Raw genomic sequence first — 72,089 nt, forward strand, 5'->3', positions numbered from 1 at the left:
TTGTGTTTAAATTGTTTGCCATGTATATTTTTATTGTTTTTGCAAGTTTTTTAAAAAATTAGATGTTTTGAAAGTGTTTTTACATGACGGTAGAGTAAAAATTTTAAATAAAGCATATGAACAAAGGCAAAAAAAAAAAATTAAGAAACGATTCTACTTACAATACCATTAAAAAGTATAAAATACATAGGAATAAATTTAACCAAAAAGATGCAAAGCTTGTAAATGAAAACTAAAAACATCACTGAAAGAAATTTTAAAAGACCTAAATAAATGAAAAGACACGCCGTATTCATACGTTGAAAGACAACATTATATTATTAAGATATCATTACTTCTCAAGGCAATCTATAGATTTAATGCAATCCATATCAAAATCACAACAGCCTTTTTTTTTTTTTCAGAAATAGAAAACTCAGTCCTAAAATTTACATGGAATCTCAAGAACCTGGAATAGCCAAAACAATTTTGAGAAAAGAATAAAGTTGAATGACTCATAATTCACAGGTTCAAAACTGACTGCAAAGCTACAGTAATCAAAAAAGTGTGGTTCTGGCATCAGGATACACATATACACCAATGGAACAGAATTGAGAGTTCATAAATAAATTCATATATCAATGGTCAATTGATTTTTGAACAGTGCCAAAACCATTCAATGGGAAAAGGAACACTCTCTTCAACAAATGGTTCTGGAACAAATGGATATCCGCATGTAAAAGAAAGATTCAACATCCTTATCTCATACCTAATGCAAAAATTAACTCAAAATCTATCAAAGACTGAAAGTTAAGAGGTAAAAATATAAAACTCTTAGGAGACAACATAGAGGAAAATCTTCAGAGCAGTAGCTTGTGCACTGGTTTCTCAACTATGACACCGAAGGCACAAGCAACAAAAGAAAACAATGGATAAATTGGGCTTGTCAAAATTTGACACTTGTGCATCAAAGGACAAGTTGACAAGTTGTGCACTACTAAGAAAGTAAAAAGACAACCCACAGAATGGGAGAAAATATTTGCAAATTATATATTTGATAAGAGTCTAGTATCCAACATATGTGAAGAACTTTTTCAACTCAGCAATTTAAATTTCCAAATTTTTAAAAGGGCAAAGGACCTGAATAGATATTTCTCTAAAGAAGATTTAGAAATGGCCAACAAACACCTAAAAAGATGTTAGGTGATATTAGTCGTTAGGAAAATGCAAATCAAAACCACAATGAGGTATCATTTTGTACCCACCAGGATGGCTATAAGAAAAATGAAAAATATTAATAACAAGTGTTAGCAAGGATGCAAAAATTTGCAGCCCTCATAAAAAGTAATATATAATGGTGCAGCTGCTGTGAAAAACTGTTTGGCAGTTTCTCAATAAGGTAATCATAGAATTACCATATGACCCAGCAATTCCACTCCTAGCTATATTCTCAAAATAACTGAAAAACTTATACATGAATGTTCATAACAGCTATGTTCATAGTAACCAAAATGTGGAAGCAACCCAAATGCCCATCAACAGATGAATGGATAAACTAAATGTGGCATATCCATACAATGGAATATTATTCAGCTATATAAAGGAAAGAATTACTGATACATGCTACATCATGAGTGAACCTTGAAGGCATTATGGTAAGTGAAAGGAGCCAGGCACCAAAGACTATATACAGTATGATTCCATTTATATGAAATGTTCCAAATAGGAAAATTTATAAAGACAGAAATTAGATCAGTGGTTATTAGTAGCTAGACACAGGGGAAAATGGGGAGTGACTACAAATGGGTAGAGTAGTCCCCCTTATCATTGAAAGATGCATTCCAAGGCCCTCAGTAGATGGCTGAAACCATGGAGAGTACTGAACCCTATGTAGATGATGTTTTTCCTATATGTACATACATATGATCAAGTTTATTTTATAAATTAGGCACAGTAAGAGTCTCAGCAATAGTAAAATAGGACAACAATAACAATATACTATGATAAAAGTTATATGAATGTGGTCTCTCTCAAAATATTTGATCGTACTGTACTCACCTATTTTCAGACCATAGTTGACTGTGGGTAACTGACACCATGAAAACCGAAACATCTGGTAAGCGGGACTACCATATAGATTTTCTTTTTGAGGTAGTGACAAGGTTGAAAAATTGTAGTGATGGTTGCCCAACTCTGTAAATATCTGTAAAACCATTAAATTATACAGTTTAAATGGGTAAATTATATAGTATGTGAATTATATCCCCCAAAAAAGCTGCCCATAAAAAATTATAAAAAAGAAAACATAATCCCAGCACTTTGGGAGGCCAAAGCAGGAGGATTGCTTCAAGCCAGGAGTTCAAAACCAGCCTGGGGAACAAAACAAGACTCCGTGTCTACAAAAAATAAAAAGAAATTAGCTGGACTTGGTGGTGCGTGCCTGTGGTCCCCAGCTACTTGGGAGGCTAAGGTGGGAGGATTGCCCAAAAACTCACTCCAGCCTGGGCAACAGAGTGAGACTCTGTATCAATAAATAAATAGAGAAAAAAGTAAAACAAGAAAACATTCATAGGGGCTAGACTCCTTCAGCACCTTCAGATCACCTGGCAGGCGCCTGATTTGCGCTCACTGCAGAGAGAGAAGGACCTCCCGGTTTCCACTGAGATTCTCATATTGGCCTCTGTTGGTTATTTTGGGTTCTCCTTTTCCAGGCCATGACTCCCCTCGACTTCCTCCAGACACTGTGGATGACAAGCAGGGCCTGTGGCAGTTTGGTGCTTTGTCCCACTCACTTGTATTTTGGGATTTAAGGTGACACTTTGACACCTACTTTTGTTGTCCATGGCTTTTCAGTTTGGTTGCTCTGTTTTCACATGGGCACTCTTGAAGATCCAAACATTATTCTGGTATCGCTGTCACCATCTTCCTAGGCCTCTGAGAGCTTTATGAAATACCCCTTTCTGATATGCATTTCAAATATGTTTCCCCAGTTTACATTTGTCTTTTGTCATTTGAGCAGCTTGGATGGGGGACTTGGGTATCAGGAGATGGGGGAATTTGGGGACCATGGGCGGCTTCTCACATTGCATCCTGTGTGAGCAGGCAGCAGCACTTCCTAATTGCCCAGAGAGTCCATCTTATCCCCCTCTTAACAGCCCTGAGGCTCCATAAAGTGATTAGACTTTCTCAGGTTGTTATTAGTATTTTTCTCCTGGGCTTCTTCAACAGTACAATTCAGTTCACCTATTGCTCAGAAAATATTGCTATGGTAACCTATTCTGGCAAGTAAAGCAATTACCTAGAGTTGAAGAAAAAAAAGTTGGACTAAAAACCTGAGTACTCAACCATTTATTACCCAAAGGCACTTGAAAGAATTAAGGAAAACAAACAAAGGCAGGTACATTGCTCTGTCCATGACAGATGAGAAAGGGCTTAATCCAACTGGAATGATCAAAGGACAATTCTTTAAAGTAGGGAGTATGGGTGAATTTGATTCCTTGCCACACTGAGGTTTGCAAGATAGACTGTAATGAAAGGCTGCCAAATGTCTAATTTGGGGTCAAAACCTAGCTTGTATTAAAGATTCTTCAAGTCGTGTAAGGTTCCATTGATATTTAACCCCAGGTTTCCATTGCTGTGAAACCCTGTTCCTGGGTTCAATGCAGAAGTCCAGCCTCTTTCTTCCCAGTGGTTGACAGGACTTCTGAGAAATGTGTACATTGTACAAGTGAGTCCTTTAACTAGAAAAAAAGGCAAGATGCTATATTAGTTTCCCACTGCTGCTGTAAGAAATTATCACAAACTTAGTGGTGTGAAGCAACAAAAATGTATTATCTTATAATAATCAGAAGTCCTAACTGTGTCTCCCTGAGCTAAAATCAAGGTGTTAACACAGCTAAATTCCTTTTGGAGGCTCTAGGGGAGAGTCTGTTTCTTTCCTGCCCACTACATTCCTTGGCTTATGGCCCTTTCCTGCATTTTCAAAGCCAGCTGTGTAGTATCTTCAGATCTCTCTGCGACTCTCTGTCCTCTGCTTCTGCTGTCACAGCATCTTCTCTGATCCTCTTGCCTCCCTCTCATGAGGGCCCTTGTGTTTACATTGGGCCCATCTGGATAATCCAGGTGAATCTCTCCATCGCCAAACTATTTACTTAATCACATCTTTAAAATCCCTGTTGTCATATAAAGTAATATATTCAGCATTCCTGAGGATTAGGATGTGAAGAACATTGAGAGGTCATTATTCAGCAGATCACAGACCCCAACAGCTCTCAGGTATGCCTGTCCTGACCAGAACCTGGTCTTCTCACATGGGCTCCTGTGAAGCAGGTGCCAGGGGAGCTAGAATGTGACTCTGCTCCTTATAGCCAAAGATGCTCAGAGTGGCTCTGTTGAAACAAAAACTTATTAAGTATTATTTGGGGTAGGAAAGAGGGTTCAGTAGGAAAGTGTCATACAGGTTGAGTATCCCGTATTCAAAATGCTTGGGACCAGGAGTGTTTCAGACTTTAGATTTTTTCTTTTTCTTTTTCTTTTTTTTTGATTTTGGAATATTTGTATTACACTGGTTGGGCAAACCCAAATCTGAAAATATGAAATCCATAATGCTTCACTGAGCATTTACTTTGAGCATTGTGTTGGTGCTCAAAAAGTTTCACCTTTTGGAGCACTTCCGATTTTGGATTTTCAGATTTGGGATGCTCAGCCTGTACGCTGATTCTACTACTCGCCTGCCAGCTTTCTGTGTGACTTTGCTTCATCAACTACCCTCATTTTCCCATTTTTACCTTCAACCTCTCTCACCTTTGAATCCTTCTTTTGCTTTGACCAAAAATATGCCTAAGTCTGTTCCATCCTAAGAAAAGCAAACAACACTTCCTTCCCAGGCCACTACAGCACCCCTTGACCAAGACAAGTGGGCAGCTCAACAACTAATTTTGAACAGAAAATGTGGCCAGAAAATTAGTACTCATTCCACCGAATACCATTGCTGTGATGCAGACTGTGTGGCTGTGGTCCAGGCATCTTCACTGCCCTTTTTGTAGCAATCACTGCACATCCAAAGTCCTGAAGGGGAGTATCCACATGGCAGAGCCAGGGTCTCAGGCCCATCGCTTGGCATCCAGGGGAACAGGAAGAAAGAGGAGCTTTCCATTTTGGATCCTGAACAGGAGCAAGACACAGCCATCCCACCACAAGTATACCTTGTGGCAAGGTCCCCCCAACCTACCGGCCTATCAGTTAGAATTAGGTCTCACTGCATGTGAGACAGAGATGCACATGTGCACACACATATACCCCAGAAAAAACAAAGCTTAAACTTGATTTCTATGTCACACAAATAAAATGTGGAGGTAGAGAGTCTAGTGCTGATACGGTAGCTCTGTGATCATCGACTACTCAGATTCTTTCTGGGTGGTGTGTCACCACGTTAGCATGTAGTCTCCTAGCCCAAGATGGCTGCTTACACTCCAGACATCATTTCTGTTTTCCAGCCAGAGAGATCAAAATGACACAAAGAAGGAAACAACCCAAGGAGATGTGACCCCATCTTTCTAGGCTACTTAAGAAGTTGCACTGCATGGTACTTCCTCTGACATCTCATTGGCTACAACTTAGATAGCTACAATTAGGTTTAAGGGGGGCCAGCCAGGGTTGTCTTTTTTTGGGCAGCCATGTGCCTAGGTGAAATCAGGGGCTTTGTAGCTGAGGAAGAATAGATAATGGGACTAGCATTTTTGAGAGGTTAAATTCCTGCTATTTTTCACCTTTCTTAAAATATTGAAGAAAGTCCACTATGGCTTCTGTGTTAGCTCATTAGCTCATTGTCTTGATTATCCTTCTTTTTTTTTTTTTTTTTTTTTTTTTTAAGACTAAGTCTTACTCTGTCATCCAGGCTAGAGTACAGTAGTTCAATCTCTGCTGACTGAAACCTCTACCTCCTGGGTTCAAGTGATCCTCCCACCTCAGCCTTCTGAGAAGTTGGGACTACAGGTGTGAGCCACCAAGCCCGGCTAATTTTTTGTATTTTTGGTAGAGATGAGGTTTTGCCATGTTGCCCAGGTTGGTCTTGAACTCCTGAGCTTAAGCAATCCACCTGTCTCAGCCTCCCGAAATGCTGGGATTACAGGAATGAGCCATCACGCTTGGCCTTCTGTTTTTAAGCCATTTGTTGTATTCTATTCCTTCCTCACTGACTTTATCAATTAAATTACTCTGGTTGCAAGTAACAGAAAGTGACTATGCAGCTTCAGGAAAAATGGGGAAAAAAATCCTCACAGAATTGAAGGGAAGGCTGCGAACCTGGCTTAGAGAAGTCAGAAACTCGGCAGCTCTGGGGGCCTGGGAAGCAAGAATTATTTGACAATCTCATTGAAATGTGATACTAAGGTTAGTGAGCTTCAACTATTTTTTTTTTCAATAATTTCATCATGACTCCTGGGATTGTAAGTTATATTTGAGAATATGTCATTGGTTTAGCTTTTTCTCATGCCTGTACCTCCACTAGGAGAGGAGTGAGAGGGAAGAAATAATTCTCTAAAGAAAATAGATGCTATTACCAAAAGGAGAAATAGCCAAAAAACCTAAAAATGTGTCCTACCCTTCTTCAAATAGAACCATGGTTATTTTACTGCTCTGGCCCCACCTGCTATTCCCTGCTACACACCTCACTCCTCTGCCTCATGACCCTCTCACTACAGCCCCACTAGGCATTTGCACTATTCTCACTTTATGTAAGTTGTTCCCACTGCCTGGAATATCCTTCCAGCCCTCACTCTTCTTTACCCAAGAGATCTCTCCTGATGCCTCCTGTTTTGGCCCATGATTCCTCAGACCACGCTGGGTGTCCATCCTCTGGGCTCCCACAGGCTCTGCTCAGAACAGATGAATTTCTATGTTTCTCCCACTATGTGTAGACCAGGAGTGCCTTATTCATAGGGGTTGCCTTGCTTATCTCTGTTGCCAAAGCATCCAGTACAGTGCCTCACACAAAATAGTTAATCAATAAAATTATGATGGCTGGATAAATCGCTCTAAATGTCTTGCTGCAAATTGTCTTCTGACTTCCAGTCTCCATGCCAGAGCCCCTATGGCTGTCCAGCTGAATTCTCAGCTGTAAACTAAATCTTTCTTTTTTCCTGTCAATCAGCACCTCCTCCTGATTTCTGTTCAATTCCTATTTGCTGAACTCATACTCTGCTTGTGAGACATGAGGGAAATAAAGATAAATAAGATTCAGTCTATGCCTTCAAGAATTGTCTTCATTAGGGTTCCATAACCCTGGCACTATTGACGTTTGGGGCTGGATAATCTGTGTTGCGGGCGTCCTGTGCACTGCGGGATGTTCAGCAGTATCCCTGGCCTCTGCCCACTAGATGCCAGTAGCATTCTCCTCTTGGTCAGGACAATTAAAAATGTCTCCAGATGTTGTTAAGTATTCCCTGAGGAGCAAAACTGACTTCAATTGGGAACCACTGGTCTAGATACAGAGACATAAAGAAACAGAAAGAGAAAATTTCAATATGAAGTAGACGTAAGGACAAGTACAGCAATGGTCTGTGAGGAAATTAAAATTGGAGGCTTTAAAAATACTTGTATCTACAAGGATGAACTGGCCAATAAGCTGAAGCTTAACCACAAGAAATAATTAAAGGACATCATAAGACAGCATTTTCACAGGCGGGAAGGGAGGAAAGGAGCTAACACTTGTTTAGTCTTTGTTATGCAAAACCTGCTTTGCATTTGTTGATTTATTTCATTCTCACAATACACCAAAGTGTACAGCATGCTCTGCTAATAGCAGCTAATATTTCTGCACTGCCCACAGTGCTAGTTCATATAACCCTTACGGTATAAGGGCTGGATGGCGGTGCTGTCTTTACATGTGACAGCCACGAGGCACAGTGAAGTTCCTTGCTAGTCAGTGACAGCACTAGAATTCAGACAGGAGCAGACTCCAGGGTCCAGCCCCACGCTGCCCTTTGCCTCGGCTCAGGCTGTTCACGTTGCCTGCATGCCTTGGCTTCTTTCTTCCTTTCTCCCCTTTGCTGTTAGAACATCCTTCAGCACTCAACTCCAACGCGGAGCCCACCCAACGCCGTTCTTGAGCGTTCAGCCCTTTAGATGGCGATTTCCTCTCTGTAGTACATTTTCCCCTGGATTTTCTTCAGATCCCTCTCACATAACTTTGTAGGAGGGGGCTGGAATCACTCTTGCACCCCCAGGCTCTTACTCTTAGTAGCCACACAAATATACTTGTGATCAGAATGGAGTCCAGGGCGCTGCTCCTAGGGAGTCTGACCTTTTTCAATTTCCTCACCCAAAGCCGCCCTGGTAACCGTCTGTTACCAGGGTTGGAGGCCACATCCTCTGTGTCTGCGCCAGCACCTCCAGCCCTTGTTCGGGCCAGGCTCTCAGGCGCTGGTGGGTTCCTCCTGCCAGCATCTGAGGACACCAGCAGTATTCCCTGGGGGCAGCAGGGAGGGAAGGGCAGCTCCGCCTGCGGAGGAACAGGAGGCGGTCAGGGAGCGGGAAAGCGCCCGGCCCTAAGGCTGAGCAAACCGCGCTGGCGTCCAGGTTAGGCCATCACCCTCCTATCTGCGGTTGACTCTGCGCTTCTATTCCCTCACTGTGACGTCCGGGTAAGACTGTCCTTCCCAGGGCTGCCGGGAGACTACAGCGTTGAAAGTACAGGGGGCACTTGGTCCAGAGCTTCAGCAGCCTGGGGTCAGACTCCTCTCTCCACGTCCCCCTTAGAGCCTACTCTCGGGATGACTGAGTCGCGTAAGTGTTTGTCCCACTCTTCCCCTATACTCCGACCTTTCTCTCCTCAAGCTGGATAAAATGAACCCTTTATAGCGCTCCTCCGCCAGCAAAGGCAAGTCAAAAATCACCAGCTGCTCCTCTGACAAGCGTAGCTGGCCCCGTCGCAGCAGCTGTCCTGAGTCGGCACAGCCGAGAGCCCTCTGCTGGAGACATCGGGAGCCGCGGAAAGGCCAGAGACTTCCCAGAAGGAGGCTCCTTTTTGCAGTTTTTTGGCCTAATGCCTCTGAAACCATGATTTTGATGGTGGGGAGAGGGTGTGAGAAACCGGTAAGTCCTAGAAAACTCTTGTTTCTGACCTTCTTCCCCCTTTTCCTGATGTTCCTGATAATAGTGTCGTTAGCTCTTGTTTCTAAGATCTGACTTGGCCTGACTGTGTGCACCTAATCCTTGTGTATTCATGCCTTCCATTCTACAGATGAGGAAACTGAGGCACAGAGCAGGGAAGTCACTTGCTCCAAGCCTCCTGTACATTCTGCCTGACTCCAGAAAGTGCTGCCTTGGGAGGTCTGACAACCCTTGGCTCCCCCTTTCCCAGCTGTGGACACTCCTCTAGAGGCTCCCAGTGATGCCAAGCATCCTGCTTTTGCCTGCCTCCCAAGCCTCCAGAGCAGCTTCCCCATAACCTGTCCCGAGGTGGTGAGTTTGCCACTTGTTCTTTTCGATGCATCCTTGCCCTAGATGTTTCAAAGTCCTGACCTTGCTCAAAATGTCCAATTTTCCCTGTGCCGAGGGGCAGGAGGCTCCAGGCAGGGAGGGCAAGAATGGTGGCAAGCAACCTGGACATTTTGACAAAAAGAGGGAGAGAGAAACCAGACCTTAGCGGTTATTATATCCTTGGGCTAATTATGAGCAACAAAAAGCCACTCAGTAATTTAAACTGAAACAGAATTAATTGAAAAGATATGAAATGGCTGCAGAACTAGGCTTGCAAAATAGGCAGGAACAACGGCAGGTGGCTAAAGGGCAGGACCCTGGACAAAGTCATGGCACACACTCAGTCACTCTCAACCTGGTGTGAGCACGGCTGCTGCCTGGTGCCACAGCTGGAGCTGCCTGTTCCCAACACAGCTGCCTCTGGACCCTGATGAGAACGCTGCTACATCTACTGTTTCTGCTCCTGTTTTATTAGTTAGTATCTGATTCACTCGGGCAAATTCACTCGGGCAAATATATGTGATTAGCCAAACCCAGGTCACAGCCCCACCCTGGCTGCATGGGAGGCGTTTTTGCTTGTCTGATGGGAGGTGATCTCAGTAACCCACCAGTACTTGAAAGGTATTGTCTCCGAATAAAAGGTTGGATGCCGGCTGGGTGAGGTGGCTCATGCCTGTAATCCCAGCACTTTGGGAGGCCGAGGTGGTTGGATCACCTGACATCAGGAGTTTGAGACCAGCCTGGCCAACAGGCTCATGCCTGTAATCCCAGCACTTTGGGAGGCTGAGGCGGGCAGATCACAAGGTCAGGAGATCGAGACCATCCTGGCTAACATGGTGAAACCCCGTCTCTACTAAAAATACAAAAAAAATTAGCCAGGCGTGGAGGCGGCCGCCTGTAGTCCCACCTACTCGGGAGGCTGAGGCAGGAGAATGGCGTGATCCCAGGAGGTGGAGCTTGCAGTGAGCCGAGATCGCGCCACTGCACTCCAGGCTGGGTGACAGAGCGAGACTTCGTCTCAAAACAAAACAAAACAAAAAGAATTAGCCGGGCCTGGTGGCACATGCCTGTAATCCCAGCTATTCAAGAGGCTGAGGCAGGAGAATCGCTTGAACCCGGGAGGCGGAGGTTGCAGTGAGCCGAGATCGTGCCATTGCACTCTAGCCTAGGTGACAGAGCGAAACTCCATCTCAAAAAAAAGGTTTGATGCTGGCTAGCCCCTCAAAACAAAAAATGTTTTTCCCTCCACAGAAAAGTGATCATCCAGTTAGAATTTTCCAAATTCCCCTCTTCTATTACAGGTACAGACGCTCTGAGTCCCAGAAGGGAGAGTGGCTTTTTTTCTCAAAGACATGTGGCCAAGGCAAATTGGTTTCTTCTCTGGTCCACCACCAACGGACAGGGATTGAATGGAGCACTGTGGAGGGATCTGGAGGCTTTATCTGGTGCAGGGAGGTTCCATGAAGCTAGGCTGTCCTACTTCTTCCCACACCAGGCATTCAAATGAAATACAGCTGTTTCTCTCTCGAAAGCCCCAGCCTGTCTCTCTTCTGGGCAGCCCTAGTTTGTGAATGACTACAACGTACTAACACCATTGCCTGTGCTGGGCACTTTCACTTTGCAAGATGAGAGCAGAAAACATTTACTAAGAGTCTGTATGTGAATGGGTTCTAGTCTGGTTGCTCCCAAACCTAGCTGAGCATGAGCATCACCTACATACCTCTGTCCTGGCAAAGGCCTACTTAATCAGATCTCCTAGAGATTGGGCAAGAAAATCATAGTCCACTAGGACCCGAGGATGCAGGATTTCCAGGCTTAATAAAAATACCTGGAATATTTGCCTGTATCTATCACATCATTTAGAAAACAATATTGCAACTGTTTTTGCCTACCTTCTCTAATCCGTATCCATCCTAAGAAGGATCCGGGCATAATCTTCTGTGTCCTCTGCAGTTTATGACATCTAACAGGCTTTTAATTTATGATGAATTAGGTTATTCAAATGCACACTGTTGTTGTTGCCACCCCATACTCAGTACAGTAACCTTGAAAACAGCATTAATATACTTGACAGCTACCTTAGGAAGGTGCTGCAGGACTGGACCGCTTTCCAAAGCCCAAGTCTGCTCTCCAGAATTCTAAGAGATCCAGACTGTTAGAAATCCTGTATGCCAAAGCCCAGACTGGCTCAGGGTTTGGGATGAGCCTCTGTACCTGCTGCTGTATGGCAGCAAGTTTTTCATGTAGGATGCACGGAGGCCGGTACCATAGACAGAGCACTCAGCACCAGGGCACTGTCCTGAGCACCGCCTTCTGAAGGAGGTATTATTACTTTTGCTTCACTCATGAATCAGGCCCCGAGGTTAGCAAGTGGCACAGCTGGAATTTGAATCCAGGCATTCTGGTTACAGAGCTCTCACTTTTAACCCCTGTATAACTTAGGGATACTGTTTTGGGTATCTTGTTTTATTTATACAAAGCTGGCTGAGACTAAATAAATTTAGACACAGCAGTGTCATCACTCGCAGCCCACAGGACCCAAAGACTTACCTGCATGTAGTGATGTGTTTGGCTCCCCCACCTCACATTCTGCCTTCGAACCTTCATGGCTGCAGCCTCCTAATCCCACCTGTCAAACGCCTACATTTGCCACCAAATGAAGCCCTTACTGTGCACGAGCCTTGCAGATGGTGTGGCTTTCACTCACTGTATGTGATACCAGTAACTTGCTCCTTCATATCTGAATCTGGCCAGGCTGGTCAAGTCTGGTTGTCTCTTGTCCCTAGCCTGGACCACCCTGCCACCACAATCACAAACAGCACCCAGCGAGTACAGTAGTTCCCCCTTATCCTCCGGGGATACATTCCTGGACCCCCAGTGGATGTCTGAAACTGCGGACAACACTGAACCCTCTCTCTGTTCTTTCCTATACATTACCTGTGACAAAGTTTAGTTTATAAATTAGCACAGAGATTAACATAAAACAATTACAATATACTGTGATGAAAGTCATGTAAATGTGGCCTCTCAAAGTATCTTATTGTACTGTAGTGACCTAGTCAGACTACAGTTGACTACAGGTAATGGAGATCATGGACGAGGCTGCTAATGGACCTGAAGTAAGTCCTCATATAGCAGGGCCAACCCTGTCCACTTTGTTTATATGCTTTTCTCACAAAACCTCTAGAGACTGACTCATACTAGAGGTAAACAATCTGAAGACTAGTAGGAGCACAAGACATACTGAGATAGGGACAGCCAGTTTGGCACAATCAGGTAGGTATCTTGAACCTAAATCCTGGCAGACCAACCAAGGGTCAACAAAGCATCCATAAACGAAATACAACATTGAGGTAATTATTTAATGACACAGGAAAATAACATGTTATGAAACAAGCTGGTTACGAGTAGTAGGTAGATGACTTAATTTTTGATAAAAAAATTAAAAAGCACAAACATGCATATAAAAATTGTATTATGTACAAAATACCAACAGTATTTACTTCTGCTCAGTAATTATTCTTCCCTTTGTTTTTGTCTTTTAAAAAACATTATTTCTGAAAAAAAAAATCAGAAAAATATGATCGTGGAGAGAGTTATTAAACACCAGGAATTAGGAACCCAAGAAGCTAAGCCAGGAGCTCAGCAGTCAAGGTTGGAAGCCCAGGACAGGTCCGACCAGGGTGATGGTGGCCAAGCCCAGAAATGGAATATTGTTTCTTTTCCTACTGGAATGTTCTTTACCAGTTTTCTCTACATTAGATGTTAGCACACTTATTTAATGGGATCCTATGATTAACTGGCACAACAGCAAAATGATGCTAGCAACTTTGGCTTTCAACTGCTACAAAATGTACTATCTTGTAGTTATATACTATACAAAACACACTAGAAATCAAGTGCTCCTACAACAAAAAACTCATCTGACTAAATCACTGATTTTGCTGTTTTTTTTTCTAACTTTGTTCATTTTCAATCTTCACAGCAAATGTATTTTTTGTTTCAGGGCGTGGAAGAGGTATTTTTTTCTCAGAAAGAAGCTAACATTAATGTGTGCTGGGCACTGTCTGATGGCCTGGCTCTGACTCCAAGTAAGTTGCCCTTGTCTTCTAAGCACTCTACAGAGTGCAAAGGCTTACTAAATCCAAGCCACCTTGAATTAAACAAATCTTAATGAGGAGCATCATCATTCTTTGTATGTGTGTTTTTAAAGTCTTTGTTATGTTACCAAATGAAGAAATGCAGTACATTACACTTCTATTGATGTAAATGAGGCTCAAACATCTCAATTCCATCCTCTTCCTACCCCCCACCCATCAAACATTATAACTGCTTAGTGACACTGTATTCAAATTACAACCCATAGTTTTTGCTCCAAAAAATGAAACACCTGAGAAAGGCCCGTTGCTTTAAAATCAAGAATCTATAAAAGCAATGCCACCCTTATCTTAAGGTGCTTCTTACGTATTTCCCAAAGCTCTTTGCTCTTTTATACTGCAGCATTTTCAGAAGGAGTCATTAGATACTGTCAAGGTCCAAGAAATAACTAAAAACAAAAAATAACCTGAGACTCTTTTCTGCACTGCCACCAGCTCCCCAGTACACTAGGTCACCTTTTACAGCAGTGAGCACAGCAACCCATGCCACAAAAATCTTCACGAAACAAGAAGGAAAGGTACAAAAAGAATTATATTAAAACGGTAACATACACGCGTGTGTATGAGGGACGGATATTTAAAATTAAAATATTGTCATCACAAGAAACACCAGATATTCCTTGCTCTGCCCTTGGGCAACCAAGAAAACTAAAGCCTGTTTTATATCCCAAAAATAAAAGAGAGACTTGATAGAAGTAACAGTGCTCAGTGCTTGCAACCCAAGTCAATTTATACTTTTGTTAGGTAAGTCCAAATTCGAAAGTCTACAAAAATCCTGTTAAATCAAGGGGAAAAAAATTCATTTTAGGACAAAGTTATTCAAGATGAAAGAAAGGCATGTCTTCAGTGAGAGAACTGCCTGCTGTCGGATGATTTCTTGCTAATGTGTTTAAAGATTTTGGACTTCTCAACTTTCTTGGTTTTCTGGTAGCCAAATCCACCACCACCTCCTCGCTTTTTCTGCTTGCCTTCATTGCTGTTGATGTCTGGAGGCAAACGTTAAGGAAATCAAGCAAAAAAGATAATGAACTCCAATCTAACATCTACACAGAGAAAAAAACCAGCATGAACACTACTGTTCCTCCACAACCCCATTCTCAACAATGAAAATGTGGGAACATAAACCTATGCAATAAATTTCCAGAAAATTAGGAGCAGCCACGTGACTGTGGACTTAAAATTAGCAGGTATGATTTTAAACTTCGGTGTGTGATGGTCATATTAATTATTTCTTCCACACAATGAAATTCATGACAGTGAATAACGATTTATGAGTTTAATCAGGAAGTTGATAGAAGCACATTAAAAAAACACTTCCTGTGTCAAAACAAATGACTATCATTTCTCTTCGGAATTGATTTAGGAATGCCTAAGTGAAGGAGCTGCTCTTCCTTCGACAAGACTTGACATATATTCATTTCAGCTGACATTTACTCAATGCTTACAATGGGGACGGTGACCCAAAATTTGGTCTTCTAGTCCCCTCAGAAGTTACTCCCATGGCACTGAAGCACAGGCCTCATTTCAGTTGCTCAGTTTCTTCTTCTGAAAGGCACAAATTATAAATCACAACTGAAGCAACTGGAAGTACTCCTGCCTTTTATCTTTAAGCAACACCTAAGTTTTATTTTCTTTTGCTGAACTTGCCACTTTCTTGTATAAAATCCTTCAGGGGCTCTAAGAGGATTAAAACTCCTTGAAAGGTCCCATCCTCTCTTTAGCTTCAAAACATCCCATTCACCTAAGTACCATGCACAGTGCAGCCTCAGCAAACACTGAAGTTTTGCTTTTTCACCTGTGTTTCTGCCTGGAACACACAACTGTCTCTGTCTCTCCTTGACAGTCAAATTTCTTTGTCTTTTGAAGGCTCAAGGCATAAGCTGCCTTGTCCCTGTAACCCCATCCTAATGATTAATCCCTGCTTACCCCATCCAACCTCTATGTCCTGTGCTAGCACAGACGAGCAGACATTGACCAGGGCGAACACTGGAGCCTCCAGTCTGAGCCAGAACACATACCAATCCACGGCAAAGCCCAAAATGCCCCTCTGTCAAGCTTTGTTCCTTAGTTCCAGGATAACTTCATTAAAGAAAAGGATACTCAGATCAACGAAGGGAGGCACCTTGAAGCCAAATGACAGAGCAACTTGAGGCAAATTTAAGTTATTAACATTAAAGATCTGTTTCAGAGAATGGGAATCATAGGCTCGTATGTATGACTTATATGCTTCCTGGGCTGACTTATGAAGAAAGTAATTCTTTTCAATCAATTTCTCAAGCTGAAATAGAAAGAAACACTGGTTTTAATAAACAAAAACAAACAAAAACCTCCAAAACACCAGATTTTAAATATCCTAGAGCAAAGCCACTCCATGGAAAACATTTAAAGAGGGCACAGAGTGGTGGTAACTAGAATAACAAGAAACCTTATACACCACACAGCCTGATCCTCACTTTAGGACAGAGTAGACTTTAAAGGACAGTGATTGCCCAATGAATCACTACAAAGAGAGTGCTGGGACAAGATTCCTGCTTACTCACAAACGTTTAAAAAGCACATACCTGAGACTGAATGTCAGAAATTTTAGACCAGGAAAAGTCAAATTCACTTAATGGAACCTAGAAATTAAAAGTATTAAGATTAGTAAACCAGGATGATCAGCATTCCGATATTGGGTACTGAAGACAGGAAAGGATTAACTGGCCTATGAAATTCCCTCAGGACAGACAGGAAAATCTGCTTTTTCTAGTCTCCCAATGCTGATGGGAAAGTTTCATCTTTGCTCTGCTGAGTTAGGCAATCTGCACTTCTTTCTTTCTGAAAGGCAAGGAATTGGATAGGGATAGAGTCAGTAAAGCACTTTTCTGCAAGAATCTCTATAATCCTAACTATCTGGAACCATGAATCAGCTTGAAGCTTCTAGTCAGAAGGGCCATCAGCCCCTTTTCTCCATGTCAGAAGAGGGGTCCTAATACTCCACAGTCCTGTTTTGAGGCTTGTGACACTGGAGGCCAGGATGACCACAAACTCCTACAGGATGGATCTGCCATCAGTTTTCACTCATTAGATAACTAGAAAAGCAACAGGCCTGTGCCAGGTGCTAGAGAGAAAATAGGTGCCTAAGTCCTGGACTCTGCCCTCAGAGAGCTTGCCGTTTTGTGGGGGAGAAAGATAAGTAATGAAATGTCAACCTGTAGATTCTGGATATTAGCCCTTTGTCAGATAGGTAGATTGCAAAAATTTTCTCCCATTCTGTAGGTTGCCTGTTCACTCTGATGGTAGTTTCTTTTGCTGTGCAGAAGCTCTTTGGTTTAATTAGATCCCATTTGTCAATTTTGGCTATGGCTAATATCCAGAATCTACAAAGAACTTAAACAAATTTACAAGAAAAAAATCAAACAACCACATCAAAAAGTGGGCAAAGGATATGAACAGACACTTCTCAAAAGACATTTATGCAGCCAAAAGACACATGAAAAAATGCTCATCATCACTGGCCATCAGAGAAATGCAAATCAAAACCACAATGAGATACCACCTCACACCAGTTAAAATGGCGATCATTAAGTCAGGAAACAACAGGTGCTGGAGAGGATGTGGACAAATAGGAACACTTTTACACTGTTGGTGGGACTGTAAACTAGTTCAACCATTGTGGAAGACAGTGTGACAATTCCTCAAGGATCTAGAACTAGAAATACCATTTGACCCAGCCATCCCATTACTGGGTATACACCCAAAGGATTATAAATCATGCTGCTATAAAGACACGTGCACACGTATGTTTATTGTGGCACTATTCACAACAGCAAAGACTTGGAACCAACCCAAATGTCCATCAGTGATAGACTGGATTAAGAAAATGTGGCATATATACATCATGGAATACTATGCAGCCATAAAAAAGGATGAGTTCATGTCCTTTGTATGGACATAGATGAAGCTGGAAACCATCATTCTGAGCAAACTATCGCAAGGACAGAAAACCAAACACTGCATGTTCTCACTCATAGGTGGGAATCGAACAATAAGAACACTTGGAGACAGGGTAGGGAATATCACACACCGGGGCCTGTCGTGGGGTTGGGGGCAGGGGGAGGAATTGCATTAGGAGACATACCTAACATAAATGACGAGTTTATGGGTGCAGCACACCAACATGGCACATGTATACATATGTAACAAACCTGCACATTGTGCACATGTACCCTAGAACTTAAAGTATAATAATTAAAAAAAAAAAAAAAAAAGAAATGTCAACCTGATGAGCACCTGTGCTGTGGGAACAAGGAGGAGGCAGGAGATAAGAGATGGCTTCCCAGCAAAGACAGGGGCTAGCTGAAACCAAGCATTCTGGAGAAAGCGTGCAAACGCTATAGAGCAATTTCAGGGAACTGCCTGTAGTTACAGGGTAGAGGAAGCCTATCAGCAAGACTATGCCAATTAGGCCAATAAGGATGTAAATGTCAGGGAGGAGAAGGCCTGATATGCATCCCCATGGCCTAGCAATAAAGAGGCCACCTAGGGTTCTGATGGATTCTATTCTGGTGCAACAGTAGAAAGCTAAAGCCAAATTTGGCTGTTTGGGGCCTGAGAGGGAGGTAACTGGCAAGAATATAAGCCATTTTTCCAATAAGGCCGACTGAGGAAAGGCAACAGACAGTAGCTATCCTGCAGGCAGGGGTAGAAGAGTAGGTTAAAGGTTGAAGTTACTTTTTTACAGTGAGAAATTTGAGATGGTAAAGAGCCAACTGCAAAGAAGAGACTGTACGCCAAGAGTTGATGAATAGGAGACAGAGGGCAGTGGAGGAGGCAGAGGCTAGAGCGAACGAGGATTCCCCACTGCTTCACACGAGGTAAGAGGAAAGAAGGGGAGCAGAAGCAGAGATGACTAGGTGTGAGGGAGCTTCAAAGGAGTGGAGAAGGTTTCAAAGAGGGCTGGAGGGAACGGGAAAGGAGAGGCTGGGACACAGAGGTGTTGCTGGGTAACAGAGCTACAAAGCCGAGCCATGTGGGCAGTTTCTTCTGTGCTCACTTCTTGGGCTAGAAGTACATAAAACCTTACTTGCTTAATTGCCATAAGAATGGTTGTAACAGCACTGGTCAGACTCGAGACTCCTCTGACAAATGTAGAAATGTTGCTTGCTAACAATCCCTACACCAAGGAAATCTTTCTCCAAGTACAGATCTTTACCTTGGATTGTTTCAAGTAGCGAAGAAAACCCAATTCTTCTGGGCGCAAAATGAGCAAGGCATGCCCTCTTCCATTTAGGCCTCTGGCTGTTCTACCCACACGATGAATATATTCCTTTGGTAGGAAAAGAAAACCTGAGTTAACACAGTGACTTCCATATGAGCCCATTTGCGTGTATGCATCCTGAGTATGTGCATGTCTGTACTGAGATGGTGTACTCCCGTGGTGCTGGGCCACACACACCTTCACCACAACCCCATAAAGCTGGGCCAGCAATCGCTCTGCGCACATCACCCTCAATAGGCCAATGATTGAGGCCAAAAAACAACAACAACAAAAAAAAGGGCTGGACATGATGTTTGCATTAACAGTGATCTAATAAAATGAGTATTATGTGTGCTTCATCATCACAATGGCTTTAATCCATTGTTTGTTGAAAATACTTCGCAATGAAGCTTATTCTACCACATATACTACAGAAGCTTATCTACTTCCTTAAGCATTTTATTTCCTTCAGGCATCTGCTGTTCTTAAGAGATCATTCCAAGGATCTCATTTTCATAACTTAAGTCCCACTGATCCTTTTCAGTCCTCTCGCACAGCCCCTTTGAGCCCTGAAAAGCCTTAAATACTTATCAATACCAGAGAAATACTGCAGTCACTGTATAGTAGGGATCTTTACCTTGAATGTGGAATGCAGTTTCTGTCAGGGAACTGGGAGAATAAGTGAACTTTTAATGCAGAGTCATTCTGAAGATATTCCAAAGATGCCAGTTACCTTAGGGTCATCCGGAGGGTCATACTGAACAATCCAGTCGACTTCAGGAATGTCCAGTCCTCTTGCTGCCACATCTGTACACAACAGTGTTCCCGAATCTGCATTGCAGAACTGGAAGAATGTGGTTGTACGCTTATTTTGCTTTTGCTTTCCCTAGAATTAAATACAAACATCCATTAGAGCTGGAATCTTGAGGAAGACTAGCAGTAGAACCCCCAAATTGTGGAACTGTTACCCTACTTTATTTTGAGCTCATCCCTTGGCCTATGTCCTATTTCCCCAACTGTTCCGCAAGCCCCTCAAGGAGGATGGTGTCTTGTACTCTTTGGAAGTCTTCATACCCTTCCACACCCAGCAGCGCTCCCCTCACACAGGATCCATCATCTAGTGGTGATCAAACTACTCAGAACAGTGTTTCGAGGAGAGGGCAATACCTCCAATCCTATAATCTATAGGATTTAATAAGCATACCCTGTTTTCAATGAGCTCATCATCATCACTTACATGAATGGCCAAGACGGGCAAATCAATGTAGTTCAGCAACTCATAGTGGTATTTCACAGACATACAAGATGAAAAGAAGACCATAAGCTTCTTCTTTCGGTTCTTCTTAAGGAATGTAAAGAGCAGAAGGAATCTCTTTTCAGAAGGACAAACAACATATCCCTAGAAAGCGTTTAAGCAGACAGATACAAATGAACCAAGTGGACATTTTCCATTTCCTAACTTGTGTAATTTGATCAACAGCACTGATAAATATAGTGTGTAAACTGTCATGCCTCACCTACAGCAGTTTAAAAGTTCATTAACCCATTTGCTTTGTGAATGATCCTTCTAACAATTACATAAAAACACCAAGTAAGATCCCTACAGTTTTCAGTTATTGATAAAAAGTACCTGCTCAAGACCATCCACTGTTGCATTAGCTTTATCATCATCGACACCAACATACAATGGCTCCTTTTTCAGAGAAATCCTTGCCAGGTCTTCAACTTTTCGAGTTTGGGTGGCAGAAAAGAGCATAGTCTGTCTACGTGCTGAAACAGATACATATAAAAATAACCCCAATCTTTTAGGGAATCTTTACAATTGCCTCACAACTACAAATATTCTAGGTAGAGATATCAGAAATGGGAGATATGATGTCTCTACAGATTCTACAAATACTACAAAAGGTATAAAGGGTATATTGTGAAACACTAGGTCCATAAATTTGAGGACTTAGATGAAATGGACAAACTCCTTTGAAGACAAGCAACTGAAGAAAATAGGAAAACTTTAAATAGCCTTATATCTACTAAAGAAATTTTAGTTATAACCTTCATGTAAAGAAAATTCCAGGCCCAAATGGATTCCACTGGTGAATTCTACTGAACATTTAAGAAAGAAACATCAATTATTCACAAACTCTCCAATAAATTAAAGAGGGGGCTTATATGTCAACTCGTTCTTTGAAGTCAGTCATTACACTATACAAAAACCTGACATGACATGACAAGAAAACTATGGACCAATACAATTCGTGAGCACAAATACAAAATTCGAAATAGAATTTTAGTAAAGTGAATTCAGCAATATATAAAAAGGATAATGGATCATGTTTATTCTAGAAATGGATCAGGTTTATTCTAGAAATGCAGGTTGGTTCAACATTTGAAAAATCAACCAATAGAATTCACTATGTTAACTAAAGAAAAAACATGATTATTTCAGCAGACAGAAAAAAAACATTTGACCATCTAGTTCTGATTAAAAATCCTCAGCAAACTAGGAACAGAAGGGATCTTCCTCAATCTGATGAAAGGCATCTACATAAAACCTGCAGCTAACTTCATATGTAGTTAATGGTAAAAGACTGAATGCTTTCCCCTAAGATCAGAACCAAGACAAGGATGTCTGCTCTCACCACTTCTATTCAGCACCATACTGGAGGTTCTGGCCAGGGCAATCAGGCAGGAAAAGAAAAATTAAATAAAGAGGTGAAACTGTCTTATCTGCACATGATTGCCTATATAGAAAATCCAAAAGGCCACAGTCATCTGGAAAGTCATACTGAATAATCATTCAGCACAGGATTAACTGTCTTGCTAGATACAAGATCAATATAAAATTCAACCGTGTGTGTATATATATGTGTGTATATGTGTGTGTGTATATATGTATGTATTAAAGCAACGAGCAACTGGAATTTGAAATTTTAATGAAATACTCAGGGATAAATCTGACAAAAGATGTGAATAAACCTGTATCCCGAACCCCCCTAAATATTACAGAGAAATAAAATATCAAATACATGGAGATATACCTTATTATGGGTTACATTACTCAATATTGTCTTCCTCCAACAATCTCTATTCAATAAAATCTCAATTAAGATCCGAGACTTTTTTGGAGGGAAGGGGGAGAAACTGACAAACCAATTCTAAAATTTATATAGAAACGCAAAGGACAAGAATACCACAACTTTAAAAGAGAACAAACTTGGGGCTAACATTATCTAATGGTCAAGACTTAATAGGAGGAACTGGAACTTTCATACACTGCTCATAGGAATGTTAAATGGTACAGCTGCTTTGGAAAACATCTGGCAGTTTTTTAAAGTTAAACATACACTAAACATATACCAACTAGGACACTCCTAGGTTTACTTAAGAGAAAAGGAGATATGTGCCTCTACAAAGAGTTGTAGATGACTGTTCACAGCAACTTTATTTCCAGAAAATGCAACCTAATCTAGCAGCAGAAAACAGATCAACACTCACTTGGGGACGAAGTATATATGTAAGGAGGGGTGGGAGGGAGAAATTGAAAATGGGCAGGAGGAAACCTTTGAGTGTGATGGACATGTTCATTTTCTTGATTGCAGTGATGATGTCACAGTGGTAAACAAATCAAAGAACATCAAATTGTACATTATAAATGTGTACATACAATTACGTCAATTATACTTTGATAAAGCTTTTAAAAATAAATTATATAATGAAGGAAACCATGGTCTTAGTTATAATCAGTTCATAATGTTGCAAGTACTATAACCAAGGTATGTACAAGTAAGGCAACAAATCTGTGGCTACTTGGGGGATGTTAGATGAGGTAAGAATGGGCAAGAGGTGGAGGATAGGACCTATGTGAAGACTGTTTAACGTGCATTATAACTTCTAAAACAGCAAAACTATTATATCAAGTTATTAATACATTTGATGCTTGTATTCCAAACTACCTTTCAGATTAATTGGCACAACTACCTCACTTGGCTATGGTAAAGTTCTGGCATTAGTACAGTTTCTCTATAGGAACAACTCTTATCTACCTCCAACAGATACTTTGCAAACCAAATGCAGATGCTACCTACTTACTTGGCAAAAGTTTAATAATTTGCTTTAATTCCTCTTCAAACCCCACATCCAAGATACGATCAGCTTCATCAATAACCAGACACTGCAGGTTTTTATACATAAATCCTGGGGTATTCTAACAAAACAAAGGACAAAGAACAACCATTAGTTGTCAGTTTATGTTTCATACAAGACAATGAGACAAGCACTACATCTCTTACCTGCATATGGTCCAGCAGACGGCCTGGTGTGGCCACAATGATGTTGATCCCATTAGCAAGTTTCTGTGCTTCAGCAGATCTGTTACTGCCACCCATTATCAAGCCATAGGTATGCACGTGGTGAGTCATTAGCTCCTTAAGAACACCAAAAGTTTGCATGGCTAGTTCTCTAGTAGGTGAGAGAATAAGGACTCCTGTTCCTAAAAATGATATACGGTAAAAGTCTAAATGTGGTTGTCACCACTGAGTCCATAACAGCTACAATAAACCTCTAGTGAAATAATGGCAGAAACAAGTAGATGAACGCTTACCATTCCTGGGCATGAACCTTAACTTAACAATGAGTTCAACCGCAGGGATGAGAAAAGCCAGGGTTTTACCACTGCCTGTTTTTGCAGCTGCTAGAAGATCCCTAAATATTAAAAAGGGAAAGCAGAAAGACATTTAGCCTACTCATTTACGATGTACTACATACACACACCTTAGGCACTAAGGCTAGAACATGAACAAGAAACATCTACAGCGCTGAAACTGATCACCTGGGTTATATACCGAAATCGTAAGTCAGAACTGTGCTACAACAGAAGCGAACACCTATCGAACACTTTCCTTCAAACATCAGTAATTAACTTAAAGCCTTTAATGTATGCTGGATACACGACCCAACATATAGTACAAAATCAACAGAATATACTGGTATGTTCTTTATAATCTACTAGTTCTAAAAATAGATGCCAATATCTAAGCTTCAGTGTTAATCATACCTGCCTTCCAGAAGTGGTCTGATACTTTTATGCTGAATTTCAGTCATGTTTGTAAAACCCATTTCTTTTATTGCCTTCAGGGTGTTTTCATTGACAAGATTACATAGAGAAGCAAACGAAGTATCCTCAAAAGCTCCTAAACAGAAGACAATTTATCATTAGCAAATTTATCTTTTTTCAAAAAAGTTAGTATTGCTACAGTTGCCTAAATCTATTTTGCTTAGAAAAGCTTCCCACAGTAAGAAAAGACTAAACCTTAATTATTCATATGTGATAATATCAAGAAAAAGACCCTATATCTTTCAAGTTTCTCCACTGTTAATGGCCGTGTGAGTTATAGTCCAGAGCCCATACTATAACAAAACAAGAGGTTGAAAGGAGGTATAACCAAGGAATTTATATAAAATAAAAATACCAAAACAAGGAAAATAATGAGAGTCCAGAGACAATGAAATGTTTAAGAAATCTGATATAAAAGTGACAACACTGAGCATTCATAAAAACTGAGTGTGAAGTCAATAAAAAAAAAACCTGTTAATCTCACTCCAACAAGACACAGAAGAATCAGATACAGCCACAGAATATTAGGCTGAGCCTACATATCAAGTAGTACAGTGGTGGCTCCGCAGAAGGCATCAAAATCATCTGGGGGTTCCTCACACTCCACATGCCCATGGTGTAAACCAATCACTCTTGACCTTGGCATTGCTGACATCTGGGCTGAATAATTCTTTGTTGTGAAACACTATCCTATGCATTATAAGATATTATGCAGTGTTTCTGACCTCTACTCACCAGATGCCAGCAGACTGCTCCTAGCTCTGAGAACCAAAAATGTCTCTGAGGCTTAGGATGACCAATCTTCTCAGTAGGCTAGGGACACAGGAGGTTCCTGGGATTCAGAACTTTCAGTGCTAAAACTGTTAAAGTTCTGGGCAAACCAGGATGAGTTACTCATCTTACTCGAGGGGTGAGTTTCCCTGCTCGAGAGCTACTAACAAAACGTTTGCAATATGGATTAAGCAGGTCTAGGATTGAGGCTCAACATTTTAACAAACCAACCAACCCAAACCAAATAAACAACTCAAGTAACTCCTAGACATACCTGGTTAGGAGCAGTGAATTCTACCCTAAACTCGACTTTATAAAGGAACAAAGGCCAAAGGAGGTTAACCTCGTACAGGGCCAATGATTTTCCTATTACAACATAGAATGAGACTTAGAAAAGGACAAACCAAGGAATCCTAGAAGCTGCTAGTGTGCATATAAAATATTTAGTGTCAGGAATGAACAAAAGGAAAAAATAGGGAAGAAAAAGAACAAAAACACCACAAAATAGAAGATAAAGAGAAAAAGCAGCAGAAAGATATAAAAAAAGTTTCTTGTTGATAGTTACTTTTTTCAGGTAAACTGAAAGTCACAACTGAACCTTCAAACCTATAATCCTCTAAGAGAGGCACATTTTAAAGAAGCGAGGCACATTTTAAAGAAACTACATCTAGAAAACTTCCTGGATGTTACCTGTCAGTCCCAGGGGCAGACTGGGCACCTCACTCTCATCTTCATCATTATCTGGCTTCTCCACATTATTCTCTGTTTCTTTAGGAGTCTCGGCACTTTCTTCTTCAGGTTGCCCTTTGTTTTCAGTTTTTGCTTTTTTTGTATCTTTGGTTTTAAAAGACAAAACCCGAAAAAAATTTTCCTTAAAATAAAATTCCAAATGAGATCAACAAACAGATCTCTGATGTAAAGACGTATATTTTCAAAAGCTAAGTATATTCTGTATTAATTTGTTAAGAATTCTGTTTGGTGAAAAATGATTGGTTGTATTTAAAAACCCAGGGTACAGACAGACTTGGTGACAAAACTTTTTAGGCTTCTTAATGTATTATACCATCTCATCTAAAACTTTTAAAAGTTCAACTGAACAGTATAAACATACCAATTATAAGTTTCACATACTCCACTGAGGGAAAAGAAAGCATACCTGATTAACATAATCATTAAAAACTCATTATAAGTAGTCATTTTTCCTCCCATGCCAATTACTATCAAAGGCTCTTCATGTTACTAGAGATAGACTGTAAAGGAAGGGCAACAATCCACTTGCCTGGCTGGCATACACTGGACTGCACCTTGGCTATCAGGGATGAGTGTGGGAGGAAAGGCAGGGCTTCCTCCCACCCTCATTTCTACATTCACAACTTTCATGTGGCCCCAACTACCTTTTCAGTCTTACCTCTCACTTATCTTTTCAATGTTCGACTCCGGGTCAAATGGATTAACCACATGCTGTGCTTATATAAAAATACATGGCAATTAGTGATGTTTGAAAAGAACTTAGACCAGAACCCAGGACTCTCTGTAGCTCAGTACTGGTCTCCTTCCTGTACCTGACGGCCACCCTTCCAGGAAAGAGTCAACTTTGTAGGACCTACATGTTCAAAAGCCATAGGTATCTTCAGTCTTCAGCTGGTCTCCATGGCTTATTTTGTTTTCCCTGGATTGTTCTTAAAATGTACCCATAAGGTGGCTGGGTGTGGTGGCTTCTGCCTGTAATCCCAGCACTTTGGGAAGCCGAGGTGGGAGGATCACTTGAGCCCAGGAGTTCAAGACCACCTTGGACAACACAGTGAGACTCCATCTCATAAAAAAACAACAAAAAAAAAAACCAAAAAAATCCCATAAGGTTAAAACTCCCAGCATTGTGATTCAATGCTTGAGAGCAGAAATAATACCACTTCCTGGGGCATACTCAAAACAAGAATTGTGAAGGCAATAATTTTAGGACAGGATGACAATGACTTCTGTGTGTAGGCATCATGGAGACTGCAATGCATGTTTGGAAAAGTTCAAAGCTCCTTTCTAAATAAAATCCTTATTTCAGGTAAAATACATGAATAGGATGTTCTAACTCAGGGGCTGGCAAATTTGCTGCAAAGGGCCAGACAGTAAATATTTAAGGCTTTGCAGGTCATACGATCTCTGTTGCCATAAACACAACCAAATAGGCATTGCTATGACCCAGTAAAACTTTTTTTACAAAAACAGGTAGAAGGAGGGATAGTTTGCTGACCCCATCTTATCCTACCTTGACATCTCTGCTTGTACAAATCTCAATTAAAATGTCCATTCTTTCATCCGAGCTTACTGAAATTCCATCATCTTCAAAAAATATTCCTTCCTTTTCCTCCTGCCATTCTTAGCACTTGGAAGTTAATGTTCTATTTATTCAGAAGTTTCCTACTTTATATACTTTGTAACTAATACTCCTTTCATAGGGAGGAATTTATGGAAGGAAAATGGGAAGAATCAAGCAAGAAAAAATGTAACTTAAAAAGAAGAGAAAATTTCTAGAACTCTAAGGAGAGTCTTTTCTGAGAGTGAGGTTTTCTTCAAGGTTAGTGAAATTAAAAATATATTCCTCAATATTTTGAGAAAAGTTGAAATGGACTCCCCGCTTCGGCCAATAAAATGTTTCCATTAGCTACCAGGCTAATCTCTAATATACTGGTGAGTACAGGGAATTCTCATGTCATGTGCACACAATAGTAACAGAAAGAGGAACAATAACCATCTGTGAAAAACTAAATGGCTGAAGTTCAAAGATAATAAATACCTACCAGGCTCAGCATCATTCACCATTTTTCTCTTTTTCTTCTTTTTCTTTTTTGATTCTGAATTGGGAGACTGCATTGCTGCTTCTCCATTGGTTAATACAGTGGATTTCTGGGGAGATTTTTTAACTTTTATATTTTCTACTGCTTCTTGAGACATGTCTCCATTTTGAGTTTCTGATAAGCTCACATTCATGGGCTTTTGTTTTGATTTTTTAACCTTTCTACTTCCCATTGTTTCTTCAGATACATCTCCATTTTGAGTTTCTGATAGGGTCAGATTTGAGGCCCCTGTTTAAATAAACAGAACATATACTGTGACAAAGAAGGAGAAGTTTACTTAGAAACACTGAAATCCCAAATGAGAACTTCCGTGGCTTCCTGACACGAATTATTTAGCTTTTCTTCTCTTTCATGTAATTAAAACAACTTATAATTTTATGGTGTTCCCTTATAGGGAAAGTAAGTTATCTTAAAGAAAAAATACTGGAAAAGGGACAGCTATATTGATTTCTTAACTGCAAAAGACTGTACATCTGACTTTAAGGAGTCTAGGACAGGAAAACTTCAATGAGGTCAAATATTTAAACAGATGAGGTCAGATAATGGCAGTTACAGAATAAACATCAGTATTTGATAAACATATGATTAACTGATATATTGAAAAAGACATTTACAACTCATTCACACAAGTACTATTTTTCATACCACTTCAAAACATTCAACCCCAACTCTTCTAGACTGCAGTGAGTTGAAAATTCAGTTGATAAGACTACTTATTTGCTCCAATATTTATCATACGTAAATACAGTAATGTGTGCACAATGACATTTCTGTGAAGTAAGGACAACATATACAGTGGCTCCATAAGATTATAACGGAGCTAAAAAATTCCCATCACCTAGTGCCATCAGTAACTGCAATGTCGTAGTGCAACATATTACTCATGTTTGTAGTGATGCTAGTGTAAACAATCTACTGTGATGCCAGTCGTATAAAGTACAGCACACATAATTATGTACAATACATAATACGTGATAATAAACTATGTTACTTGTTTATGTATTTACTATACTTTTGATCATTATTTTACAGTTTACTCCTTCCACTTATTAAAAAAAAAAAAAAGAGTCGACTGTAAAAGAGCCTCAGGGAGAGAGGTATTTTAGAAGGCACTGTTATCATAGGAGATGACATCTCCATGCCTATTGTTGCCCCTGAAGATCTTCCAGTGGGACAAGATGTGGAAGCGGAAGACAGTGATACTGAATGTGTCTGTGTCTTTACATTTTTAACAAAAAGCTTAAAAAGAAAAAAAAAAAAACAACAAAAATCACATAGAATAAGGACATAAGGAAACTTTTTGTACAGCTGTATGTACAACGTGCTTGTGTTGTAAGCTGAGTGTTAATAGAGTCAAAAGGTTAAAATTTAACAAGTTTATAAGGTAAAAGTTACAGCAGGCTAAGGTTAACTTAAAAAATAAAAGTATTAAAAACTAAACAGTGTAGCCCAAGTGTACAGTGTTTATAAAGTCTACAGTATACAGTAATGTCCTAGGCCTTCACATTCACTCACCGCTCACTGACTCGCTCAGGGTAACTTCCAGTCCTGCAAACTCCATTCATGGTAAGTACTGTATACAGATGTACCATTTTCTAAATCTCTCATGTCATAGTCTTTTTACTGTACCTTTTCTATGTTTAGATATATTTAGCCATACATACACTTACCATTGTGTTACAATTCTCTCAGTATAGTACAGTAACATGCTGTACAGGATGACAGCTTAGGAGCAACAGGCTATACCATGTAGCCTGGGTGTGTAGATTTAGGTTTGTGTAACTAGATAAAGTTCGCAAACGACAAAAGCCCCTAATGACGCATTTCTCACAATGTATCCCCCCTCCTGTTATGCGACGCATGACTATACCTGAGAATGTCCTTACCAAAGGTTCCCTGTTTGTTTACTGAAAAAGATAAAACACCATCTTTTGTTCAAATTTACTTACATATGCGCTGAAAAGTAGTTAGTAATGCTGTAGTATTATTCTATAGGAATTAGAAATACAAGAGTACTTCAAAACATATTCCTAAAATTCACAAACCTACTGCCTCCTGCAGAATTTTTTTTCAATTAATGTCTGTTGAAAACCAACTGGGGCAAGGCACCACCTTTCCCTCGAGGAGTTTATATCTTAACCTGGACAACAGGTTAACACAATTACTTCAAGATCTGTGGCCCCACTGTCAGGACACTGGGACTGCAAATGAGGTAGGTAAGAAAGGTGACATTCAGGTAAAATCCTTTTCATTTAGGTCACTGTGCAGGACATAAATACGTAGAAGCTCTTGTGAGAAAGTGCTACGAGAGCGTGTGGAAGTGGGTAGAGGAAGGCAATAGTATCAAAGCAGCTCTGTGGAAACAGCGAGACGGGCTTTTGGGGAAAGAAATATGGGAATTAAATAGATGTGAAAAGTGGGTGGAAATGAGACGTTCCACGTAACATAACCGGAAATGAGGGATGAGGTGAGGTGCGACTTGCAGTTGGTGAGGGAATCAAAAGGTAAGGTGGAAATGCAAAAGGCAGGGTTAGTTGTAAGCCTAGAAGTGAACGGGGAGTCCTCCTGCTCTAACGCTGTAAGAACACACTGATTGCTCAGAAAGGTCAGGAGCAGCGTTGGAGCCACGCGCCGAGTGGGCAGCAGCGCGGATCCCGAGTGGAGGCTGCCTTTTCAGTCTCCCCAATCACACACGCTGCAGGGGAAGCTGCCTCCGTCACACAGAGCGGCTGGGCCCCCGGCCGCCCGAAGGCGCCAGGGCTCGCGCGTGGGACTCCTGAGCCACTGCGAGTCAACGCATCTCACCCTGCAACTTTAGGTTCCGCTGCCGCAATTTGAGGTTCCGCTTCTCGATCTTCTTACGCAGGAGTTTCATCGGCAGGTGAGACATTCTGTCCAACAAGTGCCTAAAATAAGGCGCCACACAGTACAGCTACTCCGTTCTCAGGCTGACGTTACTTCCCTTCCGGCCGCACGTGCGCAGCTTGGCCAACAGGAAACGCGTCACAGGAACGCTGGCACCCGGCGGAACGAAAATGCTCAAGAGCGGAAATGCTTCCAGACGTGCGCACCTTGATACCTTTGGCTACCAAAACTTTTGCAGCGCCCCCCTGGGGAAGTGGAGGCCAGACCCTGCACTGGCTTCACGCTGTGCTAAAGCTAACTTGAGCTCCCCCTAGAGGAAGACTGAAGAAAGAACGTGGAGGGGAAGGAGGCCTTAGGGAGTCCGCATTTTTATGTTCCTCTCCTCTGTGGGTGCAGAACTAGAGTTGGCCCTCCCTGTACCTGGGTTCCCAGTCTGTGGATTCAACCAACTCCCCATTGAAAACATTAAAAAAAAACAATTAAAAATAATACAGTGTGATAACCACTTTCATAGCATTTAAGTTTTATAAGGTATTAGTCATTTAGAAATGATTTAAAGTATACTGGAGGTTGTGTGTAAAATAAATGCAAATATTACACTATTGTATATAAAGGTTTTGAGTATCCTAAGATATTGGTACCCATAGAGGGTCCTGGACTCAATCCCTTGTGGATACTGAGGGACAAATGTATTTGGGAAACTGAATAAAACTAAATTATATATATGCATTTCCAAACTTGTTTGGGCACTCTCCTCAGAAATACAATTTCTGTGTCACTTGGTACACATACACACATAAATATAACATTTCTCAAAATAATATTCTTGCTTTTCACTCTATTTTTCCTTCAATTCCATTCATTCCATTCTAAATTATTCTTTTTAGCTTACTAAAAATGCTGATTGCTATGAATTTAAATTAACTTCACTACATTAATAATAGGTTGACTGCAGTTTGAAAAAGAGGTTTATATATTCCCTAAGTATACCCATGGACCCTTCAGGAGTCCAGGACAGAAATTGCAATCTGGCTAGCTAATAGTCATCTCTTTTTTGGGATGGGGAGGAAGACAGGGGTATGCATACAGTTGATAACACAAAATTGTTATCAACGTTAAAATACTTGGAGATTTCCATAAAAATTCATATTTGTCTTTAAAAATTGGCCCAAATGCACTCAAATTCCCCTTAACAATAATCAATTTGAGCTGAACAACTGGAAGAGTCCATGAAACCTGGATTAATCTGTTTACTTGGAGTGGCAGAACATGAGACCCTAGAGATTAGACAGGATCATAGGGAGGAACAGAGAGGGAGAAAACTTGAGAGGAAGTTTAAACAGAATGTGAAAGAATTGACTTTGAAATCACATTGGATTGGACTGGAAAACCAAGACAAACAAATAATAATGTGCTTAGATTAAGTTGTTAATGATCAGGCAGGCTGAAGGATGAGTTGGAAATTTAAGCACACACACACACACACACACACACACACGTAAACATTTATCTCAGTGTAAATATATATGCCAGTTTAAATTTATATATATATATATCAGTATATATGTATATACACATATATATCTATTTCTATATCTCTATGTACATACATATATATTTACATGATTACATGTGTGAGTTTTGGGTCTTTGACTTTGAAATAGATGTAACTGATGTCTATGTAGAAAGTGCTCAAAATTTATTATTTCCTTTATGTTGTAACTTAAATTTGTGGGGCTATGTTTTGGTAGTAGTAATGGAAAGGTACTCCCTTTTTTCTAGAGTGTGACTTTTTCTAGCTAGTATTGAAGATTGGCAGTCATTTCCTCAAAACCAAAAAAACCCACATTTACGAGGTGTTTAAGACATTTAGATCAGAGAAGCCGATCCTTTGAGGTGCAGGAAATGCTTAATGTTAGGGATTGATAACCTTTTAAGAAATGTAGATAAAGCTACCGATGCCAATTCTTCTGGATTTTTAGAAGAAGAATGAGAAATTATAAACTTCAAATCAACTCTCAAAATTAGGGTTGAAAGTTATTTTTAACAGAGTGAATTTCCAAGGCCACATCAGCAGTTACTCTAGCAAAGAAAACAATGCCATTGGGTTAGCTACGCAAAAATTATCTGTGAGGGTGAGGTAACGATCATGTGCTTCTGAAAATCCTGTTGTTCCTCACAGCTGGAGCCTATCCCAGTATCTATTCAGAATGCGTTTCAGTCTTTAAAACTTCTTGCTTGGGCTCCCTGTCACAGAGGTCTCTCTCTTCAGAATATGGTCATTCGCCGGAAAACAATTGCAAATGTAGTCATTATGCAATTATTTTTTGAGCATTTTTGTGCTAAGAGTGTGTGGTAGGCATGTGCAAAATCCTGGGTATAAAATGGTGGACGAGATAGACCTGGCTCACCTTTGAGGAGCTTACAGAGCTTATATGGGAAAGACAGAAAATTAAACAATTACGGTAAACTACGACGAATGCAATGAAAAGGAAGCACATGACAGGAGCAACATCCTAGCCTTGGGAAGGGTTCTGGGGATGGAGTCTGTCATTCAGTATTCATTGTGCATAGGCACTGAGCCAGCAGCAGGCAGAAGCAGGAAGGGAGTTGCTGTTTTTGTTGTTGTTGTTTGTTTGTTTGTTTGTTTTGAGACAGAGTTTTGCTCTTGTTGCCCAGGCTGGAGTTCAATGGCGCGATCTTGGCTTACTGCAACCTCTGCCTCCTGGGTTCAAGTGATTCTCCTGCCTCAGCCTCCCAGGTAGCTGGGATTACAAGCATGCACCACCACACCCAGATAATTTTGCATTTTTAGTAGAGACGGGGTTTCTCCATGTTGGTCACGCTGGTCTCAAACTCCTGAACTCAGGTGATCCACCCGCCTCAGCCTCCTAAAGTGCTGAGATTACAGGCGTGAGCCACCGCACCCGGCCAGGAGTTTCTGTCTTTTACCTCCTGACTAAAAATAATTAAGTTTAACATAGAACAGGTCTTATTCATGCTGGTTTTTTTTTTCAGTTTTCACTTGAGATCCTTAAACCTGAGATAAGTGTTTGTAAAATAAAACGCAGATTTGTGTAGTTTCTTGTCATTCAAATTAGAAATGTCCCACTTCACTGGGAAAAGAAATCAATCTGTTTCACCAACATCACAGAATTATGAGCCAGAAATAACTGACTCATCCTCTCCAATCACTGCATTAGGACTCTTGAAGTGATTTTCTAGGAACTTTCAAATGCTATTTTCTATAAGGTTAACCACTCTGTCGTGTATTGGAACTTAAATAATGCTACGTTGTAAATAAGCATGATGTTGCCTCCTTCACATGACCTGACTTTGCTGGACAAGAGTCTGGTTCTGTGTATTTCTACAAATGGCTGGTACTTAAGAAAGGGTTTCTTCAGTGAACTGATGGACATAAGAGTGAGAGATTATTTTAAAGAGCATCACCACAATTCATGACAAGTCCTTGTTATTGCAGTGGTCCTAGGAGCTGGAGAGGATACAGAAACATGTAACAGAAACCTTTCTCTCAAGAAGTTTATTCATTTATTAATTAAAAAAAATACCATCTATCTGTTCCAGGTACTGTTTTTGGTCCCAGGGATCAGCAGTAAACAAGACAGGAAAAGTCCTTATTTCCAAGGAGATTACAGCCTAGATAAGAGAAGACAGGTATAAGTAAACCAAGTGATTGAACAAGATACCTTTACATGAAGCTAAATGCTGGGAAGACATTACAACCAGACAATGCAATATAATAAAGAGGGATGGGTGGCAGGGCAGGACAGCATGCTACTCAGGTGGGAGGTATTTTTTGAAGAGACAAAGATCTAAGGTCAGAGAAAAGGCTGTCAAAGACAAGCCTTAATATGCTATTAAATAACAATTCAAGGGATCAAGAGCAGATTTGTAGTCAGGAGAATAAGAGGAGATTTGCAGGGGGAAAGAGTCTAGGGGCTGGGTCAGGCTTGAGTGAATAAGGGGATAGTGACAATCTTAAAATGAACTGCATTTGACTTCCTTCTGTTTGAGTCATAGAGTCTGACCACTGATGATTGAACCATAGACTGAGTCTTGCTTGTGCAGTATGTTGTGGAAATAAGAGGATGGAAATGAATTTATTTTTAATACACTTCTTATGTGGAACAATTTTAGACTTGCAAAAAAGTTGCAAAGACAGTGCCCTTTACCCAGTTTTCCCTAATGTTAACAACTTATATAGCCGTGATACATTTATCAAAATAAAGACATTAACATTAGTAAATTACCATTAACTAAATTAGACTTTATTCAGATTTCACTAGTTTTTCCACTAATGTCCTTTTTCTTTTCTTTTCTCTTCTTCTTTTTCTTTATTTCTCCTAAAAAAAAAAGGGATACACATGCAGAACGTCCAGGTTTGTTACATAGGTATATGTGTGTCATGGTGGTTTGCTGTACCTATTGACCCATCCTCTAAGTTCCCTCCCCTCACTCCCCACCCCCCAACAGACCCTGGTGTGTGTTGTTCCCCTCTCTGTGTCCATGAGTTCTCAATGTTCAACTCCTACTTATGAATGAGAACATGTGATGTTCAGTTTTCTGTTCCTGTGTTAGTTTGCTGAGGATGATGGCTTCCAGATTCATCCGCATCTCTGCAAAGGACATGATCTCATTCCTTTTTATGGCTACATAGCATTCCATGGTGTATATGTTCCACATTTTCTTTATTCAGTCTATTATTGATGGGTATTTGGGTTGGTTCCATGGCTTTGCTATTGTAAATAGTGCTGCAATAAACATACATTGATATGTCTTTATGGTAGAATGATTTATATTCCTTTGGGTATATATCCAGTAATGGGATTGCTGATTCAAATGGTATTTCTGCTTCTAGATCCTTGATGAATCACCATTCTATCTTCCACAATGGTGGAACTAATTTACATTCCCGCCAACAGTGTAAAAGTGTTCCTATTTCTCCACAGCCTCGCCAGCATGTATTGTTTCCTGACTTTTTAATAATCACCATTCTGACCGGCATGAGATGGTATCTCAATGTGCATTTAATTTGCATTTCTCTAATGATCAGTGGTGTTGAGCTTTTTCTCTTGTTTGTTTGTTGGCCGCATAAATGTCTTCTTTTGAGAAGTGTCTGTTCATATCCTTTGCCTACTTTTGGATGGGGTTGTTTGTTTTATTCTTGTAAGTATGTTTAATTTCCTTGTAACTTCTGGATATTAGGCCTTTGTCAGATGGGTAGATTGCAAAGGTTTCCTCCCATTCTGTAGGTTGCCTGTTCACTCTGATAATCATTTCTTTTGCTGTGCAGAAGCTCTTTAATTTAATTAGATTCCATTTGTCAATTCTGGCTTTTGTTGCAATTGCTTTTGGTGTTTTTGTCATGAAGTCTTTGCTCATGCCTATGTCCTGAATGGTATTGCCTAGGTTTTCTTCTAGGGTTTTTATGGTTTTGGGTTTTACATTTAAATCTTTAATCCATCTTGAGTTAATTTTTGTATATGCAGAAAACTGAAACTGGACCTCTTCCTTACACTTAATTTCCTTTTTCTGTCTCAGGATCTAATCCAGGTTACCATATTGCATGTAGAAAATTTTCTGAAGTGTGACTTTTGCCATTTCCTAAACAATTTGTATTTGGGAATAAATGAGGGGTGTGACTACCAGCCAGAAGCTAACTTCCACCGCATAGTCCTTACCTCATTGTTTTTTTTAACTGGTTCTTCATTTTACCTAGTACAACCCATGGTCTCTCTCCTCCATGCCAACCCCTTACCCTCTTGAAGTAGTGTTGGTATTTACATGATCATCCTTTCATAATAATTTTTACAATCATCAGGCCAACTTATTTCCTTAAACATTTTTGAAAATGGACCACTTTTGGAGAATGAGTTTAGGGAAGAAACTACTAGATCCCAACACTCTACGTAGCTATTTTACTCCAATAAAAAGAATGAGAATTCTGATTCCCCACCAACTGATTTCATGAAATCTATCAAACTACCTTCCTGTGTTATAACTTCTCAGCTAATTTTACCTACTTGAGGACAAGAATGTTATTTCATTTATCTTTAGAGACCACTCACACTTAGAACTTTCCATTCGTTCATATTTTCAAACCATTATTGACTATCAATGATAATATGCTGGGAAATTGGCTAGGTGCTAGGGATAGAGATAAATTAACCAAAGCGCTCACCTTCAAAATACTCACACTTTGATAAGAGTCAAAGACATCTTTAATCACATTTAGACTTCTAATGCCCCACATATTTCCTAGCATTTAGCAGGCACTCAATAAATGTTTGGCGTCCTGTTTTAAGAAGATGCTTTCTGGTAGCAGTGGAGAGCGTGGAGGTGAGATGATCAATCAGGTGACTGTTGCAACAGTTCAGCAGGGATGTTATGAAGCTCACAGGGTCAGAACAGAGTGAGTTTAAATATATTTTCTGAGAAAGAATGAACATAACTGGGTGACCAATTGGATGTGGCAGTAAAGCGAGAGGAGGAAGTAAAGAATGCTTCTGAATTTTCCAGCTTGGGATGTGTGATATAGAATACAGGAAGAGGAAACAAGTTTGGAGAATGCTGGTAGAAAGGAGGAAGGGAAAGGAGAAAATGGGAGAGATAATTAATTTGGTATGGGACATTTATGAAAAGAGTTACATATAAAAGATGACCCACAAATACTTCTTGAATGAGTAAAGGAAGGAATGCATCACAACTTGAGTAACTGTGGATTGATGAGGAAGTTGGACTCACTGGGGCTAAATTTTTTCTGTAGATACAATTTTGAGTCTGTGATGGAAACTGCCCAACAGTGTTGGCAACTGGAGCAGGTAAAAAAGGGCCAAGAACAGGTGGCACATGAGCTGGATCCTAAGCCTGGATAGAATTTGGCTGGGGAATAAGATAAATAGAAGTGTAAGGTAGGGTTGTGCCTCCTGTCAACAAGGAGCAGACTCATTAGCAGTTTTTGAGGGGCACTGGTAAGTAACAGTCAAGATAAAGATATGTGGGAACACATCATGAGGTCTCTAACAAGAGGTGGCAGTGTGGGCATATTTTGATGATATATGGAGATATTAGATTCTTGAGAAGGGAAGTGGGACGATCAAAGTTAATGCTTTTGGAGGGTCTATTTGTCAGCAGTGTTCAGGTGGGCTTGGATAAGGGGGGAGCATTGAGACCTGCTGGTGACTGGCCTGGTAATTCAGGAACGAATTGGAAAGAATTCGATTGCTTGTTTCATGCCCGTGTATGACCTCCATTGCTTGGCAATCCTCCTTTGTCTTTTCTGCTTCCACTTAGTCTTACCCACCTGTCACTTTCCAGACTCAGCTTCAATGCAGCCTCCCCTGGAAAGCTCCCCTAACTCTTATGCCTTCCTGATGGCTGCCAGTGTGTGGTATATGGTTTCTATGGATGCCCTTTTCACACTGGATGATAATGTACTCTCTTGAGTATCTTTCTTTTCTAGTACACTGAGTTCCTTAAGGGCAGATAACTACCCATGGGTTCCAGAACTGGGTTGAGCACATAGTAGACATTCAGTAAATTGATTCTGATTTATGTTGAATAAATTAATGACAGGAAGAATGGAAAGAAAAGTGAATTAAGGACACATTTGGAGAACATAACTGATAATATTTACTGGATAATTTAAGGAAAGAACTGTCACCTATAGAATTCATATATTCATTGAGGGTGGAGTGGAAGTGGTGAGTTGTTTTGAAGATAATAAAGTCAGTCAGGAACAGCATCATGTATATGCAATATATAAAAATATGTAAAAATACATATTTATATATTTTATATATAGTATTTCTCATGTACATTATACAACATAAATCTGTAATAAAGTATATCATAATATATAAGTATATACAGTTATATATAATGTTATATACAAATATGTAAACATTTAGTTTAGAAACTATAACCATATGAATATAGCATGTTACAGTTTTCAAACAAAATACTTAGATTCCAAGAAAAAAATAAATGTGACGGTTAAGCACTCAAGGTTTGGAATAAGAGAGATATAGGCTTGAATTTCAGCTCTGTCATTTACTGGCTATGTGACTTTAGGCAAATATTTATCTTTTTTTTTGGCTTCAATTTCTTTATCTACTCAAGGATATAGTAATAATTATCCCACAGAGTTGTATGAGGATTCAGTGAGGTCGTACATTAAGCACATTGTAGCTTGATGCTTAGCTTGTATTCAATGATGATAGTTGTTATTATTCATGCACGCATAATAGAATTAATTGGGAGTTATTCAGGAATAGGAACAGCCAGTTAAAACCAACAACTATGAGAAAGCCTTTGAGCTGAAGATAGGAATTTCTGCCAGGGTCAGAAATTAGGGACAAGGGAAACATCTAATATACATTCATGTAATTACTTTTGAGTAAATTAAAGATAACTGTAATTACCAAAGCATGAAGAATTTCTATGTTTTATACAGAAAATTTGTGTTGAAGTAATAACCACATTAATATGATTAATCTGGAACAATATACCCAAACCAGAGTCACCTTTCAGCATCCAAGGAAAGAGAACGGTTTAGCTATGAGTCTAGGGTTGTGATTATTGAGATGAAGTTTTCTTAAAGCCCCATGCTGAAAACTGATGTTGGATATCCCTTTTCAGAAGATGAAAAAGAAAATGGTTATCAAAAACCAAAAGGAGTATCTCCATATACCTTAGCTGAACATGATATAGAACATATGAAATTAATGGGTAATTGGTTTGATTCTCCAGCCTATGACAGAGAATAGCCTGTTGCAATTCACCAAAAGTTTCCTGTTTGGGATAATGCAAAGACAAGCAGAGACTAACTCCTCTTATTTGACGGAATGTCTGATTTGTATTCTTAAAGAGGGGTATCGGGAGCCTGATCTGGGATAGGAAAGGCAGAAGTACTGTGGTTACAAGGATTCATGGATTGCTGGAGCTGGAAGGAGGGTTGGGGGTATCTAGAATATACCTTGCAAAGCAGAGGCTGGGGGGCTATAAAGGCCTTTCTTCTGGGATTGGGACATGGAGAAGATAGAGATGAGTACTCTCTGTCATGAACCTTAGGCCTGCTGATTAAAAGTAATTGATTATATATTCATATGTATTTCCTACACACTGAAAGGAGGCAGTGAAACAGGCATCATATACTGGTTTTAGACAAAGAAAATAACTCCATTAAAACGAAGGGGCCCTGTACCCGAGTATCACGAAGGGAGAATTATGTTCAATATTAATAGGATCTGCACGTCTTGTCCTTTCAATACTGAGCCTGTGTTAATCTTCACTTTCAAGTTAAAATATCATTTTTAAATGCAAAATGAAACGAGAACATATTTTCTTAAAATTATTTAATATAATAATCTGTTTGTCCTTCAAAAGTTATTTTTCAATCACTATCCACAAAAAATATGAACTGGGTTATTCCACAAGAAATACTGGGCCGGGCGCGGTGGCTCACGCCTGTAATCCCAGCACTTTGGGAGGCCGAGGTGGGCGAATCACAAGGTCAGGAGATCCAGACCATCCTGGCGAACACAGTGAAACCCCCTCTCTACTAAAAAATACAAAAAGTTAGCCAGGCGTGGTGGCGGGCGCCTGTAATCCCAGCTACTCGGGGGCTGAGGCAGGAGAATGGCATGAACCTGGGAGGCAGAGCTTGCAGTGAGCCGAGATTGCCCCACTGCACTCCAGCCTGGGCGACAGAGCGAAACTCCGTCTCAAAAGAAAAGAAAAGAAAACAAAACCCAAAAAAACCCCAAAAGAAATACTGATTCACGCCTGTAATCCAAGCACTTTGGGAGGCCGAAGGATTGTGGATCACCTGAGGTCAGGAGTTCAAGACAAGCCTGACCAACATGGTGAAACCCGGTCTCTACTAAAAATACAAAAAATTAGCTGGGCGGTAGTGGTGGATGCCTGTAATCCCAGCTACTCAGGAGGCTGAGGCAGGAGAATCACTTGAACCCAGGAGGCGGAGGTTGCAGTGAGCCGAGATTGCGCCATTGCCCTCCAGCTTGGGCAACAGAGCAAAACTCTTTCTCATATATATATTAAAAAAAAAAAAAAAAAGAAAGAAATACTGATGATGGCTCAGTGGCAAGTCTGGCCCAGGATTCAGGCAGAAATCCAAATGTAAATCATTTTTTCCTTTGCAATTGTGATATTTATTGCTACCTTCATGTCACATAGGCATCTGATTGAAGAAAAAATTGCTCATCTCTGTCCAGTACACAGTGGACATACTTACATCAGGTATTTATCAATGGTATTAGCCATTCATAATTAGCCATTGAGTTAGCCTCAAACTAGAATTATTTGCACTAGGATTTTAAGAGTGTCACATATTTTGGACTGGGGTAGTTTAAGATATATCTCGAGATTACTTCTACATTAACTGATGATTTTTTTTTCACCTCATAAAACAGATCAGCTTGAAACTGATGTGATTGAGGGACCTCACTCAAACCCTTTGGGGTGCAAACATTGTAGAGTGTGGCTTTTGAACTCTTACCATGTCCCGTCAGATCCCTAAACACACTACGCTGTGAGATACCTTAATTATATTTCAGTTTGGTTCTATCATTTCTGCTATCTTTAGTTATTAAACCATCTGGCTTATTGAGTGTCTCACTCTCACATTCAATTCAAATGTCCATTCCCCTTCCAGAGCAGGCTAGGTTCTCCAAAGATTTGAAGGTGAGGAATGATGCATTGCCTGCAAGCTTTCCTCCTCCTGTCTATTGCTTGTGCTTGTTCCTTGAGCATTGCAGTGAGAAGGGAGAGAAAAAAAGGCAACAAGTCATTTCCTTTTTTGATTTTCCATGGAGAGTTGGTTCTATTTTCTTTGTTGGTTTGGGTGGCTTTCTTCTTATGCAAACAACCATATATTGGTGGTAGAGAGTTACTTTCCCTATTTTTTTAGCCACCATTCCTCATCTACTGCTTTGCCTGAAGACCTGGACAAGCAGAGTCCCCAGTGGATTCCAAAGACAAGCGGCTCAATTCTTTTTTTTTTTATTATTATACTTTAAATTCTAGGGTACATGTGCACCATGTGCAGGTTTGTTACATAGGTATACACGTGCCATGTTGGTTTGCTGCACCCATTAACTCATCATTTACATTAGGTATTTCTCCTAATGCTATCCCTCCCCCTGTCCCCCACCCGATGACAGGCCCCTGGGGTGTGATGTTCCCCGCCCTGTGACCAAGTGTTCTCGTTGTTCAGTTCCCACCTATGACTGAGAACATGCAGTGTTTGGTTTTCTGTTCTTGCAATAGTTTGCTGAGAATGGTGGTTTCCAGCTTCATCCATGTCCCTACAAAGGACATGAACTCATCGTTTTTTATGGCTGCATAGTATTCCATGGTGTATACATGCCACATTTTCTTAATCCAGTCTATCACTGATGGACATTTGGGTTGGTTCCAAGTCTTTGCTATTGTGAATAGTGCCACAATAAACATATGTGTGCATGTGTCTTTATAGTAGCATGATTTATAATCCTTTGGGTATACACCCAGTAATGGGATGGCTGGGTCAAATGGTATTTCTAGTTCTAGATCCCTGAGGAATGGCCACGCTGACTTCCACAAGGGTTGAACTAGTTTACACTCCTACCAACAGTGTAAAAGTGTTCCTATTTCTCCACATCCTCTCCAGCACCTGTTGTTTCCTGACTTTTTAATGATCGCCATTCTAACTGGTGTGAGATGGGATCTCATTGTGGTTTTGATTTGCATTTCTCTGATGGCCAGTGATGATGAGCATTTTTTCATGTGTCTGTGGCTGCATAAATGTTTTCTTTTGAGAAGTGTCTGTTCATATCCTTTGCCCACTTTTTGGTGGGGTTGTTTGTTTTTTTCTTGTAAATTTGTTTGAGTTCTTTGTAGATTCTGGGTATTAGCCCTTTGTCAGATGGATAGATTGCAAAAATTTTCTCTCATTCTGTAGGTTGCCTGTTCACTCTGATGGTCATTTCTTTTGCTGTGCAGAAGCTCTTTAGTTTAATTAGATCCCATTTGTCTATTTTGGCTTTTGTTGACATTGCTTTTAGTGTTTTAGTTATGAAGTCCTTGCTCATGCCTATGTCCTGAATGGTATTGCCTAGGTTTTCTTCTAGGGTTTTTATGGTTTCAGGTCTAACATTTAAGTCTTTAATCCATCTTGAATTAGTTTTTGTATAAGGTGTAAGGAAGGGATTCAGTTTCAGCTTTCTACACATGGCTGGCCAGTTTTCTGAGCACCATTTACTAAATAGGGAATCCTTTCCCCATTTCTTGTTTTTGTCAGGTTTGTTAAAGATCAGATGGTTGTAGATGGGTGGTGTTATTTCTGAGGCCTCTGTTCTGTTCCATTGGTCTACATATCTGTTTTGGTACTAGTACCATGCTGTTTTGGATTTCTGTAGGCTTGTAGTATAGCTTGACGTCAGATAGCATGATGCCTCCAGCTTTGTTCTTTTAGCTTATGATTGTCTTGGCAATGTGGGCTCTTTTTTGGTTCCATATGAATTTTAAAGTAGTTTTTTCCAGTTCTGCAAAGAAAGTCATTGGTGGCTTAATGGGGATAGCATTGAATCTATAAATTACCTTGGGCTGTATGGCCATTTTCATGATATTGATTATTCCTAACCATGAGCATGGAATGTTCTTCCATTTGTTTGTGTCCTCTTTTATTTCATTTAGCAGTGGTTAGTAGTTCTCCTTGAAGAGGTCCTTCATATCCGACAAGGGGTTCAATTCTAAGAAATTTCCATAGATATTGGTGGCTCTTATTGAGATTCATCTGCATCTTCTAATTGACCCCCACGTCTCCACACTTGCATTCTCAATGTGTCTTCCTGTTATGTACATGCCTCATTGTCCCATGCTGTAGAGGTTACCTACGAGTCTATAGCATCAATATTATCTACACATTGTGGGCCTTCTAACCCCTGTAGTGATTCATCTTCCTCTAGGTTCCTTAGATAAGGCATTGAAATGGAGCAAACGGTACTAAAAAGTGTACATCATTGGTTATTTTCTATTTTTGTTGTCTTCTCAGCTCAACCTAATATTAAAAAGTATTATATTTAGTGCTTCATTCCCATAGGCTTGTTTTTTGCAAATAGCTGTCTGTGAATTTGTACGCATAAGATTTCCTAGAGTAAGGATACAGGTGTAGGCAAAGGAAGGCCTAAACTATGCGTGTGGTGGTGTTAGCTGACAGCATGTCCAGGTAGCTGGCCATTATTGATTCCCTTTATCTTGGGGTAAACTCACCACATAGTCACTTACCTCTGTGACTATGAAAGAAGAATGCCTCTTTATTCTTTTTCCCCTTTTCATTTGGTTTGCCTTACACCTGTGTGAAAGGAATAATTATACCTGCAAGACCTGGAGCCAGGCGATAAAAACTTGGGACCAGTTACTTAAATTTTTGTGCTTCATTTTCTTATCTATAAAATGGGGATGATGTTAGTAACTAACTCATTGGATCACTGAGAAAATGAAATGAGTCAATACATGTCAGGTGCTTAGAACAATCCTATTATACAGAAAAGAGCTCAATAAACATTGGCAGGTATCATTAAGGTGTTTCTCTGGTTTGCTGTTTTGTGTTTGTAAAGAAAGCCTTAAGCAGGCTGAAAGTAGCTGGAGAGCTCATCAAAGATATGCTTTGTGGGTTCTGGGCTCTTGGTGCCACAGGGAACATATCTTATTGTATTTGTTTTGTTTTTCTAGCATGCAGTGTGGTGCCTGACACATGGTTGAGATTCAATAGAAAATGAATGAATGAATGAACATGCTCTCAGTCCTGTTTAGGTTCTTGGCTATAGGCATGCCTCCTTTCATACAGACATGTGAGTCACACTGTACAGCTCAGAACCCTTGGCTTGAAATTCTCCAACGGGTGGGAGAAGAATAGAGCCTTTTGGAAGCACAGACTTTAAGCCATAGAGTACCAAGGACCCATTTTAGTAGAACACTTCTGTACAGATTTCGCCATTAAGAAAACTTCACAGACTCTTTCAGTTGAGAAGTGACTCCCGTGTTTTTCTACTTGAAGTAACATTAGCACTACCAATTTTTCAAGGCTAGCAAGTAGGGTCAACTGAATAATGAGCAGATTAATCAAGACTTCAGATGCTGCCTCTAGCTCATAACTTATAGACTGACAGGTCCATAATCTTTAAAATCATAATTTTCCCTAGGGTAGAGGACTTTTTTATAATAAGCTGTTCTTTTTTTTTTTAATATGAAGGTTCTCCAAAAAAAGGATTACAATCTCTTTTCCACCAACAGAGTGCGCCTCAATTATTTATACCTATTCAGCTACCAAAAAGAAATGTTTTAAGGAATCATGATAAGGGATTATCTCCCTTTCTCTCTCTCAAATACACACAGAACTATGGACTAAACCTGCAGACCTAGCTCACCCTTTTCAGTACCTAAAGTAATTTATGGCCAAGAAGTCGCCTAGAAATATGTAGTTTGCCATTAAGTCATTATGGCTCTGGGTTTAAAGTTTCTAGTCCACAGTCAGCTCCTAAACCAACGTCTGAGAAAATACCTCCGTAATCGCTCAAGTTCTGTACTGTATGTGCAGTCTTGAGAATTTGGATTTTTGTGCCTGGAACAATATATTAAATCATATAATTTGTTTTTGTTTGTTTATTTGTTTTTTTTTTTAGGCGGAGTCTCGCTCTGTTGCCAGGCTAGAGTGCAATGGCATGATCTCGGCTCACTGCAACCTCTGTCTCCTGGGTTTAAGTGATTCTCCTGCCTCAGCCTCCCAAGTAGCTGGGATTACAGGCACCTGCTACCATGCCTGGCTAACGTTTGTATTTTTAGTAGAGACAGGGTTTCACGATGTTGGCCAGGCTAGTCTCAAACTCCTGACCTCAGGTGATCCACCTGCCTCTGCCTCCCAAAGTGCTGGGATTAGAGGTGTGAGCCACCGCGCCTGGCAAATCATATACTTTTTAACAGGACTCAGAATTGAATAAATGTATGATTTAAAAGTTAACGTGGCTCATAGTGCTTGATTAGAGATCTCCTTCGAAACGTAAATATTAAGAAGTTATCAAGAGGTCAGGTGCAATGGCTCATACCTGTAATCTCAGCATTTTAGGAGGCTGAGGTAGGCAGATCTCTCGAGTCCAGAATTCGAGACAAGTCTGGGCAACACGGCGAATCCCTGTCTCTACCAAAAAAAAAAAAAAAAAAAAAAAAATTTACCAAAATTAGCCTGGTGTTGTGGTGAGCGACTGTAATCTCAGCTACTTGGGAGGCTGAGGTGGGAGGATTGCTTGAGCCCAGGATGTTGAGGCTGCAATGAGCTATGATCACACACTGCACTCCAGCCTGGGTGACAGAGTGAGATCCTACCTCAAAAAAAAAAAGAAGTTATCAAGATAATACTTGTAAAAATAAAAATAAAAAGTACTGTGACATTTACAAGGGAAAAAATAAATCTCTCTCTCCAGTCTTCATCACAGTGGAAACTTGCTTTAACTTTCTGCTCTTTCTTTTAAATTCTAAGTAAATATCATATTTCTAAGTAGTTCATTTATTGCTGTATCTTAAATATCTAGACTTTTTTGACTTTATATAATGATAGGACAGTTTTCCTCACTTTAGTAAGTCTTCCTCTTAATCCTTCTTGATAGAGTTATGTTACTATTTTTAATTATTAATTATTAACTCATGCCTACCTCATTATATCCATGCAAATATTATCCTTACAGAGACATGTAGATTTTTGTCTTTCTCGGACATCTTAATTGTCTTGTTTTTCATTTAAATAACTTATCATCTGCCTATTTTTAATTTTATAAGGATGTCTGTATCCTGCTTCTTCAATCTTGTCTGTTTGCTCTTGGACCTGTTACCTGATGCCAACATTTTCAATAAGTTGGGGCATAATTATATGGTTTGATAAATATCTCCTCCAATATCCTAAGAAGTGTGCTGAGGGGAGACAGTTAGCCATATTTCACTTATAATGAGGAAGATTATAAGGTCTTTCTCATTATATATCACAATATATAATATGTTAATATCACTATATTATATAATTATGATACATGTAATTATATATATATACAATTATATATTTTTTTTCTTATATGTGACTTGTTGAAGAAAAAGTTCTCTGTCACTCCATCATGAATCCAGCCTGATTTTGGCCAGTTCTCAATGTGTTTTTTAACTTGGAATAACCTAGCCTCTCTTTCTGCTCCTGATAACCATATATGAAATAAAGCAACAGTGATCTGAATGTATTTTTGAGTGTCTAACTGCCCTGGCTACTCATTATTTGTGAATAACCTGAAGGCAGAGAATTAAACCAGAAGTTTTTTGTTAACTCTTCCAGAATTGGTTTTTATGAATAATTTGTGTTGTGTTTTTTTGACCATATTTGAGAGCCTAAAGACTTACAGCCAGGCATGGAGCTCATGTCTGTAATCCCAGCACTTTGGGAGGCCGAGGCAGGAAGATTGCTTGAGGCCAGGGGTATGCGACAAGCCTGGGAAACATAGTGAGATCCCATCTCTACAAAAAATTTAAAAAATAGTTGGACATGGTGGCATGCACCTGTAGTCCTAGCTACTCAGGAGGCTAAGGTGGAAGGATCTTTTGAGCCCAGGAGTTTGAGGCTGGAGTGAGCTATGATTGTGCCACTGTATTCTAGCCTGTGAAAGAAAAAAAGAAAAGAAAAGAAAGAAAGAATGACAGGAAAGAAGGAAGGGAGGAAGGAAGGCAGACAGGAAGAAAGAAAGAAAAAGAAAGAAAGAAAGAGAAATAAAGAAAAAAAGATTAACAAATCAGGTGGTTTGGCTCTCACTTTGGCATTGGTGGAAATGGAAGTATAAGCCTAACTTGATATTTCTTAAGAAAAAAGGAAGTATGTTAAATTTAACAGGAATGATGCATAGGAACTCTCATCAAGGCAGCATTCCTTACTGGCTGTGCTGGACTCCAGTTAGTGTTCTTTCTGGTACTACTGTGGAGCCACGCATAGAGCTATTCACTCTTGTGGCACTCAGCATGAGAGAAATCATGTGCAATCATTCATTCAGCCAAACCTATTGAGTGCTCACTGTATGCTGACATCATGCAAAGTACCAGGAACACAACAGGGAGCAAAATTTAGACACTTGCGGTTCTCCCACTGCTCAGAGTCTAGGAAGGCATCAGGCACTATTTGAATATTTTCAGGTTAATATGTTATTACAAATGAAAAGCAGGGTTCTGGGACAGAGTATGGTGTAAGTGCTAAAGGCAGTGATAGCCATTGTTTCTCATGGAGGCAGCTCTGTCACCTAGAAGGAACTTTGGGAATTTGTGGGAGCATGTTTGTTTCTCCTCACATATGATTGGAGGCATTCAGTGGGAGAGAAACAGAGTGTTAGACACCATGTATCTCCCAGGACAGACCTGATTCAAAGGGTTGTCTCCCTTCACATGACTTTCAAATATCCTCTGGAGATTCATGTGTTTAATTACCTGAGCCTGGAACTCATTATATGTAAAACTCCGTTTAACATATAAATGCAAAATATTTTTGCATGATTTGAACATGTAGAAAATAAGTCTTCTACTCCAATCTCCATCCCAGTGGCAACTTGCTTTAACTTTCTAAGCTCTTTTGCCTGGCAGGTACCATTGTATTTCTAAGTATCTAGAAATGATACCCAACTTAAATATCGCTATATTTTAATTTTAAAATATTAAGCTTTTTAAACTTTGTGTAATGATAGAAAACATTTTCTTTTAAATCAAATCTCCCCTTAATCCTTCCTGATACTGTTATGTTATAGTTTTAATTTAGTGTAAATTGAGGGAAGATTGTACTTCATCTTTTTTGCAACTTTAATGAGAGTTGTTCATCATTTTGGGAAATCATGTTACTGATGGCAAAGCTGCTTATGGCATTTGAGTCACCAACACAACAAACCTGTATTGATCTGCATTTGGGTCTCTTTCATTCATAATTATTCCATTCATGAAATCATATACAAGCATGAGATTACCTTGTTGAATCGTTTCAGGTGGTCATGACTAGGCATTCACATATTGAATTTTTTTATTATTAATTGCTTTCCTGTTATTTCTGCTTCATATTATGGTTTGGCACTGCACTGGTTGTTTTTAAACTATATGTATAGGGAGGTTAAATAATCTGTAAATTTAATTTTAGGACCATAAAGGTGACATTACAAATATTTGTTTTAGAAAAATGAGTTTGGTCTTCTGGAGTCAAGAAGCCTAATTGTATAACAAAGAACTTTCCAGAAAAAGGAACATCTTACCTGAGGGCTGAACGATGAGCTTGGGTTAACTAGGCAAAAAAAGTGCATGAGTAGAAGGGGAGAGGCTGTGAGGTTGTGTGCAGTGTCAGATGATATGGGTGAGGTCTTTGTGGAGGGTGACGCTAGGAAAGAGTTCAAAGAACTGAAAGGTAGATCCTATGGCTGGTGTTCATAGAGTGAGCCGAAAGTGGCTATTAAGGTGTGTGGAGGCCAGTGCCTTCCAGAATTTGTGAACTAAGTTAAATTAGACTTTCATTTTAGTTGTAAAGTCAATGGAAAGTCAGCGAAGGGAAGAGAGTAATACCAGATTTTCATCTGGAAAAATAGCTGCCTGTAGTGTAGAGAAAAAACTGGAGTGCAGGGATGGGGTAGGGAATGTGGTGTGAATATGGGAGAACAATAGTATTCCATTTGGATGTGGTTTGTCCCATCAAAACTTATGTTAAAATTTGATCTCCAATGTTGTGGTGTTGGGAGATGGGGCCAAGTGAGAGGTGTTTGGGTTATGGGTGCAGATCCTGAATGATCTTGAATAGCATGGTTCCTTTCTTTTGGTAGTGACTGAGTTCTCATTCTGGTGAGGCTGGATTGGTTCTTGTGGGAATGGATTAGTTCCCATGACAGTGCATTGTTATAAAGCCAGCAGGCCCCTTGAGCTCTCTCTCTTTCAATGTGTCTGCTTTTTCTTTGATCTTCTCCTCTGTGTTCTGATGCAGTATGAAAGCCCTCTTCAGAAGTCAGAGCCAAGTCCTTGAACTTCCCAGCCTGCAGAACCATGGGCTACATAAACCTCTTTTCTTTATAAATTAGCCAGTCTCAGGTATTCTGTTACGGCAACACAAAACAAACTAAAATAGTCCAAGTGAGAGATGTCTGTGGTCTGGATTAGGGTGAAGGTAGCAGTTATGAGAAAAGTGAACATATTTGTAAAAAAATTAGGCAGTAAACAATTCAATTATAGTTTTTGGATAAATACTTGAAGAGATGGATATCCCCATTTTACATGATGTGATTATTACATATTACATGCTTGTATCAAAACATCTCATGTACCCTATATATATCTATATCTATATCTACCTACTATTATGCACAAAAGTTAAAATAAAAATTTTAAAAAATTTATGAGGTAAAAATCGATAGATCTTGGAATAAATTGCTTATTAGTCATGGGCAGGAGAGACAGGATGGTGTCAATGAGGAATCATAAGATTTTGGCTTGTCAAAAAACACATGAAAAAATGCTCATCATCACTGGCCATCAGAGAAATGCAAATCAAAACCACAATGAGATCCCATCTCACACCAGTTAGAATGGCGATCATTAAAAAGTCAGGAAACAACAGGTGCTGGAGAGGATGTGGAGAAATAGGAACACTTTTACACTGTTGGTGGGAGTGTAAACTAGTTCATCCATTGTGGAAGTCAGTGTGGCAATTCCTCAGGGATCTAGAACTAGAAATACCATTTGACCCAGCCATCCCATTACTGGGTATATACCCAAAGGATTATAAGTCATGCTGCTATAAAGACACATGCACACGTATTTTTATTGAGACACTATTCACAATGGCAAAGACTTGGAACCAACCCAAATGTCCAACAACGATAGACTGGATTAAGAAAATGTGGCACATATACACCATGGAATACTATGCAGCCATAAAAAATGATGAGTTCATGTCCTTTGTAGGGACATGAATGAAGCTGGAAACCATCATTCTCAGCAAGCTATCGCAAGGACAAAAAACCAAACACTGCATGTTCTCACTCATAGGTGGGAATTGAACAATGAGAACACATGGACCCAGGAAGGGGAACATCACACACCGGGGCCTGTTGTGCGGTGGGGGGAAGGGGGGAGGGATAGCATTAGGAGATATACCTAATGTTAAATGACGAGTTAATGGGTGCAGCACATAAACATGGCACATGTATACATATGTAACAAACCTGCACGTAGTGCACATGTACCCTAAAACTTAGAGTATAATAATAATAAAATTAAAAAAAAAGATTTTGGCTTGTACAATTGAGTGACGAAGCCATTCACTATGTTACGGAATGCTGGAAGAGGAAGACAACCAGGTTTGGGTAGGGTCAAGATCCACAAATCTTGGAACGTTGAGATAGTGATGCTGATGAGACCGCAAAGTTGAGGTGTTGAATAGCCAATTGGAGCCTGGAAGAAACTTACCAGAAGTCTGGCCAGAGATAGAAATGTGGGGTTATTTTTGTAATACTGGGGGCAGTCTTGGCTGTAATTGTGAAGGAGAGGGTATACATTAAAATGAGAGGAGAACCTAGGATAGAGCCTTGAGCAACTTCAACATGTAATGTAGGACAGTGGTTCCCAAAGTGTGGCCTCCAGACCAGTGACAGCAGAATCACTTGGGAACTTGTTAGAAATGTACATTCTTGGCCAGGTGTGGTGGCTCATGCCTGTAATCCCAGCACTTTGGGAGGCCAAGGCAGGTGGATCACTTGAGGTCAGAAGTTTGAGACCAGCCTGGCCAATACAGTGAAACCCCGTCTCTACTAAAAATACAAAAATTAGCCAGGCGTGGTAGCACATGCCTGTAGTCTCAGCTACTCTGGAGGCTGAGGCCGGAGAATCGCTTGAACTCAGGAGGCAGAGGTTGTAGTGAGCCGAGATTGCGCCACTGCACTCCAGACTGGGCAACAGAGAAAAACTCCATCTCACAAAAAAAAAAAAAAAAAAAAGAAGTGTACATTTTTTGGCCCCACCCCAGACCTACACTGGGGCTGGGGCCTACCTATCTGTGTTTTAGGCCTCCAGGTGATTCTTATGCTTCTTAAAGTGTGAGAACACTGAGTATAAGAATGGCAAAGAGTAACCAGAGAGAATGGCAGGGTAAGAAGAGAATGTGGTATCACAGAAGCCAAGGATCAAAATGTTTCAAAAGGTTATTAATTTACAACAAAACCCTGCAGAGAAGTTCCCCAGTCAACTTCAGTATCTGGTGATTGGGCAACATAAAAAACTCTAACTTACCAACTTTATAACTCCAAAATTTTCTGTGTAGCTCAACTTTTATAATTTCTGTGAGCAATGAGATTTTCAAATTTGTAATTGGCTATAAACATGACATATTCAATAGTAAGGTAAAGCTTATTATTGACTACCTTACAATCTTGCAATTATAATCTTGCATTGTAATTATAATCACAAAGAGGAGAAACATCAGAAGTGGAGAAAGGTGAATGAAGAAAGTGCTACTTTATAGTATGGACTCAGCTACAATCAGACAGGAGCAGCCTGAAATGCCTTGCTTAGGGGGTCTTGAGAATAAGGGCATCCTCTATGCAGTGGTTCTCAACCTTGGCTGTCCTTAAGAATGTCCCGAGGGGCTTTTACAAAGTACCAATGTCCTGGCCTCAGCCCAGGCCAATTAAATCACAATCTCTGTAAGTAGGCTAGTTTCCTCATTAAAAAAATAATCCCCAGTTGATTATAATGTTCAGCCAAGGGTAGGGGACTGATATGGTCTGGCTCTGTGTCCCCACCCAAATCTCATATTGAATTGTAATCTGAATTGTAATCCCCACATGTTGGGGGAAGGATCTCATGGGAGGTGACTAGATCATGGGGTCATTTCCCCCATGCTGTTCTAGTGATAGTGAGTGAGTTCTCATGAGAGCTGATAGTTTTATAAGGGGCTTTCCCCACTTTGCTCATCACTTCTCTCTCCTGCTGCCATGTGAAGACAGACGTGTTTGCTTACTGTTACACCATGATTGTAAGTTTCCTCCCCAGCCATGTGAAACTGTGAGTTTAAACCTCTTTCCTTTATAAATTACTCAGTCTTTGGTATGTATTTATTAGCAGTGTGAGAATGGACTAATACAGGCACCTTTGAGCAGGTGCTTTGGTGAATCTGGGTTCTACTAACTAGTCAGTCTACCTTTCAGGTAGCTTTAGAGAGGTAGTTTATTAGATCAATCTCAACTGGCTGGTTAGAGTATTCTAACTGTAATAGGCCATTGAGTAACTCCTTTTCTGGCTTGCAATTCTTGATGGAAATCAGTTATGTCCTTTTTAGCCTATTAAATTCACCACTTTTAGCAACATATTGACATTTAAAAGATTTGCTTCAACAGTAATTCATTTCCCAGTGCTGAGGAGAAGTAAATAAATAGAACCATACGCAGATTTATGAGTTTTTATTGTGAAACACTAACCATGATGTTGTACAAGGTCGATATTTTTGGTTAAAATTATCTAAACAGAGAAACAGAGAAGATTATTCATGTGAAGATACTAAATGTTTATTTTCTTTGTTAAGTTGCAGCAAACTGAAAGGCAAGAAAAAATATTTTTTCTTTTGTAGAAGACTACATATAAAGAGATTGAATCAATTTTGGTTGAGACAGACAAACTATAAATATTGAAAACATTAAGAGTCATTTGGAGAAGATAGGAGTTTCCAAAACCTGGTTACCTTAGCTTATTTGATTCATGGACATTTTGATCTTACTGTCAAGGTTTTTAAATCACCACCAGGGGGCCCTGAAAGCATTTCTGTCTGATTTCAAGGACCACAGTCTCCAATGACAAGTACAACTGATAAACTATTACTAGTGCAAATGAGAGGGGTGCCTCTGTCCGCATTTAAAGTTTGGATTTTTCCTACAGACATTTTCACTCAAAATGCAGCAGCCTAAGTGGCTTTGATGTACTCCGAGTTTCATCAATTTTTTTTACTGTAATATTCAATAATCTTTTATGCCTTTACTGCTCCTTTTTTTTTTTCTTTGAGACTGGGTCTTGCTTTGTCACCCAGGCTGGAGTATAGTGGCATGATCATGGTTCACTGCAGCCTTGACCTCCTGGGCTCAAGTGATCCTCCCATCTCAGCCTCCTGAGTCTCTAGGACCACAGGTGCGTGCTATCACACCAGGCTAATTTTAAAAAATGTTTTGTAGAGATGGGGTCTCCCTATGTTGCTTAGCCTGGTCTTGTACTCCTGGGATCAAGTAATCCTCCTTCCTCAACCTCCAAAAGTGCTGAGATTACAGGCATGAGCCACTGTGACCAGCCCTTCTGAAAGACTGGTGATGGTTTTGAAAATAAATTTGATATTGGTTATAGTAATAAAAATATGGTTCATTTCTCCTTAAAGGAAAAAAAAGAGTTAACTTTGGTTCTCCACCTTGTCATTGAGCTAGAATAGCTGAGAATTTGTGGGGTCTGTGATGAGTATGTGGTGGATTTCCTAAGATTCCATTCTTTATATCAAATTTTCCTTTAGATCTTCTATTTCCAGAACCCTGAGTTTTTTCAAATGAATAACTAATTGCTCAAAGGGGATATGATCTGTAGTCATAAACTATTTGTTTTAGTCTGTTCAGGTTGCCACAACAAAATTACATGAATTGGGTGGCTTCTAAACAACAGACATTAATTTCTCACAGTCTGGAGGCTGAAAGCTCAAGATCAAGGTGCTGGCAGATTCAGTATCTCATGAACATCTGCTTCCTGGTTCACAGGTGGTCCCTTCTCCGTGTGTCCTCACATGGTGGGAGGGGCAAATAAGCTCCCTTAGGTCTCTTTTATAAAGACACTAATCCCACTCTAATCTGATTTGGGACCTACTCACCTCCCAAAGACCCCAACTCTTAATACTAATCTCTTCCAGGATTAGGTTTTAACATATGAATTTTGGAGGGACACAAATATTCAGACCACAGTAGTATTTTTTATTAATCTGGGCCATCCATTTTAATTTTTAGATACATATTTCTCATATTTAGATACATATTTCTCATATTTAGATACATATTTCTCATATTTAGATACATACTAATGGTCAGATTATGAATTAGTTTAAAATATTGTTATTTTTATTTAAATGATTTCTTTTGGTGGGAGACATTCACAGTATTTGAAATGAGATACAGGTAGTAACGCTATATTATCCTGAAGAAATGAAAGATTATCTGTTTATTCTGCTTATATTTTGAATTGACTCCCGTAGGTTTAACATTACTTATCTGAAGTCTAATTATTCCCAAGCATTAGCAAGGATTTTATAGTTTTTACTGAAAAATCTATTGACTTTTCAGTGAAACCTATATTGAATCAAAAATAAAAGTGGTACCAAACGCAAATACTTAATAAATGAATATATTCTGGTAAGGATTAAATAAATGTAGAACTAATCCAGGAAGTTCTTTGACCCTGTATTCAAGGAAAAAAAGGATAATTACTTGGCACGAATTGTCAGGAAGGGTTTATGCATCACAAATCTGGTGGATAGAGATGTCCTATCAGATATTGTCTATCTTTCAGATTTTATACATATGTGAAATAAGGTACTATAGTCAGTCCCATTAAAAATGTGGTTTTCCCAAACCCCACAATTTCTTTATAGACAAAATATTTTGCAATATGAAAGAAACTCAAAGTTTAAGTCACAGGATATTTTAATTCCCTGGAGGAATATCTTGCCAGGATTAAGTTATTGAACTGACTTTTTTTGGGTAACTGGTCATTAGATGTAACTGAGTCAGGGTACCTTTGTGGTTTGTTTGCTGTATAAGCATGTTTAAGAAGCTTCTCTTATAAATGCATTTAATGCATTCCTTTTCCCAATGCTCTCATAATATCAGCAAAAGACATCAATTTGTCAATGTGGCTGCCATTAGCAGGGCTTTGAAGTGCCAGGGTCAAACATATCTTATTAGAATGGATTTAACAGTCTATTTCTATTTCTTTTTTCTTTCTTTCTTTTCTTTGTTTCTTTTTTTTTTTTTTTTTTTTTGAGACAGAGTCTTGGTCTGCTACCCAGGCTGGAGTGCAGTGGTCTGATCTTGGCTCATTGCAACCTCCGCCTCCCGGGTTCAAGTGATTCTCCTGCCTCAGCCTCCCCAGTAGCTGGGATTACAGGCACCCACCACCACTCCTGGCTAATTTTTGTATATTTAGTAGAGACAGGGTTTCACCATGTTGGCAAGGCTGGTGTCAAACTCCTGACTTCAGATAATCCACCTGCCTTGGCCTCCCAAAGTGCTGGGATTACAGACTGGAGCCATCTTGCCCAGCTTTAACAGTCTATTTATTATTATTATTATTATTATTATTATACTTTAGACTCTATGGTACATGTGCGCAACGTGCAAGTAAGTTACATATGTATACATGTGCCATGCTGGTGCGCTGCACCCACCAACTCGTCATCCAGCATTAGGTATATCTCCCAATGCTATCCCTCCCCCCTCCCCCCACCCCACAACAGTCCCCGAAGCGTGATGTTCCCCTTCCTGTGTCCATGTGTTCTCATTGTTCAATTCCCACCTATGAGTGAGAATATGCGGTGTTTGGTTTTTTGTTCTTGCGATAGTTTACTGAGAATGATGATTTCCAATTTCATCCATGTCCCTACAAAGGACATGAACTCATCATTTTTTATGGCTGCATAGTATTCCATGGTGTATATGTGCCACATTTTCTTAATCCAGTCTATCATTGTTGGACATTTAGATTGGTTCCAAGTCTTTGCCATTGTGAATAATGCTGCTGTGGGACTGTAAACTAGTTCAACCCTTGTGGAAGTCAGTGTGGCGATTCCTCAGGGATCTAGAACTAGAAATTCCATTTGACCCAGCCATCCCATTACTGGGTATATACCCAAAGGACCATAAATCATGCTGCTATAAAGACACATGCACACGTATGTTTATTGCAGCATTAACAGTCTATTTCTAGAGAGAACTTCTTTTATTTGGCAAACTCTAAGACTGTTGGGTGAAGAGCAAAGATTTTTCCAGGTATGGTGGCCCATGCTTGTAGTTCCAGCTACTTGGGAGTCTGTGGCAGGAGGATCGCTTAAAGTTGAGTGCGAAGCTGCAGTGAACTGTGATTGCACCACTGCACTCCATCCGGGAGACAGTGAGATTCTGTCTCTAAATCATAATAATGATAATAATAGCAACAATAACAAAAAAGGTTTTTTTGTGTGCTTGCATGCATGGTGGGGGTGTAGGGAGGTCGGGTATAGGAGTGGAGAGAGGAATAATTTTTTCTTCATGAGTAATTATAAATATGTGTTTTTATAAGCAAATTTAAACATACAAGAGTTAATCCAATTATTCATATTTGAAAGTTACTAGTAGATATGACTAAGAGATTCTAGAAACGTTTTCTCACTTGAGAAATTAAAATCACCATCTGCAATGCAAATCCATTTTTGTCTTGATGATAGAAAATGTCCTTACTTATGTAGATGTCACCTAGCTTCTAATATCCTGTTGGTAATCTGGAAATTAGACAGAAAAATAGGTGTTTGACCATCAAGAGAGATCATTCAAGGTCCAGAATGTAAAGCCCATGTCCTTTATTTGAGAAAGTCTCTCAAGGCCTGTTAGTGTGTGGACTTTTAATTTTCCCACACTTCTAGAAAGCCTGGGGACTTTATTTTCCCTATCTACAGAAACCACGGATGTTGAGGGTTAATGGGCGGACAGAGCACAGATACAGGGATCTACACTGATTCAGCAAGAAGTGATTGTTGACATTAAGGAGGACACTATAATACACACTTAAAAAAAAAAAAGACAGCAATTTCAGAACAAAATTTAGGATTGTTGAGTACGGGAGCAGCCTTTATCTCTCAGCAGTTCTTGAGAGTGTTACTAAATGACCAGTGGTTTCCAATCGCTGTTACTGGAATCTTATGGTTCTATGTCGTCTCAGGAATTCCTAGTGGGTGGGACTCTGTTGCACACCCATCTCTCTCTTCAACTCTTCTTTGTATCTATTTTGTTCGTTGGAATTCTAGAAAAGGCTTCTCAGTTAAAACACACATTTGAAAATCGCATTTTGGTGTATAGTTTGATTCCGTAATGAGGCTGAGTCATAAAAGATTAAATGGTCAAACTCTGTGTAAAAGGCAGAGGAAGATGTAACATATTTCAGAAACACTTGCATTAAAATGCTGAAAATATAAGTTTTGGCATGGTAGACTGTAAGTAAATATTTGTTAAATGGATGAATTATGAAATGCAGAGAGAGAAACTCAAACTATTCAAAAGTTGCCTTACTCCACATCACTGAATAAATAAAGTATGACTGAATATAGTGTCTTTGTTGAGTGTATAGATATGTGAGTTCAATCTTCTAAGAAAAACTCAAATAGAGACTTGACAACATGTGGCCAGGCACTTGTCTCAAGTGCCTTCAAGTATCATGCTGCAATCTGTAAAACAGCTTTAAGAAATACATCAAACAAGTATTTGGAATGAAAGTTGATGATTCATTCTCTTGCAGATGTGGAAATTGAGAATAAAATAAGTTCTAGAGGCAAGTACAGTTTATTTTGTCTACATAATCAATATATTTAATTAAAGAAAAGGTGATTTGTTTTCTTGAAGGTAATTGATTTGATTGTTGTTTTATGCATTGAATGTCTATCGTCAAACATGATTCAGAGCTAAACATGGAATCTAGTTACATATATAACTACATAACTAAATATATATAGTTAAAATTGTAAAATATGACATGTATAAGGAAAAGTATACAAAATAGAAATGTATAGCTCAATGATTTGTTATAGCAGTTGGCAAATTTTTGTGTATAACGCTGGATGGTAAATATATTAGAATTCATGGGCTGTATGGTGTCTGTTATGACTATTCAAGTCTCCTATTGTTAATAAAAAGACAGATACAGACAATGTGTAAACTAACATGGGCTGTGTTTTAATAAAGTTTCATTCACAATAATAGGTGGGAGATTAGGTTTGGGCCATATTGTTTGCCAATCCCTGATTTATGACAATGCAAACCCTACTGTTTCTACCATCTAGGACTGGAAATACAATATGGTCAACATTTCAGAAGCATCCTCATCTTCCCTTCCAAGCACCATCACTACTCTCTTGCTCCTATACTATCTTTCATGGTAATATATTCTTTGCTTTTCTTTGTAGTTTTATCAGCTAAACATACATACCTAAACACATATACAATAATGAAGTCATATAGAATGTATTTTTTTCTCAACATTCTCTTCATCAGATTCATCTCTGTCACATGAAGTGGCAACTTTTTTTTCATTTTCATTGCTGTAAAGAATTGCATTATGTGAATAGTTTAACGTTTATTTTCCAGTTCTAATGCTGGTGGACATTTGATAATTGATTTCACATTTTGGCTTTTATGACTAATGCTCCTATAAACATTTTCGTACATGTCTCTGCATGCACATGTGCATGCATTTTTGTTGGATATATACTTAGGAATTGCAGAGTATGCTTTGTGCTTGTATTTTAGGAGACAATACCAGTGGTTTTCCAAAGCAGTATACTAACTTTACTCCTACCTACAGTTTAAAAGAGTTCCCCTTATTCTACATCAGAGGTCAGGAAACTATGACCAACAGTCAAATACGGAGTGCACCAGTGGAGTGGGCTAGCACTGTGAACCATGCCTCACTGCTGCCTGGGGTCTGGTTGGTCACCACCTACACTCTGGGTACTCTGCTGTTGGCAGCTGCTGGCACACCAAGTGATAGAAACTATCAGCCTCTTCTTTGGCCTGCTGATCAAGTTGACACAGGCTCCCCAGGAGAGAAGGGCATGTTGAGATCAAGTGTATCCGGGGCAGAGAGGGAAAGTGACCATGGTGACTGTTCCCACTTTCCTCCCCGTTGGGACTCCTCAGACCCATTGCTCTTCCTGCAGGTGGTTTCCAGCCAACCACAACTATGACAAAGCCTTCCCACCACCTCACTGGTCCACATCAGTCAAATGTGGTAGAGACAGTCAAGAGTTTCTCGTGTTATATAAGTGCCTGCCTTCATAATATCCTCCTAAATGTTGTCTCTTGACTACAAGACCTAAGAAAATTACTATCTGGCCATTTACAGGAACAGCTGGCCAATCCCTGTTCTACATTCTCACCCGCACTTGAATGTTTCCAGTCTTTCTCATTTTAGGTATTCTGGTGGGTTTGTAATCAGACTGCGTTGTAATTATAATTTTTTTTAATTTCTAAAGACATTGAGTACCTTATCACGTCGGTGGGCCATTTGGCTGTCTTCTTCTAAGAAATGTCTGTTCAGGTCTCTTGCCCATTTTTCTTTTGGGCTGTCTGCCTTTTCCTTATTGAAAGGTAGGCATTCCTTCTGGGTACTGGATATGCGTGTTTGTCAGTTATGAGTTGCAAGTTTCTTCCTCCACTCTGTGGCTTGCTTTTTTTGTTTACTTTCTTCATGCTATCATTTGATGAACAGAAATTCTATATTTTTATTTACACATCTTATTCTTTACAGTTGTGTTTTGTTTAAGAAGACTTTTCTTGTCAAAATATGGCTTGCTGGGCCCCACTGCCAGACTTTCTGAATCAGCAGGTCTAGGGTGAGGCTGGAGAATTTGCATTCCTAACAAGTTCCCAGGTGATGCTAACACTGTCTGGAGACTAAACTTTAAGAACCACTGATGTAGAAATGTTGCTGATTTGCCTTCCACATTTATATCTGCAGTCCATCAGAAATTATGAATTAAGGGTTGGCTTTAATTTTTTTCATATGGAAACCTAAGAAGCATTTGTTGACAAACAGTCCTTTCTCCACTGTTCTGTGAACCACTGTTCAAATGTCCATGAATCTGTTTCTGGGTTCTCTAGTTTATACCATCAGTCTCTTTGCCTATTGTTGAACCAGTACCACACTGTCTTAATTACTGTAATGTTATCATAAGTCTTGATATATGGTCGAGCACCTTTTACCTCTCCTTTTTCTTCAATGCACATTTACTACCAGCTTATCAATTCTCTCTCTCTCTCTCTCACACACACACACACATTCACACACACACACAGTGTGCACCCATAAACACATGCACAGACATACACCCTATTGGGATTTTGATTAGAAGTGCATTGAATCTATAGATCATTTGGAAGGATCACATATTTACAATATTAAACCTTTAAACCTCCTATCCAGTTCTTTCCAGTTTTTTTCCTATGCTCCCCCTGAAACTGAAGGAGCCCCCCTGGTTTTTTTTTTTTTTACTTTTTTCCCTAACTTCTACTGTGAAATTTTAATACCACAGGTATACTGTATATCTTTGCTTTGCACATAAGAAGATTTTTTTATCATCCTAAAACCTAACATTTTTCCCTTTCGGGGCTATTTTACCCCTGTTGTGAATGAGTCCCTTGTATTGAGAAATCCCTTCATTCAATCAATTCAGTTCAATTCCTTGGATTGAAATCCCCAATTTCATTTATTTAGATATTCTTTAATTTCTCTTAGTAATATTTTATCATTTTTCTGTGTAGCAGTCAAAATGTATCTAGTTTCAAGTTGATTCTTCGGTATTTGATATTTTGGCATGTAGGGTTCATGCCCTTCTGGGTTGGCTGTACAGCCTCCAAGCAGGCTTAGGTGAACAGGTGAGGTCACCATTGTGCAGGGCACCTTGGCCTCCTGGCTTCACATCTAAACACCTGCCATCTGGGTGCCCCACCTTATCAAGTCTTGATTTGTAGACTCCATTTTTCAAGACATATTACTTGAAAGTCCCAGTCTAATTCCAAACCCATTTGTCATTTGTGGCTATGAAATAAAATAATATATATGGGTTTAAGTGCAGAACAGATATTTTGAAAGGAAGGACATGTCTTGGAAAGTGTTCAAAATTAAGGCATAAACAACGTTAATTTTTTTTTCCTGGTTTATAAGAACCAGAGTGAAAATGTGTCAGTAGATGGTACTGTTTCTTAATAGATAGAGAAAACCCTACACTGGTGGAAGAGGTTTGAATGGAAACATTTTTTTTCCATTAAATTGGAATTAAGAATAATATAATTAAAACTTAAAAAAAAGTTCTGTGGGATCCCTTGTGATCTACTTCTCTGGTGAGCTTAATTAAAGTCAATGAAGAAGCTTAAGCTCCTTCACCCTCTCTTACTCTTGGTAGGCTCTTGCTCTAATTGTGTCTTCTGTCAGACAAGGCTAAGCTAAGTGACAGTGTATTGTACAGTTGGCGAGGCCAGAATAAAGTCACTGAGACAGAAGTCCCAGGTGCCTCCTGTGTGTGGCCCTGTGCTCTGGCAGAAGGCAATGCTGGTTTTCATTGTCAGCACCATCTGTGCAGGAGACAGCACAAAGCATGAGAGGACTAAACCTAAGAGTCTCCTCTCCGTGTGTTTTCCATGCAGCAGAGCAGAAGATCTGGTTGCAAATCCTGCCTTAGCTGCGTCCTACCTATTTAACCTTGGTAAACGATTTCGTCTCACTGATTTCAATTTTGTTACCTGAAAAATGGAGATAATCTCTACATCACAAGATGCTGTGAAGATTAAATGAGGTGATATATGTAGAGCATTTAGCCTGGTTACCCAGCGACAACATGCTTTTGTGATTATTCCATGCTTTTTGGGGTTTGGAAGTGGCATGGAAAGTAGACCTCATGGGTTGCAAGTGGTAACTGTCCTGTGCCCAGGTAAAAAAAACGTCAGCAAACCTGGCCACTTGTGTTGCTCTCACTCAAGTTTAACTCCGCAAACTAGGAATATGGCCTTAAATGGCAGAACTTTTGCTTCCTGGGTCCCCTGAGGCGCTTTAAAAACATGCCAATGCCCTAGCCCTGGAGATTCTGATTTAATTGGTCTGGGATGGGCCAGCTCCCCAGGTGACTCTAATTGGCAGCTTGTTTAGATGCCCAGTCTACGGTGTGCTGTCTTTACACAGTGTTATCTGCAAAGGTGAGACCAGGTCTGAGGCTTCTCTTGCAGCTGCAGGTTAGTATCTGAGTATCTGTGAGATATCCCAGCTCATCATTTCTTCCTGGGTACTGTGCAGTCGGCTCAGGTAAGTCACTGACAGGTACGTTTGACAGAAGATTCAGACAGGGTAGAGGTGTGATTAAAATATGTGTGGCATGTCTTCTCTTTAGATGTGCTTTCTGAAATACTGAAATAAAGCTCTATGAGTAAATCACAGAGAACACCATGAAATACTGTATTTTTTCTCATTTTCTATCTTTGTCTATGTTTTTGCTTCTGTTTATGTATACGTCTATGTGTCTGTCTGCTCTCTTGATGTCTTGCCTGTTTGTCTTTGATTTTGTCTGTTCTGTTTCTTTCTGTCTCTGTGTGTCTTGCTGCTCTGTATCTGTATGTCTGCTCTATTTCTGTTCGTTTACTTTGTCTGTGTGTATCTGTCTCTCTTGACTCGCTTGTCTTGGTGGGACCTGATTTATGCACTCAAGGGTCATTGTGCGTATTAGTCAGGCTTCTCCAGAGAAACCAACAGGGTGTGTGTGTGTGTGTGTGTGTGTGTGTGTGTGTGTGGTGTGTCTGTGTGTGTATGTTTGTGTGTATGGAATTGGCTCACATGGTATGAAGACTGAGAAGTCCCAAGATCTGATGTCAGTCAGCTGAAGTCCCAGGAGAGTAGATGGTGTAACTTCCAATCCCAGTTTGGGTTTGAAGACAGAAAATGATTGATGCCCCAGTTTGAAGGTAGGTGGACAGACAGAGAATTCTGTCTTATTTATTCTTTTTGTTCCATTCAGGCCTTCAAAGGATTGGATAATGCTCACCTACATTAGGTAGGGTAATCTGCTTTACTAAGTCTACCAATTCAAACATTAATCTCACCCAGAAACAGTCCCACAGGCATGCTCAAATGATGTTTAATCAAATATCTAGGCATTCTGTGGCTCAGTCAAGTTAACACATAAAATTAAGCATCACACCATGCAAGTCCATTATGTCCACCACTCTAGAACTTCTGGGTCTAGAAGTCTTAATTTGGCTGACTGCGGGTCGAATTTGCCCCTCAGGTACATGCTGCTGGTCTCCTGCCTGCATCTGTATTATACCCAGTGAGCTTTACTCTGTACATTACCCATCTGACCACTTTTCTAGGACATGGCCAGGTGCGAGGTCACTAATCTTGTGCCCCTTTTCTATCTACTCCACTCTACTGCAGCCAAGCTAGATTAAATATGGTTTTTTAATGTCTGTGAGAAAATCAAAGCATGTTTATAACCCTCACTGGCAATATTACTCAGCTAAAAGTATTCAACAATTTGACTACATAACTCTTTGGTTTATTCTCAGTCCTCTATCCTGGAAAGAAAACCCACCACATTATTGACTTATTCATGGAAAGAAAGGGATTTCACTCATTTGTACCCTCTTTACCAGGGTGACCCCAGAGTGGTTTTTATGTCCTGCTTCCTCAGGAAAGAGGGAGGTTTTCTTCCCTTTCCCCTTTCTTCTTCTTCTTCTTTATCTTTTTAAAGTCACCTAGTGCTCTTTCCTCACTGGAACTTTGCCTGACATCTCCAGATACTGAATTCCTTTATCAACCAGGACATACACCATTGGGCTGCTCTGGATGTAAACCGTCTTCGGTAAATAGCTTGGAGTTTAAAAATACAAGTTTGTCAGTACATAAATTTTACGATGTCTAAACAGAACTTAAAATAAACTGTTCTATCCAACAGGAATAAAAGAAAAGGCAGGTCTATAACTCTGTAATAAAAACATAACCCCTGAGCTAAAGACTCTGTAATTATACTAGTGTTATACATTCTTTTCTGAAAATCTTCATGACAAATTATTACAATTTCTTTGTTTTTCTATGGTAGATTCAATTGTTTCCAACAGCACAATGTTTTGGAAAGCATGAGGCAAAAAGTAAACTCGATATTAAAAATAAAAAAATATATATGACATAGTTTCTGTGCCCTAGCTGCCTGGCAGTGGAGGCACCAGGTTGGAGGTGGTGGTGAGGACTCTGGGGTGGATGAGATTGGAGAGAGAGGTTAAGGCATGAACAACAAAGGACCTGCTGAAGCACCCTCTCTCAGGATGTCAGTAGCCTCCTGAAAAAATGGTGTTAATATTTCTAAGACATACTTATGTTTCTACCTTTTATTTTATTTCTGTTGGATAGGACAGGTTTTTTTTGACTTTTGTTTTAGATTCAGGGGTTTCAAGTACATGTTTGTTATATGTGTATATTGCATGATGCTAGGGTTAAGGGTAAGAATGATCCCATCACTCAGGTACTGAGCATAGTACCCAAATGTTACTTTTTCAACCCTTACCTCCTTCCCTCCCTTCACCCTCCAGTAGTTCCCAGTGTCTACTTTTGCCATTTTTCAATTTTTTTTTTTTTTTATTTTGAGGCAGAGCCTCGCTCTGTCACCCAGACTGGACACCCAGGCTGGAGTGCAGTGGTGTGATCTTGGCCTGCTGCAACCTCTGTCTCCAGGGTTCAAGCAATTCTCATGCCTCAGCCACCAGAGTAGCTGGGATTACAGTCATGTGCCACCACGCCTGGTTAATTTTTGTATTTTTGTAGAGACGGGGTTTTGCCATGTTGGCCACGCTGGTCTTGAACTCCTGGCTTCAAGTGATCTGCCTGCCTCAGCCTCCTAAAGTGCTGGGATTATAGGCTTTAGCCACCATGCCCAGCCTATTTTTTGCCATTATTGTGTCTATGAATACTCAATGTTTAGCTCCCACTTATAAGTGAGAACATGTGGTATTTAATTTTCTGGTCTTGTGTTAATTTGTTTAGGATAATAGCTTTTAGCTGCATCCATGTTGCTGGAAAGGACTTGATTTTTTTTTTATATCTGTGTAGTATTCCATGATGTATATGTACCACATTCTAAAAAATCCAATAGATCATTGATGGGCACCTAGGTTGATTTCACGTCTTTGCTATTGTGACTAGTGCTGCAATGACATGTGAGTGCAAATGTCTTTTTGGTAGAATGGTTTGTTTTCTTTTGGATATATACCCAGTAATGGGATTGCTGGGCTAAATGATAGTTGTAGAGTAGTTTGTTTTAAAACCTTTTAAGTTCTGTTTAAACACTGGGCAATGCTTAAATCATTCTTTCCATTCTCTAGGAGCAATTTTCAAATCAATCCGAGCCATTTCCAATCAATTCAGCAGAAACTTCAGGTCTGCAGTGGGATCTGGGATAAACTGTGGCCATACATTCTTCTGGAGTTCTTGAAGTTTCCCAATCAATTTAGAGGTAGATTTTTTTTTTTTTCACTTCAAAGGATTCTAGCTTTTAAAGTAAAAATTGAAGCAAGAAGCAATATTGGTTCAGTAACATTCTGTGTTTTAGGGTTGGCTGAGCACAATCAGGAATTTGGTTAATGGCACTAAGGAAATAAATGAAAAGGAAAGCACAGGGTGTCTCATGAAAGAATGAGTGTTTGATTTGCTTTGAGGAAACCCGTACAGGAGGCCTCTAGGGATAACCTGCTTGACTAGGGTGAGCCAGGATGCATTTGCTTTTTTGAAGTTATTGAGCGCCAAAAAGAAGCAGAGCCTAATACACGGCTGGATAATTTCCAAGCATTCCCAGTACTCTCTGAAGCACTACTTCACTACCATGGCATCCCTGGCTTGGCTTCAACAGTGGTACCCATAGCAACTTTTCCCTGCCACTTTCAAAACGAGGTGACATGCACAAAGACTTATTTCTGAGAACTGGAGAGAACCTAGTTATTTGTATGGTAAGAAATTCACAAACATCCCCCTGCACTGCAATTCCTGGGTGACATCTCTCTCTCGTTGGACTATAAGCTTCTTGTGGACATGGTGACAAAGACTCTCTCCTTGAACAAACTTGAATCCAATTTATCTGAGTCTTCTTGACTTGGCTAGATCTTTGGCTCTACCCTTAGTCTGCTTAGTCCAATTAACAAGAATCTTAATGGCTCAGTTTAGCAAAAATCTCCCACTGCCAGTATCTTATCATCCTAGCTTGTCTTTGGCCATTATCCTGTTCAGTTAGTCTAGCAAGAATCCCCCAACCTTGATGTTTCTTCTTATTAATTTTCCATCTAATGACACCCACCCTGCTTCTTGGCTATAAATCCTCACTTATGCATGTTATATTCACAATTGAGCCTGGTCCCTCTCCCTTACTGCATAACTCATTGTAGTAGTCCCTTGAATAGTCTTTCTTGATGTCTTTAACAAGTATCAGAATAAAAAAGTGTTAGATAATATTTTCTTTGACAAGGGCCATGTGATTTTGCATCCCTAGGACCTACGATTCTAGGGCCTGAATCGTAGTGGGTACTCAATACTTTTTTTTTTCACTTTAGAATTTTAATGTTGTATTTTGTACAGTTCTTTTTTTCTTTTTTCTTTTACTTTAAGTTCTGGGATGCATGTGCAGAATGTGCAGGTTTGTTACATAGTTATACATGTGCCATGGCGGTTTGCTGCACCTATCAACTTGTCATCTAGGTTTTAAGCCCCGAATGCATCAGGTATTTGTCCTGATGCTCTCCCTCCCTTTGCCCCCCAACCCTGACAGGCCCTGGTGTGTGTTGTTCCCCTCCCTGTGTCCATATGTTCTCATTGTTCAACTCCCATTTATGAGTGAGAAAATGTGGTATTTGGTTTTCTGTTTCTGTGTTAGTTTGCTGAGAATGATGGCTTCCAGCTTCATCCTTGTCCCTGCAAAGGACATAAACTCATTATTTTTTTTATGGCTGCATAGTATTCCATGGTTTATATGTGCCACATTTTCTTTATCCAATCTATCACTGATGGGCATTTGGGTTGGTTTCCAGTCTTTGCTATCTCAATAATTTTTGAAGCGAGGAGAGAAATGAATGAAAACTGGAACTAGGTGATTTGTTTTAGCATTGTAAATAGAGCCTTTGAAGGCCACAGATCTGTATTTAGATCCTGTTCTGATGTTTGCTATTAGATCATAGACAAACTACTGAATTTTCATGTGCTCAGCTTCCTCAGCTGTGAGGAGTGGAGATAATGTAAGTGAATTAGTGCAGAAACAGAAAATCAAATACCGCATGTTCTCACTTACAAGTGGGAGCTAAACAATGGGTACACATGGATATAAAGATGGAAACAGTAGACCCTGGGGACTCCAAAAGTGATGAGAGAGGCAGGAGGGCTACCTACTGGGGTTACTATCTTCACTATGTTCACTACCTATTGGGTACTATGTTCACTATTTGAGTGATGGGTTCAGTAGCATCCCAAACCCCAGAATTATGCAATATACCCACATAACAAATCTGCACATGTACCCCTGAATCTAAAATTAGAGGAAAAATGCTGCCCATACCAATACTGACAAAAAAAAAAGAATGGGGATAATATAACCTACAGTATTTTGCAGAGTTGTTGTGAGGAACAAATGCAATAAGGTGAAGTATCAGGCACTTGGTATTTGATTGGTGAGTGGTTATCATTGTTATCGCCACTATCAACAATAATGACAAAATGGCTACCCATTCTGGGTCATGTAAGAAAGATGGAAAGATGTAATTCTGTCTAAAACTTTTCTACTCATTCCAAGGATTTCCTATTCTGTTATGGACTGAATTGTGTCCCTCCAAAATTCACATGTTGGAGCCCTAACCCCTAAGGTTACTATATTTGGAAATAGGGCCTATAAGGAAGTAATTAAGGTTAAATGAGGTCATAAGGGTGGGCGCCTAATCCAACAGGACAGTTGTCTTTATAAGAAGACACCAGAGTTCCCCCCAAGCCCCGCAGAAGAAAAGCCACGTGAGGACACAGTGAGAAGGTGGCCGTCCACAAGCTTGGAAGAGAGCCCTCACCAGCCTGACCATACTAATACATAGTCTAAGGCCTGCTGCTGACACTTAGCTAAACTATGTAAACAACCCTCCTTCCCTGACTCTCACACAGTAATTTCTCTACCCATCATTGCATTCTTTACTGATTCCATTTGATTTTTATCAATTCCATCCAAGCCTTTATATACACTTTCAGAATTTGGCTCTTCAAAGGCTGTGATTACCTTGTCATCAGACTATCTTCCAAATGAAAATTGGTATTCAATATTTGGAGTTTATAATTTTATGAGACCAAGGGGCTAATTAATTTTGTAAACAAGGCCTGATACAATTACAAAAATTGCAGAGAATTGACACAGACAGGGAAGGCTTCATGGAGAAGCTATTATGTGTTAAGAAGGGAGAGGAGTTTCATTATTTTGGCCAAAAGGGAGGTGGAAGGTTATATTTTTGAGGCAACGAGCCCATAAATGTTTATAATGCAGCTTTTAAAAGAGTAAATCCTTTTCCATGACACCATTTGGGTGAGCAGATGTTCCAGTTATTTATTGCCTAACAAACCATCACATAATTTAATGGCTTAAAATAACAATGATTATTTATTTTGCTCATGAATCTTGAGTCTGGTTGGAGCTTAGCAGAGACAGCATGTCTGTGCTCTATGAGATGGTGGCTGAGTCAGCTTTATTGGAGGCTGTAGGATCTACTTCCAAGGTGGCTTATTCTCATGGGTGGCAAGTCTGGGAGCTGAGCCAGACTGTGTGGCAGGGCCTCAGTTTCTCTCCATATGGGCCTCCCCACAGGCTGTTGGGCTCGCTCACAGCATGGCAGCTAGTTTCCAAGAGTAAGGTCTCAAGAAACAGCAAGGAAGTGAAAGCTGCCAGTTGTTGAGGTCTGGGCCTGGACACTGGCACAGCATTTCTTTTGCCTTTATCTATTGGTCAAGTCATCAAGGAGCCCTGATTCTAGGGGAGGGACTCTCAACCCTACCTCCTAATGAGAGACATGCCAAAGAATTTTGGGGCCATGTTTTAAATCCCACACAGCAGATGGTATAAATCAGAGGTTTTCAACCCTGGTTGTATTTTAGAAGTATTTTGGAGTTAAGGACAAAATACCAGTGCCTTGTGATCACCTCAAGAGATTCTGGTTTGGTTGGGCTAGAGGGCAGCCTGAGAGTCTGTATTTTAAATTTTTTTCTAGGTGATTCTGACATGCAAACAAGCCTCTGGGCCAAAGTTCCTGTGTCCAAGGATTAAAAAAAAAAAATGGAGCATAAGTCTGAGGCTGTGAACGAGGCTCCTCCTGCCCTCTGGAGCTTGCTGGAAGGAAACACAGCCCAAGAAGTGGACTAAAGAGTTGTTCCAACAACTGCCTACAAGATGAACTGCTTCCAAATGATGATAGAGGAAAAACTTTCAAGTAAATGGACCTGCCATCATCACACATGCTTTTTCTCATATTACATTTTACCTGCAGTTTGTAAATATTACAAAAAATCAATAATGCTGCCATATTGCTGTAATCTAATTTGTCTTTTCTGATTGTGTGAAGCTGGAGCACACGTTTGGCATCACTTTTTCGGACCTCAGAGAGCGACGTTAAACATTGATAGTGCACTTAATAATCTGTCAGAAATGTACAAAGGCATAATGTCTCATTAATAATTATTAAATCATTGAGTTGCACAGAAGGAGATGTTCCCCTCTTTACTTACATAATGACCAGCAACCGCTAAAACGTAGGTCATTTGTGATGCACAGCCAGCACATCTAATAGTGGAAATCTGCTTGAGGAAATTAATAAGAAATTGTATTCAGTGATAGGATTTTAGACAGCAAGAAAACATGCATATGGATTGCTGCAGTATTCAGCCAGGGCAAATAGATGTTCCCTTCCTGATCAGAGTCAGGTTAAAATTCAGCCAGATAATTGCTGAGAGGGAAGAGATGTGAAAGGAAACGATCTTATTTGCTTTCAGAGGCTAGATAACTCATTTCAATATGCCCAGCTTTGGGCTTTTATTCATAAGTATATGTATCATTTTATGAATAAAAGAGATACATATTTTGATTTGGAATGAGGTTGGGATGGAAGGTGCAATTTGAATTTTTCAAGACTTGGATTTTATTTCCAATGCTGTTTGTGAGGATTTTTTTAGTTTTTATTTAAGAACTTTTTAATACCAGGCAATGTCATTTTAGTAACACATAACACAGGAATTGAATTACATCTATTGCATATCCTCTCCCTCCCTCCAATGTTCAGCCTAGAGAATTTAAAGTTTTAGCCTTTAAAAAATTTACAGGCTGTGCTTGTCTGTATAGCAGCTGATCAACTCTTAGCTTTCATTTTCAACCTTAAGCTTTCTTCATTCTGGGTAAACTTGAGGCTTCCCAGTCTATACTGGTGACAAGTGCATGATCCAGTCAAGCTAGCTGGTGGCTCAAGGTTGTTGACTAAAGAGTTGTTCCAAATTGCAGGATTGTAAAGGGTGTCCCATGCAGTTAGCCTGGGCCTGGTAAGACATTCTGTACCACCAACATTCCTGTGGTCAAACTTTTGAAGTTTTTCACACCTTTCACACTCATCACTGTGCTGGGGGTTGTCTTTGGTAAAAGTGTTAAATACACAATATTCGCCTTTGGTGCTCATCCTCCCAGTTCTAGGCCAATAAGCAGGCACCACGTTTCTTCCTGCCAGTAGCTGTCCTGCATGGTTGTTCAACAAGCCTCGCCCATAGATCTTTGAGCCACTGTGGGATGAAGTATTTGTTACTTGCTATTTGGGGGGAAAATTGTCAGAACATATTATTGGCATTACTCACTAAGGTTTTGGAGAGGAGGACCAAAAAATGCCTTTGAAAATTTGGTAAGATTGACTTTCATGTTAATTTGCCTAAAAAAGTTTGTGCCCTCCCTTTTTCGGAAAAGCTTTAAAGCACTTCTAAGGATGCATTCAATTTTTCAAATCAACATAAATAGAAGTAGGTGGGAAACCAGAAGAAAAATTACTGGTGGAGTTTTTTTTTTTTTTTTTTTTTTTTTGAGACAGAGTTTCGCTCTTGTCAGCCATGATCTTGGCCCACTTCAACCTCTGTCTCCTGGGTTCAAGCGATTCTCCTGCCTCAGCCTCCCAAGTAGCTGGGATTACAGGCGCCTCCCACCACGCCCAGCTGATTTTTGTATTTTTAGTAGAGATAGGGTTTCACCATTTTGGCCAAGCTGGTCTTGAACTCCTGACCTCAGGTGATCCACCTGCCTTGGCCTCCCAAAGTGCTGGGATTACAAGCGTGAGCCACCACATCCAGTCTTTTTTTTTTTTTTTTTTTTTTGAGACAGAGTCTCTCTCTGTCACCCAGGCTGGAGTGCAGTGGTGCAATCTCAGCTCACTGCAACTTCCGCCTCCTGGGTTCAAGAGATTCTTCTGCCTCAGCCTCCTGAGTAACTGGGATTACAGGTGCCTGCCACCACGCCCAGCTACTTTTTGTATTATTATTTATTTTTTAGTAGAGATGGGGTTTCACCATATTGACCATGCTGGTCTCCAACTCCTGACCTCAGGTGATCTGCCCTGCCTTGGCCTTCCAAAGTGCTGGGATTACAGGCATGTGCCACTGTGCCTGGCCTGGTGGAGCCATTTTTTTAATAGCCAGGAATGAAGCCAAAACAGCAATGCAGACCGTGCATACAGTCTGTCATTCTTTTT

At 39.9% G+C, this 72,089-nt stretch overlaps 1 protein-coding gene and 1 long non-coding RNA gene across 2 annotated transcripts; one reads left to right on the top strand and one right to left on the bottom strand.

The window, feature by feature from the left end:
• The first annotated feature begins 8,638 nt into the window (after window positions 1-8,638).
• On the top strand, window positions 8,639-10,990 carry LOC129057964 (uncharacterized). Its single transcript, XR_008522738.1, has 3 exons — window positions 8,639-8,763; window positions 9,221-9,441; window positions 10,761-10,990. It is a non-coding gene; the product is annotated as an uncharacterized LOC129057964 (long non-coding RNA).
• A 1,810-nt stretch (window positions 10,991-12,800) lies between these two features.
• Window positions 12,801-30,553, bottom strand: DDX18 (DEAD-box helicase 18). The gene is given in 14 exon segments (NM_001132808.1): window positions 12,801-14,602; window positions 15,717-15,894; window positions 16,178-16,234; window positions 18,811-18,924; window positions 19,589-19,741; window positions 20,093-20,254; window positions 20,486-20,625; window positions 22,945-23,059; window positions 23,145-23,344; window positions 23,456-23,556; window positions 23,909-24,044; window positions 25,430-25,573; window positions 27,532-27,816; window positions 30,394-30,553. Coding segments are annotated over 14 exon segments (2,013 nt in total). The 5' UTR covers window positions 30,479-30,553; the 3' UTR covers window positions 12,801-14,459.
• Between the last annotated feature and the right edge of the window lie 41,536 nt (window positions 30,554-72,089).

This window comes from Pongo abelii, chromosome 11, assembly GCF_028885655.2.
Source record: "Pongo abelii isolate AG06213 chromosome 11, NHGRI_mPonAbe1-v2.0_pri, whole genome shotgun sequence".
Lineage (NCBI taxonomy): Eukaryota > Metazoa > Chordata > Mammalia > Primates > Hominidae > Pongo > Pongo abelii.